We start from the raw sequence: 72,089 nt of genomic DNA on the forward strand, positions 1-72,089 counted from the left end.
AAGACCTCCTGTGACGACACATCGCGAAGACAGGGACCTTCGTCGTCTCACACGCCGAGAACCATATTTAACAAGTACTCGTTTAAAACAGCTGTGGTTGCCCAATCGTCGTTTCAGCACCAGAACCGCAAGGAATCGACTGAAAGCAACAGGACTGAGGGCTAGACGAGTCATGAAGCGCCCCTTGTTGAGAGATCACCACAAAGTGCTCGTTTAGCATGGTGTATTGCGCGACAGAACTGGAAACTTGAAGACGGATCAATTGGTCCGACGAAAGTCGCTTTCTGCTCCACATCACTGATGGCGGAACGAGAGTTTGGAGGCACCGGAACACGGCCTACACCCCCAGGAATATTAAACCGACCGTTGCATACGGCGGGGGCTCGGTTATGGTTGGGGATGTATCTCTCATGATTGCATTTGGATTTGGTCACCATAAGGGGCGACTTAACAGGGGCTCAGTACATCCGGGACGTTTTGAGGCCAGTCGTCTTTCCTCATTTTGACAACCACCCTCTTGCTACTCGACCTCAGTACATGGATGACAACGCCAGGCCTCATCGTTCGAATGCAGTCTTGGATTACATGAAGGCCAATGCAATAACGACTCTTCCCTGGCCAGCAATGAGCCCAGGTTTGAACCCCCTTGAACATGTTTGGGATATTCTGGGGCGGCGCATACGGGCACGAGATCCTCCTTACAAGATTTACGCCAATTGAAAGCAGCATTGCCTCAGGAGTGGTTGTTGTCAACAGATCCAACGTCTGACTGGAGGCATAGGGTGGAATGCGTCATCCGGGCACGTGGCAGTTATAGCTATTACTGATCTGTTACACATGCCTTGTCAAGTGGAGACTCTGAGGAACATTTTCACATGAAACATCAAACGTAACTCGTTTACTTAATCCTGCAGCTCCATACATTTTTTAGGCATTGTCTAAGGTCAAAAACAGTACCTGTGTTACCATGATGTTTTTGTCAGTGAATTTCAATCACAACTCCCCATTATCTTCTTTATTTGTTGTCAAATGTTGGTTCTATCCGATGACATTGGTATCGCCCAGCTCCTGTGGTCAGTCATCCCATGCCATGATTTTTGCCATTTGTCATGGTTCAGAAATAGGGGTGTGCTTACCTTTTTTCTTGGTGTATATAACACGTCGGCGATGTTAAAACTGTTGACAATCCATTTATAGCTATCCAAGTGATTTGCAAATTGCATCTGTGCTTGTGATTACTGTTTCTAAACATTTTATATAATTTCGACGGGAAGATAATATCAAATGCAGTTACCCTGCTAACGGATGTATAATAAATTAATGATTGCTCCGGATATGAATGGCTCAAAGTGACCCGTGTTATAGGAGGTGAAATGGAGTTGAACGTCGCGTTCAAGACGATTAAACTGACATTGCGACGTGCACGCACGTGTGTGGGTGTGGCTGTACTTGTCCAGACTAATGCCGATTTTATAGTGCTAGTCTCCTGGCATACCATGCCGCAGTTTAACATGAATACACTACTCACAGTACAGGCCTTGTTTTTGCCGTGAATGCCGGTATGACGCGGCTGTGAATCAAACGCCCGACCTTATGCCCTCCGGGGAGACGCTCAACCACTATGGGGGCGGTCGTATTGTAGGAGAGTGAGTACAAGGTAGTGTGTTTGTATAATAAATACTGAATAACCACATTACTTTGTATCGATTCATTTCAGACTCTCCTGTCACTCCTCTTATAGAAGGAAAATTAATATTAGGCCAAATCAAATGATACTGTAGATGAATGCCTTTGTTTTAATTGTTTGATGTTCAATGAAACAACAATAAGTTTCCTATCTCCCTATTACATTAATCGTCATGTCCAGTTCTCGTCTCGTGTCGTCTTCTCTTCTCTTGTCTTGTCTTATCTTGTCATATACAAATTGTCATGTCCACTTCTCGTCTCGTGTCGTCTTCTCTTCTCCTTCAATTGTCAAGTCAAGTTCCCTTGTCTTCTCTTCTCTTCTCCTATACAAATTGTCATGGACAGTTTTTTTGTCTTCTCCTTTATACCAATTATCATGTCCAGATATCGTCTCTTCTCTTGTCTTCTATACCATTTGTCATGTCCACCTATTTCCTTTAACTTTATGTCGTCTAAGGCGCCGCGATTCGCTGTGCAGAGTTGCGTCCCTTGGACACGCCAGAAACCTATGATTGTGGGTTCGAATCCCGGTTCGCCCCAATTATGTTTCTCGGTTTGTCAGCACCATACCCGTGCTCGTGGGTTTCACCGAAATGGTAAACGTCTGAGACCTGCATCACTTCGGGCTTTCCTCCCACATCAAGCTGACACGCCGCGATATAACTGAAATACTGTTAAAAGCGGCGTTAAACCCAACTCACTCACTCACTCACTTTAACTTTATAAAGTCAATAATGTCACCACTGACATATGTGCAGCAATTCTTCAAGGTAAAGGTAAAGATACAGTCTGAGTCAAGTCAGTTTGTGCTGTGATGATTGGTTGGTTGATGGTTTGTTGTTTAACGCCGCACTTAGCAATATTCCAGTTATATGACGGCGGTCTGTAAATAATCGAATCTGGACCAGACATTCCAGTGATTAATATCATGAGCATCGATCCACGCAATTGGGATCGATGACATGCATCAACCAAGTCAGCGAGCCTGACCACCCGATCCCGTTAGTCGCCTTTTACGACAAGCATAGTCACCCTTTACGACAAGCATGGGTTGCTGAAGACCTATTCTACCCAGGAATCTTCACGGGTCGTGATGTAATCTCGATCACTATACATGGAGCTGGACACTATCAATATTTGTCGACAGAGGTCGAGTAGAAGTCACAATTAGACCGTTCCTGCAAGTTATTTTATATCGAGTAATAAGAAAAATACCATTCATGACCAACTCGTGTTATTCCGGGACAAGCCGAATAGCGACTCGTGCCCCTCTCGTGGCCATTTTTGCGACCGGGTTCCGTCTTAGCGCAAACGGGCATACCTAAAACAATTGTCAACTCGTTGCGTTTTGGTTCACATATATTTCCCCAATTATATTATATATATTTCAGATGCAATTTAAAGCAGATCGGGACATGCGGTATTATACAGCATGTTTGAGCACATGTAACTGTGTCTTGGGTATATTTTTAGATGCAAGGCATATGTAAAGTCAACAATTATTCCTGAGGGATTTTTTGAGCGAAGTACTTGAAATCATAGCACATGCTGAGAGGCTGGTCGTATTTTCGCAAATAACATTCATCGATAGGGGGACGAGTCTTCTTGCAGGTTACGGAAAGGGGCGAGTGGTGACGAATGGACAAATACATGTCGGCAGTCACATCAGAGCAAAACATACACATTCGTTTTCGAAGCTTCCCAAGCAGGTGCCCCTCGTGCCATCTGAGATGAGGAACCCCCGTTGACACGCCCTAACCCAGGCCATCGATTGACACTTGATGAAATTCGGGAAATGGGTAAAATAACGGTACTTTTTATCCTGTAACTTCTTCTGGACCACGTGGCCTATGTTCAGGGCTTAGCTTCTTCTTCTCAGCGACACTGTGTTTCGGAATAGATATGTATACTGTGTCGTGCTTGACAACGGAAGACGATCAATACCGAAACATCGCTGTAACAGTACATTAAAGAAATTGGAAATCCATTAACTGTGTCTACTTTGTCATCCGTCAACGTCTGAGAAATGCATATCAAACCATAGGTTTCCAGGTTGTTTCCAGACGTCCAGCGTCAAAGATTGTTGTCTCGTTAGACCTCTGATTTCATATACCATTTCAATTTTCTGTTTCCTTGTTTTCTTTCAAGATTTGTGACCTTGCCCAGGGACATTCTCCCGTTTTTGATAAACAATGAATAGATCTCCACTTACGATTGCCCTTGTCTCTGGTATTTGATACTACCTACTTTTAGTGAAGATCGAATTTTATATATGGAGTAATTAGTGGAAGTAGGTAGTTGATGGGTTTGGCTCCCGATTCCGCATGAGTGGAAACGGACTTGACTCACCTTGTGGGGTAATCGATAAACTCTGTGTGATAGTCGCTATGACAATACAACACTCTCAGATGACATGGCTTGGACGTCAAAGGACTCGGTGAGGCAGAAGACATGTCGATTTTAATGTCAAGAATAATGAGTTTAGGAATCATAGAAGATTTTAGATGCCATTGCATATTGAGACCATCCGATACAGCGAGCCTCCCACACCTTGTCTGAAAGAATATGTAAATATTGTAATACTATATACTCTCAAGAACAAAGAAGTTTTCCTATTAACAGAGATTTTTTTAAATTGAGGTAGCTTAGAAAAAAAATATTATGCAAGAGTTATCACTGCAAGATATTTTAGCTAAATGTCTAAAATATGTTTAAAAGAAGACAAAACTATAACATATTATTATTATTATTATTATTATTATTATTATTATTATATACAGATTAAAATAAAACATGCAGCAAAGAAGGTTTGGTTGATCCTGGCACAGTCGGGCTGGTTAGGCTCATCATCAGCTCAGGGCCCTTGCCCCCTTCACTTGTAGCCCAGGAAGCGCCGCCTAGTAAAACCCACACAGAACTTTTCGGAGAATGTGAAGTCTCCCCAACACTGCAGCCTTTTGCATTACCCAGATTGTCAGAAGGGCTGTATTCCTGGAAGCAAACCCGGGTACTCTCCCAATGTCAGTTAACAGATTGGGAGGTACCAAACTTAAGGCACCGAGAACACTGGGGAGTCGGAAAACTCGGTACGTGGGATGCAAGCCGGACATCTCGAAAGCGAGGTCTGCATATTTGCCATATTTTACCTGAATCGTGTCAATCACATTAGCGTCCAAAGGACAGAAACTTCAATGATATAAATGATTTCATTGGATATATAAAAAAGGACAAGATCAGGTGTGCCTGGATACGTCTGGGGCTGTAAATGGGCCTATTCCAAAGAATTTTGTATTTATCATTTCCCATGTCCTCCATATATTCTGGGCCGTACCATGGATGGACCTCTGTGTCAAAACCACAAGCATGGCGCAGACGGTACTAAAATGATGGAGCCACTCCAGCATGTCGTTTAAGATACTGTGTATGTGCCATAGCTGGGCATCCACTGACAATGTGTTGGACAGTCTCATTAAATTCATCTACATATCATATATACAACCCTTATGATGTCAAATGTTTTTAACATGACCGCTTGTTCATGTCTCTCTCTCTCTCTCTCTCTCTCTCTCTCTCTCTCTCTCTCTCTCTCTCTCTCTCTCTCTCTCTCTCTCTCTCTCTCTCTCTCTCTCTCTCTCTCTCTCTCTCTCTCTCTCTCTCTCTTACTGAATCAATTCCCTCGCTACATGTGCCTATTGACGTTCAGATATGTAACAATAGCCACTGCGTAGCCAAGGCGCCAACACAAGATACACGATCCTTGGTAGCTGCATGCTCTACACAATTAGGCCCCGAGTGATGAACATGTATTTGTATGGTACATGTATGCTGACTGGGTCAAAATGTGTAAACTATCAGTATCATTGTTACGAAATACACACTTCGGAGCTTTCCAGCTGGTGGAAACATTGATCGTACGAAGAAAAGGAAAGATTGATCAATTAATTACATCAATACACAATAGATAGTAATACTGCACCTTTGCAATATTTATCAGGACATTGGCCTCATCCCTGCACAATATATTGCTTCGTACTGTATGTGCGGAAGGCCTATCAATATAATGCGATTTGGAAACGCTATATATATTCATGTCCGTTATTCAGTTATGGCCTGATGAGACTCGTACGTGGTACGAGTTGAAAGCGCTAGCCAATTAAAATTGTGTTCAATCTTACTCCACTTATTTAATTATTACTTAGTCTATATATATACACGTTCTAGCCACGGCAGGATGCCATCTGAGTGAGCTCCATCTATATCACGGGTTCGTGAAGGTAGTCGAACCTGAGAAACGATCGATGCCCTTGGCTGTTGAGGACCCGTGATTAACCTGAGCTTGGATCCACGCAGTCAGGGCACGGTGACATGCATGCAACCTAGTCACCGAGCCTGACAACCTGTTGCAACTTTATTACAAACGATTCACCAAGGCGTACAATTCAATGTACGTGTACATTTGAGTCAGTATTTCATACTCTAGACTTCATGATTCCGTCTAGGAATATTCATAAGGATGGCACGAAACATCAAAGGAACATAAAGCCGAAGCCATATCATGAATTACGTTTGTAACACATCCATTCCAAATCGGTATAAGGGACTTTGGTCCAAACAAACTTGGGTATTGAATAAACACAGCATTGTTGCATCAGCCAGTCATTAAAACTAATTGGGACAATTTATGGACTTGATGTTCGGCCTTTGTGGCAGGCCACAGGATTTATCATCATGATTATCCTGCGATAATTCATTACATCCAATGTTCTCCAAATAGCCCTCGGGGAGCACCGTTAGGCATTCTAGGCTTATAGACTATATATAGTGACTTCAGATAATAAATTAATTCATTTCCATGCAATCTGTGGAAATCTTTGCATATTCAGCCATGGACTAACAAAACAATCCTGGAGTCCACATGACTCGTGTAAATAAATAAATAGATAAATAAATATTTAAATAAATGAATTTTTTTTTTTTTAAATAAATTAATATTTATGAAATAGCTATCATCAGGGAAACCAGGTTTCTAGATTAGGCAATTATTATCTTCAACGTTTCTCAGGTTTCAATTTGATAATATAGTAGGCCAAGTTTATTATTCTCTAAATATTGAAAAATAATCTATAATTTTTATGTTCAATGAACTACCCATTGCGAGGAAGACTCGATTCGTGCCGTTTTGAGTCTGCTCTGAGGGGGTCGGGTGGGGATCGGTTTGAAAACAATTATATTTTGAAATTGTTAATGTCAGTTTTTTAGATTATTCTTGTCGTGACATGTGTCCTGTGCGTGGGTATGCAGTGGCCACCAGTTGGGTCAACTCTATCATGAAAGAGTTTTTGCATGTATTGAGGTTTGGTCGATTACACGACTGTATTGAATGTTGTAATATGATATGACAGGTTTTGTAAGCTTATGATGCCACGTAAAGTGATAAATGGAACTATTTATTGAATTTCTCACCAAATGCAACCTTTTGCCAATGGTAGTTAAGTCGCTGTCTAATAGCATGATTATGTTGGAACTATATTGCCTGTCGTCAATGTCCGAGTGACTAATTTATCATTATGATAATACGCACATTCCAGGAAAACTTGCAATGCAGAATATTTATAATCCCAAAACACACTCGCATGATAACCTTTATGCTACAACGGGTAAATACATTTATCATATAATGGATAGGTTTCTCGGCAGGATAAAGCCAAAGGATAAAAACGATATCCGTTGGGGTCATATGCGGATAGAGATGCAAATATCAAAGATCAAGGAGGACTACTTTCACTGTTTATAAACAAACATGGCGTCGCCCTCGTCATTCGGCGATCGAGTCAGAATTAACCATCGGGAATCTGGATAAACTACAGGGATAACTGCTATCATTATCAAAAGAACAGTCTAATATACTGAAAATCAGTGTCTAACTGTGACGTAGCTAAGGCATTTTATAAGTTTTGGCAACTTAGGAGATATAAATTTCGAAACAATTTTGCGAGGGCACGAGGCCTAGCCAAGCGGGATCACTAGCCATACCTGTGCATGTAGACCTCTGCGGCTTGAAACCTTCTCCACAAATAAAAAAAATTGGATTTGGCCGAAATATGTTTGAATCGTTACCTTTGTTTCGTTTTGTCGCTGTGTGTACATCTGACTACACTTCTTAACGTTATGACAGGACAGACCGACTGTCAACAACGTCTGACCGTGGCCGTGACGTCTCATAGACTAGGGTTAGAGTAGCTTCCCTTTGACAAAGGGCAGTTACTCTACTGGACAGACTGATGGATTGCCGCGAAAGACGAATTAAAAACAACTGTTGTTTTGCGTATATGTTGCTACGCCACTGTATAAGAAACAGATTTCAGTTGGAACTATATAGGCTACTGTCACTGTCACATCACTTACCCTGTGACGTAATAAATATTAATGCGCGCATTCCAGGAAAACTCGCAATATTTCGGTAATGTTTGTGAGAGAGGGAAAGCGATTTTAAAGCACAGAATTGAAGAATGACATTATATGATAAAGAGGTTATCACGCTTGTGTGTTTGGGGATGGTAAATATCCTGTATTAGGAATAAACACTATGTATTTAGCTCGCCAAGGCTCGCTAAATACAATGTTTATTCCTAATGCAGGATATTTACCATCCCCAAACACACTCGCGTGATAACTTCTATAGCTACGCAAAACTTAAACTGCCCGGTGAGCGGAAGGTTCTTGGTTCGCATGGGCGAGCACTATAAAACCCGCATATGTCCGGGGTAGTAAACGGACACACACACACACACACACACACACACACACACACACACACACACACACACACACACACACAATATAATTATCCTTGTCAAATCATGATACCAGACAAAACAGGAGCGTTCATATTTGTTTGGGTTGTTTATTGTTAAACGTCGCATCAAGTAATGGGTCAGAGTGATCTGAAAGCTAGCAGCACATTTCCAGCGACGTGACGTCGGCCTGTAAATAATTCAGCTTGGATCGCAGAAAACATTTATCTATATCATTAGCAATACCCCACACCATCAGCCATATCCCCGCCCGTCACAGTCTCTCCGTGGTACGTTGAGGATACGAACGTTCTTGTCCGTGTAAAGGATCAAAAGACCCACAGGGACCAAATGTTAGAACTTTGTTTTCGTGACGCGTAGGTCCGGGTTAGGATTAGCCTCCAGCAACTCTTGCGTGTCGTACAATGAGACCATATCGATCGGTGGGTAGGGCTGTTGGACTTCAACAACTGCGTGGATCGATGGTCGTGTTAATTATGTGTCCTTGTTTGCCGATATCCCATCATCACACACGCTTCATTTCAGGGTGAGTGAAGAAACAGTCTTCTGTCAACATTTATTGCTTTTGTATTTGTTTATGGAATTTCAGTGTGAAGAACTAATGTTAAATCCTGGGGGATATATTTAGAATTCTCACTCAAAATGGTTTCATTTACATTGTCCAAACAATTGAAATCCCATTTTGACGCCTACTCAAAATTATTACACTTCCTTAAATATCTTGATTTACATATAAAGTTTTGCTTGTTTAAAACCAACTATATGACCATTTGAGCCTATAAGATTTCTCGTGGATGCTTGTATCCCAAATATGTACACCTGAGTAACCTGAAGATATATTCTATTATTGAAAGTTTGTATTTTAGCTAAGTGAACAAGTCGCAATCTCTTCAACGGAAAATGAAGCAAATTTTGCAAGGCTTGATTCTACTTCGCGCTTCTCTATTATGACGTCACATTGTTTATTGTGACGCAAAATATATGACAGAAGCAGAAGAAGAAGAAGAGGAAGAAGAAGAGGAAGAAGAAGAATATTTTATTATAGTGTCACCCGCTGTACATTTTAAATGATAAGGCAAGAATTTAATACTCAGCGGCCGGCCAAAATGGACGACGAGACACTAAAAGACTCATAAAAACAATATTTTATATATGTACACACCACATGTAATAGTAATTATGAAAATAACACTCATAATATTTTCCCCATACAAGCATCCTATATACACACAACCACATCCAGTCCTTCACAAACATACCCGCTCATTCAATCACATCCAAACCCTTATTGACAACTGTTCAATCACACCCGGACCCTCATTGACAACTGTTAAATCACACCCGGACCCTTACCCACACCATCACACATTACCCTCACGCACACCCTATTTCTCAAACATACCCTCACCTGTACCCATTCCCGCATCCATACTAACTCCCTTATCTGTATTATCAACCACGTCCTCACTCGCATCCACATCCTTTCCCGCTTCCACAAAAAGAAGCATCAACCACGTACAAAGACACTAACAAAGTAACAATCCATTGTCGCATATACACGCTCCCAACTAACCAACACTCATACACACACAATTAAACCCGACAATACGAAACAAGCATACAGCACCATCTTAGGGGCCAGTACCTCATCACATCCAGCAGCATCTCCATACTGCAACCATACAACACAGCAAAACATTATAATAAAAGATAGGAATTATCACATGTATACACCCAATTTATTGTTTTATATTATATTTTCTCCTCAGAAACATTGAGAAGATTAATGCAGCAAGTGGTTTAACCAGATCGCCGCACTGCATTGAGAATACGGTTTGGTCTGCCGGAGACATGGAAATAAAAGAGGGGTTAATAAGGTATACTTTCTGCCAAAGATAAAGTCTTAGATCTCTATAACAGTCACACGTTAGCAAAAAGTGAACTTCATCTTTAAACAGTTTGGCCATTACATAATTTACAGACGCGTTCAGAAACAGGAGTTTTCGGACGTGTATAACGACCTCTTTCTAATTCTAAGAGTAAAGTTCCACAGCGAAGTTTAAAGTGCTTCGTCGTGATCTATCCAGAATATGACGTACATCTAAACGTTCCGATCTTATCACCTGTAGTATGGCCAGTGTCCTTCCAAAGTCCACGAAACCAGTTTTCTCTATCAAGTTCTATCAATTTCGATTTTAAAATTTGGAAATCTATATTAGTATACCAATATTATACAAATCCAAAAATGGTAGATCCAAAGAACCAAACATTCTTACAACTCTGCTGTCCCGGGACTTTCTCGGTATAACAGAGACCAACTTCTGATATGAGCTATAATTCTCTATCAGGGAGCTAAATTCAACTTCTTCCAGAAACGAACAACTTCAATTTTGTGTTTAGTAATAATCGATGACCAACAATCTCACCTCATACGGCCAAATTAGGAGTAGTTTTTCCTACACCCAAGAAAAAGCGGCATGCTCTATTTTGGATGGCATTTATGCAACTAATTTCTCTGGTTCCCCAAATTGCCGCACAATACGTTAAGATAGATTGTACAAGATTATCATACAAATACTGAAAACATCATAGGTAATTCCGCCAACTAATTTAAATTCACTTATAATTACACTGAGGGCTCTTCCAGCCGATATAGCAATTTGTTTAGCTGTGAAATTTAAATCTAGGTGTTCCTTGGGCCGACATAAAACCTGTAGGTGTATTGAAGCGTAGGCGATATGGGAATAGCCCCTCTTTCGCCAGAATCAGTGGGAATCTCGTTCATCTATTCATGAATGTCACAAATGATACATTACGCTACGTAAAGAGAATTGTATAGTGTCATGAGGTAACAAATAACATACAGTTTCAAATAATGTAGAGAGACTTTGTTTATTAGGACACGCCCTTCATACTCATGAAATACCATACAGTAAAAAGAAAATATAGCATGTAAACGCCACTCCCATTGGTTATGAGGGACGTCACTTAAAACATATACATACACATAACTACAATATAATAGAGGTAGGTAGGTGGTGTATATATTCATTTATCACGTAAAGAGAATTGTATAGTGTCATGAGGTAAACAAATAACATACAGTTTCAAATAATGTAGAGAGACTTTGTTTATTAGGACACGCCCTTCATACTCATGAAATACCATACAGTAAAAAGAAAATATAGCATGTAAACGCCACTCCCATTGGTTATGAGGGACGTCACTTAAAACATATACATACACATAACTACAATATAATAGAGGTAGGTAGGTGTTGTATATATTCATTTATCGCGTAAAGAGAATTGTATAGTGTCATGAGGTAAACAAATAACATACAGTTTTAAATAATGTAGAGAGACTTTGTTTATTAGGACACGCCCTTCATACTCATGAAATACCATACAGTAAAAAGAAAATATAGCATGTAAACGCCACTCCCATTGGTTATGAGGGACGTCACTTAACACATATACATACACGTAACTACAATACAATAGAGGTAGGTAGGTGGTGTATATATTCATCTATCTATTCATATACATAAACACACAAGCGTACACACGTGTTTACACACATGCACGCGCACACACATACATGCATCCATACATACATACGCATGTACGCACACATATACATACACAGTTACACACACACGCAAACACATACACACACACAGTTGTACACGCACGCACGCACGCACACACACAGTCACACATACACATACACACAGTTACACACACATGCATACAGTTACACACACATACACATACATACAGTTACACACACATACACTATCTATCTATCATACATACATACATACATACATACATACATACATACATACATACATACACACACACACACATAAATACATATACACACACACACACACACACACACACACACACACACACACACACACACACACACACACATACATACATACATAGTCACACACATACACCACCTCCCCTATATACATGTACATATATATACATAATTATACAAATACCCCCACGCCCCAACGTATGTATACCCCACATATATGCAAAGCAAACGCCAAAGTTCCATCTTATACAGTCACGGCCACTTTGGTGTATTCAGATTGTCATGCACCTCGCTGTCGCATAACTATATAGATATGCTACCACAAATAGTATGTAAAGCGCCCCGATATACTTGCATTAGTCCGTTCTGTACTGATTTCTGAAAAAGCGCGTTTGTTTACAAACAAGAGAAAAGTCTGGTCAAATTAGCATATGGTGTTATGTCAAGTCACCTGTGCGCCGGAGTGTGATTAACAACTTTAGCTTACATTGTTGTCCTAGGCGACGCACAACAGTGGTATTTGTGGCGTCATAATAGAGGGATGAGTAAACCGTAGTCCTTGGCGACACCCAGCGTTATGTTTTTGACGTCATAAAACCTTTGACGTCAAAGTTAGTAATAATAGAAGGAGGTACAAATACATTATGGCGTTGGTGCACAAATACACGTTGAGGTACATGGGAAAGTTTTGAAAATTATACTTTTAAATTAAGTTTAGGTTTCAAAAGCCTGATGAATAGCTGTTCTTTTTCCATTCGTAAATGTTTGTTATTGTTAAACATTTCGTAAAATGGAAAGACAGTAACATAGAGTATATATATACTCACAAGACACTTCCCTCTCACGAATAACGTCGTCCACTTTTACGACGTCATATAAATATACGCAAAGAAAACAGTTAAGCACACCCTAATATATTTCATTATTGTTTGGTCCCAATATTTGTAACAGTCATGAAAGATATAATTACGGGAAGAATTATGTTTTCTCGAGATGATGTAATCAGTCATGCGTCACGAAAGCTCACGTGTCATGCATGGTATGCCCGTGCAGCATGTTACCCTCGAGTTTCTCTAAAAGCAGTATTTCCAAACGTTAAAACTGCTTTCTTAAGCTCGGTTTTAAACAGTTATTCCATGACATTGTGTGATCATGGCACGAAGGCGATTATCAAAGATGGCAAAAAATCGGCATGCATAACGCAGGAATGTCTTGTAATGCCATTGGTCGGAATTTAGGGTATCATCACACTGTCATATGCCGTTTAGACGAGAAACATGATCAGACCGGTGATGTACAGGACCGTCCCAGATCCGGAAGACCTCTTGTGACGACACATCGTCTCATACGCCGATTACCCTTTTCAACAAGTACTCGTCTGAAACAGCTGTGGTTGCCCAATCGTCGTTTCAGCACCAGAACCGTCAGGAATCGACTGAAAGCAACAGGACTGAGGGCTAGACGAGTCATAAAGCGCCCCTTGTTGAGAGATCACCACGGAGACGGATCCATTGGTCTGACAAAAGAGGCTTTCTGCTCCACATCACTGATGGAAGAACGAGAGTTTGGAGGCACCGGAACACGGCCTACACCCCCAGGAACATTACGGCGTGGGTTCGGTAATGGTTTAGGGATGTATCTCTCATGATTGCGTTTGGATTTGGTCAGCATAAGGGGCAACTTAACAGGGGCTCAGTACATCCGGGGCGTTTTGAGGCCAGTCGTCGTTCATCATTTTGACACCCACCCTCTTGCTACTCGACCTCAGTACATGGATGACAATGCCAGGCCTCATCCTTCACATGCAGTCGTGGATTACATGAGGGCCAATGCAATAACGACTCTTCCCTGGCCAGCAATGGGCCCAGATTTGAACCCCCTTGAACATGTTTGGGATATTCTGGGGCGGCGCGTACGGGAACAAGATTTACGCCAATTGAAAGCAGCATTGCCTCAGGAGTGGCTGTTGATGACCCATCAACAGATCCAACGTCTGACTGGAGGCATGAGACGTAGGGTGGAATGCATCATCCGGGTACGTGACGGAAATACCAGCTACTGATCTGTTTCATGTGTCATGTCAAGTAGAGACTTTGAGGAACATTTTCACATGAAACATCAAACGGAACTCGTTTACTTAATCCTGCAGCTCCATACGTTTTTTTAGGTATTGTCTAAGGTCAAAAACAGTACCGGTGTTACAATGATGTTATTGTCGGTACATTGTAATAATCACAACCTCCAATAGCTTCTTTATTTGTTGTCAAATATTTGTTCTATCCAATGACATTGGTGTCGCCAAGCTCCTGTGGTCAGTCATCCCATGCTATGATTTTGCCATTTGTCATGTTCCAGCAATAGGGGTGTGCTTAAGTTTTTTCTTTGTGTATATATAGCAATAAAATAAGTAAGAGACATGGTGTAAAATTGAACACCGTTTTAACTGGCTAGCGGTTTCAACTCAAGGTGTAGGTTCATTATCAACATGAAGTTAATTTTGCGGGAAAACAAACAAAAATGCTGCTTCCACTTGTATCTAAATGTCCACTTAGTGGAATTAAATACACATATATTATTGATTATTATTACGTTATTAGGAACTTTGTATATATATATGAAACAGTAATCAACTATTTGCTTATCATCTAAAAACAGGCTTTATTCTTTTGGAAAAATGGAGGTCATGCGATTCCAGAAACTTCAAAACTGTTGCATACATGTTACAAAACAAATTGCTTTTTTGTAACATCAAAACAAGATTGGAAATAAGATAAATAGACATTATCATTATCAACGGACTGAATATAAAACGTTAACGCCAGATAATAACCAGTCTCGATTACCCGCCGAAACAGATTCCATTGGGCGTAAAAGGCAAAACAAAAGTTAAAATGGATGATCACTAAAAATCAGAGATGACACCAGGAGATCGCGAACATGAATTTCAAACAAGACATTACTTGCATGGAAACATCTTAACTGACCTGCTCTTGCCGATTGCAATGCATTATGTGTCACAAATAACATGTGTTGATTCCTGTTTTACATGTCACAATCGAGAACACATAAAAAAAACATAGTCTCTCCTGGCACGCACCAGTAACCCATAAACAATATCACATCCTCGCGTCTAATGAACAGTTTAACCCTCAAACTGTTACTACTGGAGTCCCCAAGTCAATGGGTGCTATAAGGGCCTTGTCTCCAAAGTAAATATATCGGAACATCTCTCCTGCTGCACAATGCCATGTTCTTATGGACCAAGCGTTCAATTTGTGTCTTATGAACAGTTTAACCCTCAAACTGTTACTACTGGAGTCCCCTAGTCAATGGGTGCTATTAGGGCCTTGTCTCCAAAGTAAATATACCGGAACATCTCTCCTGCTGCACAATCCCATGTTCTTATGGACCAAGCGTTCAATTTGTGGGCAATTAACTGTGTTCGGATCCATGTATGAACAGCATAGTTTTTATTTTGCCAATCAAAGGGACTTGCCCCATATTGAAGAGCAAAGCTTTCTCCTGGGTTTGGATGGTTCATGGACGTAGCCTCAGTATGGATTAGATTGGGGTACTTGTGGGCCAATTGGGCTGGAAGTACGACAGAATGGTAGCCCCAGACCTTGTCATTAAATGTTTTGTATTCCTTGTACCAGATCTTCATGAAGTCAGCCCACGGCTTTGCCACCATAATGCCGTTGCAGAGGCCGCCTGGAGTCTCGTACCCCATCGTCACGTCGTAGCTGTGACATAAAGAAGCATTGTCAAATTTAAACAGAAGCGTTTTCTGTCAAAGGCAGCATGTGGGATAATTAGGACCCATCCTTTTTTAATATAATTTGTTTACAAAACAACAGAACTAAATGGCTCAAAAAGAAACAAAAATGCATATTTTAAAGCAAGTACTGAACTTATATCCTGTCTCTAATATAACAAGGGTTCGGGCACCTCACCTGGAACGTTAAACGGCAATTTATGACGAGACTATGGAATACTGTAAGGGACATTCTCGCGATCTCGCATTCTCGCGATCTCGACCTTTGGAAACGAGCTAAATATGCCAACAACACGAGAATGCGAGATCGCGAGAACGCGAGATTTGGCCAAATTGCGAGATCGCGAGAATGCGAGATCGCGAGAATGTCCCTTACAGTATTCCATACGAGACCGGTGTTTGTTCGCCTGTTGGTTGGTTGTTTAACGCCGCACTCGGCTATATGACGGCGGTCATAGACAATCTCGTGATTGACATTATGAACATCGATCAAAACAATTGGAATACGATGACATGCATCAGCCAAGTCACTGAGCCTGACCATGGCCACCCAATGCCTTCAGACCAATTCTAACCCGAGTCGGCACGGGTGAAGAAACCGGTGCACCAGATGGAGTGAGTGAGATGGGTTCAACGCCGCTTCTAACAGTATTCCAGTTATATCTCGGCGTGAACCAATTGGAGAGTGGTAGAGAACTGAATCGGTATCAATGTTAAAGGTGACAATGTTATGAGAACGACAGTCTGAATATCATGCTGAAACTGATACTGGTAAACATGTGATAATCGTGTCTCATTGAGGCATTTGGTTTTCATTAAGTGAGTGAGTGAATATAGTTTTACGCCGCTTTAAGCAATATTCCAGCATTATCACGGCGGGGGACACCAGAAATGCGCTTCACACATTGTTCCCATGTCGGGAATCGAACCCGGGTCTTCGGCATGACGAGCGAACGCTTTAACCACTAGGCTACCCGACAGCCCCGTTAGTTCATTAAGAGTGAGTATGGTTTTAAGCTACTTTATAACGGCAATGTTACAGTAACAGGATAAGGGACACAAAGAAGAGTTTTTACACTCATGTTGGTCAGGTTATAATTAGGTTGGTTGGTTGGTTGGTTGGTTTGTGGTTTTACGTCGCACTTAGCAATAGTCCAGCTATATGACGGCGGTCTGTAAATAATCGAGTCTGGACCAGACAATCCAGTGATTAATATCATGAGCATCGATCCACGCAATTGGGATCGATGACATGCATCAACCAAGTCAGCGAGCCTGACCACCCGATCCCGTTAGTCGCCTTTTACGACAAGCATAGTCGCCTTTTGCGGCAAGCATGGGTTGCTGAAGACCTATTCTACCCCGGAATCTTCACGGGTCGGTTATAATTAGGTTTTTGATTAGCATTTAGAAGTGATACACACAAGGAAGAGAATCTATGGATGTCAACTTTTTTATTATGAGGAACACGTTTCGGAGTATGTACTCACTCCTTTATCAGGTGAATAAATGCTATGAAGCAGAGAACATATATATGTACCTGTAAGAACAAAAGTAATATGATAACAAAGGTGGAAACTTAGCCAACAGCTGATTGACGCTGATAGGGGAACATCCCAAATCAACCATTAAGTGTTGGCTTCCATTTGTCCATTGCAAATCACCAATCAGTGCTAACTAACTGTTGGCTTCACTTGTTCTTACAGATACATATATATGTTCTGTTTCATAGCATCTATACACCCGATGAAGGAGCAAGCATATACTCTGAAACGTTGTGTTCCTCATAATAAAGAAGTTGACATTCACAAATTCTCTTCCTTCGTTCATAATTGTTCAGTCACTTACCGGAACAGTGGTTGGAAGGACTTAACAGCGAGCACATCGAGATCAACGTAGGTTCCGCCAAACTCCAAGATCGCCTCAAGTCTGACAATATCCGACTGATGTTCAGGAACTTTGATTTCACGTCCCATGATTTCTGTTGGAGGATCCCTGACCACAAGTACAATCTCCGGAACACGTTCCCTTGTCTGGTGATAATATGTCCCTTCCGGAATGAGATCACACCAAAACAGGATGCGGGTAGGTTTCAGGACATTTCGGATGGACAACAATGATATTAAATGATGAAATAAAAACGTGTTTCTCTTTGGTCCACCATACCAAGTAACATGAACTATATTAGGCACCACAGATTCGTTATGAGTTGTTGATCTTTTAAGATCAACAGTTTCGTTGAGTTTTTGGTAGAATGTCGCATTCCGAAAATACCGGAAATAGACTGTGCCGTTCGCAGGTGGAGCACGACATATTCCAGGGTATATACAGTCTTTATTATCATAGTTAATATTCTGGTATGTTATTCGTTCAGCAGGTGGGGTATCAGTACTTTTGTTTATCGGGTATTGAGTAAATAAACTGGAGTACACCCTTCGGGGGTTATACTTGAGTGTTGACATGAAGATGCTGCCGAGGAGAAGTGTCAACCCTATCAACCCAAAGAAGTTGCGTCGTCTGCACAAACAGTTGGCCAGGAACTGTCTGCAGGACCTGAGGAGAAAGAACACATCCGTGGGTTAGCGACACGAACACCGTCGCAGGCATGATCCCCGCAAATATATCATCGCGGCCTGTAAATAATCATTTTGGACCAGGACAACATCAACCATCAATGTTTATTCATTTCTTTGTGTGGGCCACAGGCCCATTCGACATTACAGAGTTACAAGGGATTACCCTACCCTCAAACTACCCTAAGGGTCGGGTCCGGGGCGTGGGGTGTCGGGTGTGGGGTGTGGGGTGTGTGTATGTGTGTAGGGGGGGGAGTGGTTTAAAGTACGACACTTTCCGTAAAAGAGTTGCGTCCCTTACATTGTAAATGTGCCAGGTTCGAATCCAGGATTTGGGTCTATGGCGTAACTTGCGTTCGCGCTACCGAACCGCCCCTTAACGAATGTTTTGTTTATTGTTGTTTAACGCCACAGTCAGCAATAGTCCATCTATATGACGGCGATCTGCAAATGATCGAGTCCAGAATCCGATGATTGACATCATAAGCATCGATCCACACAATTGGGATACGATGACATGCATCAACCAAGTCAGTGAGCCTGACCACCCGATCCCGTTGGTCGCCTTTTACGACAGGCATAGTCGCCTTTTACGGCAAGCATGGGTTGCTGAAGACCTATTCCACCCCGGATCTTCACGGGTCAGTGGTATAAAGCTTGTATATAAGGTGAGTGAGTGAGTTGGGTTTAACGCCGCTTTTAACATTATTCCAGTCATATCGCGGCGTGTCAGCTTAATGTGGGAGGAAAGCCCGAAGTGATGCAGGTCTTAGACTTTACCACTTCAGTGAAACCCACGAGCACGGGTATGGTGCTGACAAACCTAGAAACATAATCGGGGCGAACCGGGATTCGAACCCACAATCATAGGTTTCTGGCGTGGCCAAGGGACGCAACTCTGCACAGCGAATTGCGGCGCCTTCGACGACTGGGCCATCCTGTCCCCGGATCAGCCAGTAGGTGTATACAAGGGTATATCATTCTTAAATGCTGAGAATACAGTCATAATATTTACGGCGCCTTAGACGACTGGGCCACTCGTGCCCCCTTGTATATAAGTATCCATGAGTGAGGGGGTGTTGTGAAACAATGAATTCAGCATTATTCAAGTGGTATGTGTGTGTCTAGTCTGGACCTGTCCAAATTTGAAGTAAAGTAATTCTTTCCCCCACCCCCTAAAATGCTGTCCTCGAGTTTGACACACACAAACCTCCTTCACTGGACATTGTATTTATTTATTGCATGTTTTGAAGCGCTGACAGAGCAATTATTCTGTCTCAAGCAGGTATCATATCAAAGCTAGCAATATATTTCATATGACTTACACTCCAACTGGTTCGTTTCTCATTTTTGCTTATTCGGATCAACTGCTTGTGCGGTGAACTGCAAAAAAAGTGCAACTGATTAATTAAAAAACTTGATGAAACAATTCCACTGACATCATGACTTTCACATCGGTCATCATTGTTTTGGCTAGACAAACCAGTGATTCGTCGGGACACGATGCGACGCAACAAAGAAATATATACTATTATCCATTAGAAAACTGGGACCTAATCTAACCTGGGGCTCCATCCCTATTATGAGGTTTTATTTTCGTTCGGGGGGTTTACTTTGAATGTAAAACCCCAAATCCCAGGTTTAACCAAGTAAATGAAAAAATGACAAGTAGCAATTCAAAATTTTAAATCAATTTAAATTGAATGTCATGTGTACAGTTCCGCGTGGACATTTAAAAGCGACATCACTTCAGAGTCTCTGGTGAAAGGACAGCGAGGTTTCAAAACACTTAAGTGCTTATCAATGCTGCACAATTTGCACGTGCAGTAACTGCTAGCCGTAACGTCACAACTACCTCTATGTAACAGTTGGATTGTTTAAAGTCGTAAATCTTGTAAAGCAAAAAACACCTTTAAAATATGCGAATTTTCGTTTTGAAAAGTTTAAAAGAAGTGGAATATTGCAACACAAAATTTAGAAACCGAAGATTTCACTTTCATTTAAAAGTAAGTATTTTAGTTGTCTTTTGTTGTTGACACATCCAAGTGCTCTTGAACGCCTGGCAAGTCAGCGAATTTCACGTGCAAGTTATGATATCACGTCTTCAAGGAAGCGCTATAATGAAGCGCCTCATTTATAGATGCTCGTTATAACATTTAATCAATTAAGACGTTTATAAGTAGGTTTATAAGTATGAAAAAAACACTTTCCCTCGGTTTTGGTAGACAGAGCATGCCCTTGGGGTCGGGAAAAACCGCGGGGGCTTCGCTCCCTTGGTTTTTCCCTCTCCCCAGGGTATGCTCTGTCTACCAAAACCTCGTAAGCGTGTTTTCTCCAATACGTAAACGTCTGACACCTGCATCACTTCAAGCTTTCCTCCCACATCAAGCTGACACGCCGTGATATAACTGGAATACTGTTAAAAGCGGCGTTAAACCCAACTTACTCACTCACTCACTCACAAACGCAGTGCACAAGATTGAATATGGCCAATGATCATAAAACCCTACCTTGTGGAAAGACTGGATGTATTTAATGACAAAACATTGGGAAATCAGGACTTTGTCCAATGGAAAATTAACAACCCAACACCCACCCATAAATTTTAAGAATTAAGTTTTTATCCGACATCGAACTTTTTAACTGGTCCCTTGATATGGTTATTCCATTTCCATGCTCATACTCTCATATTCCGATGGACGACATGAAGATATTTCATTTACTTCATTTATTCATTCATTCAACAAAAGCTATGTTACTTACCAACACAGAATGCATTTTGTGGCTGCAATATTGCTTTACATGCATGGCACGTGGGCACATAAGCATTAGCACATGGGCACTGTCGGACGGTCGGGTAGCCTAGTGGTTAAAGCGTTCGCTCGTCACGCCGAAGACCCGGGTTCGGTTCCCGACATGGGTACATTTCTGGTGTCCTCCGCCGCGATATTGCTGGAATATTGCTAAAAGCGGCGTAAATCCACACTCACTCACTTATAAGCATGATAAGCACAGACATGACAGACATGCGGCATGGTATCTCAGTGGGCTAGCACTATAAATCGGCATCAGTCCGGACTAGTACAAGCAGCCACACACACACATGCAGGTCGCTATATAAGGGCAATAATCGCGACGTTAAACCTCACTTTGCCTCACCTCACCTCAATGTTAGATAAGAAAGTTCCCTAGAAATGAAAAAATTAAGTGAGTGTGTAGTACTGAGGCCTATACACACTAAACTACTTTAAACCATACCCATAACCATTAGAAACTAGACACGTCTTCATGCTTGTCTAGGTGAGGTGATTAAACGGTTCGGCTGGTCAGACTCGGTTGATGCATATCATCGTATCTCAGATACGTAAATGGATACTGGAATAGTGTTGAGTTCGGGCTACGCAAAAAACAAACACTAGAAATATATTGCTGTCAACAGGGCTTTGGGCCTGTTGATATCCAAAGTTAAGACAATAGGCGGTATGCATTTTCCAAACCTATTCCAAATTGTACGATAGTATGGTGTGGTCTGTTCTTGACTACGGGGCGGCTATCTGGGGTAATTATGATGTGTCAGCAATAAATGCTGTACACCATAGAGCCATTAGATTTTATTTGGGACTCGGCAAATACGTCCCTAACGTCGCTATAAATGGCGACATGGGATGGATACCGCCTGTTGTCAGACAGTGGAAAAGTGTAGCAAGACAATGGTGTCGCCTTAAGAATATGTCATAGGTTAAACAAATACGTGTTTAACTGGGCTGATAGATACGCTGTAAATGGTTGTAAAAATTGGAATGGTAGGGTAAGAAAGAAGTTTACTAATATGGATTTAGGACATCTATTAAACGCTACAGGTTTTTATTGATAAATTTTCTGTTTGTACACAGGTGGAACAATGGTGTAAAAATGAATATGTTACCCGTTGGAGTGATATGTTAAGAAAGGAAGAGGGGCGAAATGGGCTTAATAAATTGAGAATGTATCGATGTTACAAACAAGTATATGGGACAGAATACTATGTTTCAAATAAGATGCCCAGAAACTATAGATCGGCACTAGCCAAGTTTAGATGTGGAGTGGCTCCTATTCGAGTTTTCACTGTAATGACAGCGTAGAAGACGAGGTCCATGTTTTGTTTCACTGCGTATTATATGATGATATCAGGGCAACTCTTTTTAACGAATGTATTGCTAAATCTTATATTTTTTTAGATATACCTGATATTGACAAACTTTGTTTTATTTTCAGTGACTCCAGTGTGTGTTTTATACTTGCCAAAGTCTGCTTTTTAATTCTTAATCGTAGAAAACATCTTTTATATGGATAACTTTTTACTATATCATCTTTATATCATTTATGTATAAATTCTGTGATAATTCGTCTCTCATAATTCTATTGAATGGTTCTGTACATTTTATATATGTCAGGTTGTATAAAGCCGTTTTTATGTATGTACAGGAGTGAGACGTTAATAAACTATTGTCTGTCTGTCTGTCAATCCTATTGGAGAGTGGTAGAGAACTGAATCGGTATCAGTGTTAAAGGTGACAATGTTATGAGAACGACAGTCTGAATATCATGCTGAAACTGATACTCGTAAACATGTGATAATCGTGTCTCATTGAGGCATTTGGTTTTACGCCGCTTTTAGCAATATTCCAGCATTATCACGGCGGGGGACACCAGAAATGGGCTTCACACATTGTACCCATATCGGGAATCGAACCCGGGTCTTCGGCGTGACGAGCGAACGCTTTAACCACTGGGCTACCCGACCGCCCCCATACATAAAGGGTAAAACGGACAAACTGTCATCTGACCAGACCAAGAGAGGTTCTCTCACATCAAATATGTTTTCTTGTCAGTCCGTGATTGATTAACAAATCTCAGTCATTTGCAACAATGCTCAAAGCGGCGAAACTCTCCCCTTCCTCGTTCACCCAGTCACGTGTCGCTAGTACACTATTTATGTTACACAGATTAACAGATTTACATCTTCCTGAGGGGGCAGGGGTGGCCCAGTCGTCTAAGGCGCCGCGATTCGCTGTGCAGAGTTGCGTGCCTGGACACGCCAGAAACCTATGATTGTGGGTTCGAATCCCGGTTCGCCCCGATTATGTTTCGAGGTTTGTCAGCTCCCTACCCGTGCTCGTAGGTTTCACCGAAGTGGTAAACGTCTGAGACCTGCATCACTTCGGGCTTTCCTCCCACATTAAGCTGACACGCCGTGATATAACTGGAATACTGTTAAAAGCGGCGTAAAACCCAACTCACTCACTCACTCAATCAATCACCTCTTCATGAGGTAATGGCGTCAACTGACTATAAAAGTCCTTTTTCCACCCTTGTCGAACTAGGCTGGAATTTCGGAGCTCGATCGTAGCGCCACTAGTAGCAATTTATGTCCTTTCTATGTCCTTTCTATTGACCAGATTCATTCTCATGTCACTTGCATTTGCTTCAAACAAAATGACGGTGCCAGTCAACGCGATCTGATCAATATTAAAGATCTATATTGTAAAACAACTGTCGACGCCCAGTTGACGGTGCACATGCTTGCAACAGCTGCAGGCGACCGAAACCTCCACGTTGAAATCCACGTGAACCGGATTTCTAGTTCGTTTCGCGATTTTGATTCGAATGTGCATAGACACGTTAGCCCAGCCGGATTCCAGCCTAGTTCGGCAAGAGTGGAAACTGGACTTTTATAGTCAATTAACACCCTTGCCTCGGGGAGATGCTGATGACACACGCCTTCATTAAACACACCAAAGAATTCTTCAACATCAAGACATCCAAAACACCCCAATATGACAAGAAAATTGACAGTTATATCGTGTCAAAAGAAAAATAACAGAGACCAAACAGAATGGAAACGTGAAATTAAGACACATACTAAAAGCAGTGCCATGGAGTCCCATGTTGAACCATGGCCTAGTTGGATGCATATTGTTATGGCAATATCCATGGCCCCTTGGTCCCAAACTTGATCAAATCGGGATCAGATAACTCCGATGCTTTGGTCCTGTTCACAGTGATCATTGGTCCGTTTCAGACCAGTGATCACTTTGAATAGGACCTAACAACCTACACTAGAGATTTGATAACGGTCTTGTGCCAAGTGTTGGATATTTCTTACACACTTGTGCGTGAGAAACCCATTTGAGATAATTCCGACCCGTGGTTGGTTACCTTGGGTTTTTAAGGTAAATAACCCTTTCAATGCCATTTGTATTTTTACCGGTGTATTATTTATAGAATGAGTAAAAACGAAATGAAACCTTTTTCCAATCTTCTAAAGGAAAGCGCTTAACATTATGAAGTAAAGAAATATTTTGATTATCAAATGTAATCAGAAAAATTCTTCACCCACTGGTCACACATAAATGGAGATGCGGGTTCTTGAGATTGCTGAAAGGATGCATAAAAGTAATGAGTGACACAGGAATATCCTGTATAACAATTTGATATTTACCGTTACAGCATTCTAGGCCTTGGTAAGGTGTTATGTAGACATATGGAGGGCTTTTCCCTATTCTACACCTCAGTGACAAAATGATGTCCTATGCCCTTTTATTTACACTTGAATGTAGTTGTTTATATATCAGTAGTCACCATATAATATGCAGCGTTTGCTATGTACCATACTGAAGCCACAAGTTGCAGTTGGAGGACAGCTGGTAGTTTATAGAGAGAAAACAATTATCCCAGAAAATGCTTGAAAAGTATAGTGAGTGAGTAAGTTTGATTTTACGCCGCTTTTAGCATTATTCCAGCAATATCACGGCGGGGGACACCAGAAATGGGCTTCACACATTGTACCCATGTGTCGAACCCGGGTCTTCGGCGTGACGAGCGAACGTTTTAACCACTAGGCTACCCGACCGTCCCTTGAAAAATATAATAAAAAACAACAGATAGTGTCTGCTACGAAAATGACATTGTAGCAAGTGTTGTGGATTTATTTAAAAACAATATTTTCCCCGTAGCTTCTATTAGATAATATATATCTGGTTTTGCATCTGCCGCTGAAAAGATATCTGGTGTAAACAGTAAACCAACGGCGAGGGCGCGTGAGTGAAAGGCCAGTATGCCAACGGTTCAGGGTGTTTTTATTGTGCATGAAATGTTTTCAGAGAGACGTCATACCTTTAGTCCATGCACGCTTCAATTCTAAAACTTAACCAGAAGAGCTCCGCACAGCGAAGCCGACAACCCAAACCCCGAGCAGAATAACTGGCTTTGCTCATGTTTTATTTATATTTGAATCATATTTAAGAGAAAGCTCGTGTAGAATACATTATGAATGCAAGAATGAATATTTGTCATCTGTTTCATGTTTTACGAGTCTACACACTTAGATAAACATATGTCATGAAATGTTTCATTGCGAAATTATCCTAAAACGTGAAAAACTATTTCATTTGCCTATTTATCCTTTGTTTGATTGTAATGTTGCAAGTGGTGTCGTGGAGTCACTACGGAGTGCTAGCGACACGGTCACTTTGATCGGCTATTGTTTGCAAACAATGCGTCAGGACGGTCAATATACTGGTTCTTACCACCTGTGGGGATATACCGAAAGGATGTAACATTTATATACAAATAATTGTTGTGTGGACACTCGTTATTAAGTTATTTATTGCTTGTTTCGGTACAGGAATTGCACCATCGGCGCGGAAACAATCCATTATTGACCCTATTGTTAAAAAGGACACTGAGGTCTGACAACACAGGACCATTGAAGTGCTTATGTTCAAACACTGAGGTTACCGGTTTATGAGACTCTCGAAGGTCGACTGCATGTCAGTAAACTACGGTTATAACGAACACGCTTATAACGAACTGACGGATATAACGAACTAACTTTTTGGTCCCGACTATTTGCTGTAGTTATGCTGTTTATATGCTTATAACGAACTACGGTTATAACGAACTAAAATAATAGTCCCTTTGAGTTCGTTATAACCGTAGTTTAATGTATGTGACTTGCAGATGACGAGTTCGTGACTTAAATTTAGATTCTCATCGGGAATATTTTGCCTTATCGTGACTGATGAAGGTAACGACATTCATGCATCGTGTCTGCATGTTGGAAGGAACCAAACATGAAACCAACTGTATATGTAAACATTTATCTGCATAATATATACTACTCAAAAGAAGTTAAGGATCACCCGATTCTTTCATATTGGTAATGTTAATCTGTCATGGCATGAGAGATTAACTATTGTAATAGCATAATGGAAGAATCAGGTGATCCTTAACTTCTTTTGAGTAGTATACTTTCGTGATACTACACATAATTGCCATTCCTTAATCGAATAAGCACATATTCGATATCAAGTTTTAATCGTCAAGATTGCCGATAAAATCATTCTTTGGACACTACAATCGATGGCTGATAACACCGACAATCCTATTTATCAACGTATACTCTGTGTGAATTCATTATTTGTTCCAGTTCAGTCCAATGTACATATAATTTGAAGTCCCTTTAAAGTTTCAGTTGTAAGATTAAAGGGGAATGGATGGCAGTATAAATAATTAAAATATTAATAGTGAACATCATTCAACAGTTGATCACAGACGAGGCCGTGTTTCAACGATAACAGAATGATGCATACAACTCTTCCCACACAACCCAGAAAACCCCATAGAACTCATAGGCCAGTAGAAATATTGAAACACCTAGACACTTTTTATAACAGACAAATTTTATGTTAAAATGAAATCATAATACATATTCATGAGAACCGTGTGTTTGGACAGCCAATGTTGATTTTGAAATGCAAGACGAAACAGATATGTTTTCAGTCTTATTTGGGGCTGAAACAAAATTTACTCACAATCTGGATCAACACACCTGGGAAACTATTATACTTCAATTCGCCTCGTATGTGTACAAACTAAGGCATCTTTTGGTGAAAATCTGTCTTCATCAAGGTATTGTGTTAACTGCGTGTAATTGAATATATTTTCATTGTAATCTTCGGAATGACATCTGGAGGAAATAAAGAATCTCTCTCTCTCTCTCTCTCTCTCTCTCTCTCTCTCTCTCTCTCTCTCTCTCTCTCTCTCTCTCTCTCTCTCTCTCTCTCTCTCTCTCTCTCTCTCTCTCTCCCCTGTGCTTCCCTGTCTGCATATTTACAAAACTGTGCATGCATGGTTGGCGCCATATATATTAAAATTTTCTTAAAGAAAAGCATGACAAGTGAAAAGGATTGTTTACGTTGTTTTCTCTGAATAGCAATACTAAAATCTCTACCAGTATTCTAAAATACTTTATAAAATACCAATTGTGGCTATGTAACCGTCAGTTTATAATGTCAGATGGATCTGAATAAATCCTATTTCGCTTTATATTTTCCTTTCCCACTGGTTTGCCAGCACCCGTGGGCTTGCTCGTTTATCACACCCTTTGGTGTTGTTGTTGTTGTTGTTGTTGTTGTTGTTGTTGTTTAACGCCGCACGTAACAATATTCCAGCTACATGACGGCGGTCTGTAAATAATCTAGTCTGGGCCAGACAATCCAGTGATTGGCATCATGAGCATCGATCTACTCATTTAGGATACAATGACATGCATCGACCAAGGCACCCGTTTGTCGCCTCTTACGACAGGCATGGGGTACTGAAGACCTATTCAAACCCGGATTTGCACGGAGACGTTTATCATACGCTTAAGCTAGGCAAAGTGATTGCAGCAGGCAAGCAAGTTATTTTACCACGGCAATACTTCGGAATGCCATATTTGTCATATTCACATTAATTATGAAGTTTTCCAATATGTCACATATACTCTTATCACATGCTCCCTTCGACTGTATTACAAAGATTTATTATAGAAATAGAAATTAATTACCTTTCCGTGTAGAGTATCGCAGTAATTTAAATAGGTAAGTATGTGAGGTTGTTGTTTTTCTCTTTCAACGGGTGCAGTTCTGAGAGACGTCACTAGCACATGGGGGATCAGCTACATGAATTCATAAAACTGACGTGGATGTGAAGGTAAATCCGCTCCAGATCTACGAATACAACATGCTAGGTTCGTTTCCTGTCTTTCTTTTGTTTAAAAACGGCGAATTTAGAAACGACCAGCTAGACTAGTTCGTGAAACAATCCACGCTAAACTATTGGTTGATTGGTTGGTTTGTTGTTTAACGCCGCACTCAGCAATATTCCAGCTATATGACGGCGGTCTGTAAATAATCGAGTCTGGACCAGACAATCCAGTGATTGATATCATGAGCATCGATCCACGCAATTGAGATACGATTACATGCATCAACCAAGTCAGCGAGCCTGACCACCCGATCCCGTTAGTTGCCTTTTACGACAAGCATAGTCACATTTTACGGCAAGTATGGGTTGCTGATGACCTATTCTACCCCGGAATCTTCACGAGTCCTAAACTATTGGAGGGCTATCGTGGGGATCTGTACTCTCGGGTGAAACTGGGAGGTTTGGGCGTCAACAGTCCCATCTTTGGGCCGGACAATAAACATGAACACTATGAGCGTTTACTAACACTCGTGTAACTTTGTTATAATGATACAATACAAACTGATAAAATATTGAATACAATATTGAATACAAGATTAAGCCAATTCTAAAAGTATTAAATAAGTACATTTTGTATTGTAAGGTAAGCTATGGAAAGGCTAGCTAACTACTGTAGTGTGAAAAAATTTCAACTGACAAAGAACACAAATAACATTTCAACTGATCTTTCCACCCACGTGAAACTGACACGCCACATTGTTGTGAAATAGTGTTCGAGGCAACATTACTGGCAACGGTTGGCGTGACAGCAAGTCCTTTTAGTGTGTGCAGTGGTCTGATTAGCCTCATTGGGATAACGTTTGGTGAATGTATTCAAAAGGATCTTTGTTGTGATAAAGATGTAGAACGCATTGGCCCCCGAGAACGCTGTAGTATTTTAGCTATGTTAGCTTCGATGTGGGTCACTACCGCTTGAAACTGAACTTAGCCGCGATACCCGCCCTGTAATCCCGTCACAGAGTCGCAGGCGTAGCTGTTGAAGTAAATGTCATTCATTATCTTTCCCTTTTACTCCAACTTAAAATAAGATCTTTTCTGTAAAATTTCTCAATTTGAACCACTGTTTCTATCTATGGAACCTATTGATAAATTATGTTATGATTAATGATCATTTTTACAATCCCTAACCGCAGCTCTCTACACAATGTACAAAAGCAAATCTAATTCTTCTTAAGTGCTACTCTCCCTTCTATAATGATATAATTTAATCAATGTTAGTATCTCAATTATAACTTTAGTGCAATCATTTATTTATAAATTCATTATTATATTAATATTATATATTTTATGTACATTTGTGTCTCGTATACGTAAGCCTTATGTGTCAGGATTTTGCTTGTTTTACCTAAAAAGTATGTTACTATCATGATTTTATACACTGTAAATGCAAAGTGTGACACATTGATGAAATATTTTCTTCTTTCTTCTTGTCTACAGGTCTTTACAGGGCTCTCACTATCGCTTTTGTAAAGAATATTTACCCTGTGCACTCAAAATTACCCACTCGTCCAATGGTAGATGACCTGAGGTGAGGTGAGGTGAAATTGGGTTTAACGTCGCGTCCAAGATTATTGCACTTATATAGCGACGTGCATGCACGTGTGTGTGGCTGCTTGTACTAGTCCGGACTGATGCCGATTTATAGTGCTAGCTCACTGAGATACCATGCCGCAGTTTAACATGAATACCCCACTCAGACACAGTATACTGACTCCGAGCCGACCAGTCCTTGTTTTAGCCCCTTAATGCCGAGCGCCAGACAGGGTAACAACAAGTACAATCTTTTAACGTCTTTTTGTATGACGCGGCCCGGGATCGAACCCTGGACCTTCCGCTCTCCGGGCGGACGCTCTACCATTAGACCACGGAGGCGGTCGGTAGATGACCTGATGGTGAAAACAGGAATACGTTCATATCCCGAGCAAGTGACTTAGTTTCAAAATGCCTCTGTTCACCAAGCAGGGAATGGCTACTCGATGTATGCAAATACCCTTGAGCGCCCATAGGCAGCTTGGGTTGTATTAGCCCCAGTGAGTTGAGAATGGTAACAGGATCCACTGGTCGGGGAAGAAATAACTTTCGAGCAGATACTAGTGTCTGGATAAGTGCAGTATATAAATTTAATGTATAATGTGATAATAAGAAATGGACTAACTGCATATTTAGACTCATATTCGTCAATCACAGAAATAAAAACATAGTTTCAAAAAAGGTTAAAATTGTGATGGCATATTTACATTGTATCGTCTATTGAAATTTCAAAAAGGGGAATTGTTCTGTGCTTATATTGACTTTGAAAATGCCTTTGTTTGTGTCCAGAGAACAGGTTTGCGAAGCAAACTACTAAAATATGGAATCACTGGTAAATGTCTCATTCGTATTCAATCAGTGTATTGTGATATCAAATCATGTCTATCAAGCAAGTGGCCAAACTGAATAATGTAATTGTCTTAAAGGAGTAAGACAAGGAGAGATATTATCCCCTCTCCTGTTCTCATTTTTTCCCAATGATTTAGAACAATGTCTTTTGCTAATCAATGTAGTGGAGCTACTTTTGATGAAGACAGTTTTTAAAAGTTTAAAAGTATTTGCCGTGCTACATGCTCATGAAACTGTGTTATTAGGTTCTGCAAGTCGGAAATCACAGAAATAATTGGATAATTCAGCGAACATTGTGATAGATGGAATATTCAATAGCACTTTGGAAGAATATGAAAACATTTTTATCCTGCAAAACAACAATCTTCAGAAAGTTGAAGAGTATAAACATCTTGTAGTAATGTTCCATAAAGTGTTCTTTTACTTCTCTAAAACGGTCACTATTTGAAAAAAGCCTCAAAAGCTGGATCCTACAACTTGTCAGTCAGTCTTTATTCATGGTACTGATGAGGCCAAAGGCCAATAGTACATTGTCTGGGGCGTGTTACAAATTCACGCATTTTCTTACTTTCATAGCATGATTAAGGGACATAGATACATTCCTCATAGTTTCGAAGGTATCTTGTTAATGGCTTATTTAATAACTTGACCTGCAGTAAGTTTCGACCCGTCACAATAACTTTCTAATACATGTATTTGCTTTTACAAGCCGGGTATTGTATTCGAGAACATGACTATATCATCAGCGAAAAGAAGCAAAAATAATTTAATAGTTTCGGATTATTTGTTTTGATTTGATATGCTTATTCATTTGTGAAAAAGGAAAATAGAACGGGGCTTAGTATACATCCTTGTCGGACACCCATGTTACTTATAAAATTATCCGAGATAGCGCCATTGTTCCGAACACATACTTTCACAATAACTTTCCAATTCTGCTACTTAGTCCGTGCCTTTGAAAGAGGGACCACAAGTTAACCCTTTTCACCGAGCCAAAAAGCCTTGCAAAATATGTAGCCTTTGCACAACTTGTCTATAATTTCCCAACTGAAGCTATTTGATGTCATTATAACTCATATTTTAACATTCGGTTAAAGAAATTCGGGGCTTTGAAAACTCATTATTGAAAATGCTACCTGACTTTCATAAGAAACTTATATGTGCAGTATGGGGAAAGTGGAAGAAACCCCAATTATATATTGATGTGTACTCTTAAATGATCACCAAATGGGCAAAACTCTTAAATCGAAAACCAACAGAACTTTCATCTCATACACAAAGCTCTACTAGGTTATTTTGTAAAAGAAATATTAACGATAAACCCGAAAATAAGTGGCTCAATTGTATTCAAAATATTCTCTTCCAGACAGGTTATAATTACATTTGGACTTTTCATATACCGAACAAAAAACGTTCCTGTGACATTGAATAAGATTTAATGCAAAGTTATGGTTTTTTTAACCAAATCTGTAACAATCTCGGTTTGCAACAGATAAAAGACTCCTGCAAGTGTTCAAATGGTTTAATTTGCCATACTGACTTCAGAAAATGTGTGATTTCATAAAAAATCATAAACATGCCAAAATGTCAATTTACAAATCAATAGCATGTGTGTCCACCTCTGGTTGCGATGCAAGCAACACATCTTCGTCTCATGGAATTGACCAGGCGTCGCACAAAGTCCTGTGGGATATCTGTCCATATCTGCTGGAGCATGTTTCGAAGTTCCTGGATTGTCTGTGGAACACATGGTTGACGCCGGAGGCGCGGATCTGTTTTGTTGAAGAGAATCCTGAACAAGTCGAGCAATATGAAGCCGGGCGTTGTCATGTTGAAAGGTAATGCCTGGGCCATGACGACGCAAAAACGGTAGAACAACGCCTTAGTGAATAGAACTTGTCCCCACTGCATGGCCGTCCAACGTAGACGCTATCTGCACCAGTGTAGACGTGCTTGACGGTGGTTTCCTGTCAAAATGGGACGCCTGGCGGGTCTTCAGGCGACAATCCCTGCACATCTGAGCCGACGACGTACGGTTTGTGAAGATATTCGTCGAAGGCCAGGGATGCTTCCTGCAGTCACTTTTGCTGGCTGGAATCGATTGCGTAGGTGTGTTGTTCGAATCCAGTTGTCTTGTCGATTATTGGTTACGCGTGGTCTGCCACTCTGAGGATGGTCTGCATTCGTCTGTTGCCAACGTTGCCATAAACACAAAATGGTGTTTCTGTAGACGTTAAATTGTCTTGCAACATCACATTGACTCGATCCTACTTCAAGCATACCAATGGCTCGCAGACGATTATTTTCGGAAAGGCGTGGCACTTCGTAATGTTGAATAATTGCGTAATTTTATTGTTTTTCTGAGTGGTTTTTGTCAGCACGATGCGAAACAATGCATATGGAATCCCGTTAACGCACATGCATGGGGCTTGCATGAAAGTCAACTTTTGCATGGAATGCATGCTTTTCTGTAGCAGTTGCGTTTTTGTGACTTGATCCCATACATGTACTACAATATTGAAAACCAAACTGTACTTGTTTGAAAAATACACTAAAATATTGGTGTCACGGGAACTTTTTTTGTTGAGTATACAATAGAAAAAAATTACCTGAAACTGAAAATATAAAATTGTCTTGGAGATCAACATATTGAAATTTGGGTCATATTCATCTGAAGTTAAATTATATAAGTTGGTCGAGGATACCATTGAACATGATATAATTATAAAATCTACCCCAGAAATGTATTTTCACTTTCCTACAATTCAGACTTTCAAACCACTGACTACCAGTTGAGCTAGGTCGGGGGCATGATTATGTCTCTGATGGAGAGAAAGTGCTTCTTATGCCAATCTATTGATATTGGAGACGAATATCAGTATTTACTTGTTTGTTTGTTTGTTGTTTAACGGCGCACTCAGCAATATTCCAGCTATATGACGACGGTTGCTTGTTTGTGAATACCTTGTAGATATAAGAAAGAAATTATTGCCATTATACCGGAAAAAGGCCAAGTACAATAGTGAGTATGGTTTTACGCCGCTTTTAGCAATATTCCAGCAATATCACGGCGGGGAACACCAGAAATGGGCTTCACACATTGTAGCCAAGTACAATAAACTACGTTTATTATGAACACGCTTATAAGGAACTGGCCGATATAACGAACTTATTTTTTAGTCCCGGCCATTGGTTGTATATATGCTGTATGTATGCTTATAACGAATTACGGTTATTACGAACTAAACTTAGAGGTCCCTTTGAGTTCGTTATAACCGTAGTTTACCGTATGTTCAATATTATAAGTTTTTTTAAAGTAAAAATGCTATAATATCACAGAAACCTTCAAGATTTTGCTGTCAAAGAATGAATAAGTTTAAGTTATACGTCATTTGTCGTTTATATTGGTATATTGATTTCTGATAACCACCTACATGGTGTGCCATGCTGTGCTGCCTTGAGTGAACAAACTTAGGTTCGGTTCAATTTAATCGTGACACGACAATTCGTTGCTGATGTTTATTGCATGTTGATAATGTGTCATAAATCAAGGGTGGTTCGGTGTTCTGTTTGCGCAGGTAGTATGCGAGCTATCTACATTTGCCAGTTAAGATAAGTGGGCCTGTGGCGGCTAGAAAGCACGTCACCATTTGCCGGTTTCCAACTGACTGCAGATTTAGTTTATGGGACTCTGTCGTTAAGTAGTGTTTGTTCTTCATATTGTCACCAATAAAGCTGCCGTATGAGGGTTGTGCTTCTCTGTAGTTAATATAGGTGAGATGTGTCCTTGATAAACATGTATTATGTGCTTAACATTTAGCCTGTATCTGAACACCACGGACCGACCGATGTGATTTTCTGGAGGATGTGGGTGGGGGTTGTGTGGCGGTGGGGGTGGGTGATCGGGGTGGGAGGTGGGGGGTGGGGGATGTGTGTGGGTGCTGGGATTTAATTTGAGACTAAATAATCAAATATTCGAAGTATGAGCCAAAATAAAAAAAATTTCTAAAAACGACTTGCAACAATGTACTTGTTTTTTTCAACAGTCTGAAACATACTTATTGATTCCGGGTAGTATGAACTCCCACCTGGGTAGGCTTCCCTGAACGTGGCAGGAATAAATCAATCCCGTCAAGTATAAACCTGCTCGTCACTCCGAAGCCCCAGGTCCGAATCTTCACTTAGATACAAAATGCCAGGTCAAGTGCTTGTGTCCCCAGCCATGAAATTGATTGATTATTGGTAAGAGGTATAAAGCCTGCATCATTTTCACCCTTCGTCAGAAGGTATTGTACACAATGTGATTGTGTTTCGGCGGATAATCAAGATATTGATACATATTTGATTGAAGATTATTTAAGGTAATCGGATTGACCTTCTAAAACTATTTTGTTCCATAAAGACAAAGGCTCTGGGACGTTGCTCATAATATCAATCTCTTGTTTGCCTGGTCGATGATCTACACGGTTGCCGCGACCGAGCAGTGAGGCAAACAACTAACGCATCATGATATATGGCATCAAATATGTAAATGATACAAAAGCTGACTGAAGTTAGAAATAACGTCACACTTTTTTCATTTTTTCAATGCTGGTATAATTTATACTAGTCCCTTAAATACGGGATCTTACCAGGTGAAACAAGGTACTTTAATGGCATTTTATCACTCGGTACTTTAATGGCATTTTATCCCTCGGTACTTTAATGGCATTTTATCACTCGGTACTTTAATGGCATTTTATCACACGGTACTTTAATGGCATTTTTTCACTCGGTACTTTAATGGCATTTTATCACTCGGTACTTTAATGGCATTTTATCATGGAGACCACACCAAATGGTTCGTCTATATGTAAGTTATAAGTAATAATTATTGATTGGATATTTGAACATTATTAGTGACGCTTTGACGACTACCACTTTGGTGAAACCCATTTGGTGAAACCCACAAGCACTCGCGCTGACACTTAATGAATCCTAATCGGGGTAAATATGATATTCGCACCCATGATCAAACTCTGTCAGGTTTTACGCGTTTACCACTTTGGTGCAACCGACGAGTACGGATATGTTGCTGATAAACGTCGAATCGGAGCAAATCGGGGATTCGAACCCACGATCATTGTTTATCAGCACGCCAAGGGACGCAACTCTGGCCTATTCGATGAATGGGCCAATCATGCCCGGCATTATACAGATGTTAAGCGCGGAATAATGATGTGAAACTGCATCGAAAGAGGTATCCTCGAACCTCCAAGGTCATAGGTCACGTGGGAGTGATGGTAACGATAGACGTACGGTATGATACCCCTTACCATATAAGGAAATAAAACATTAAAATAAATTAAATCACCAAAGGTGTACGTTTCAAAGGTTTATATTATTTCCTCGTGTTTCCATAGAGGGAAAATGAAACGTTGAAACATTCTTTAAATTCATTTCCTGGTAGACTATATACAGTTAACTACAGTTATAACGAACTCAAAGGGACCACTAACTTAAGATCGTTATAACCGTTGTTCGTCATAAGCATATATACAGCTAATATACAGCAAATGGGCGGGATCAAAACACATTTCGTTATATCCGTCAGTTGGTTATATGCGTGTTTGTCATAAACGTAGTTTACTGTATATTGTTTACAGAATAACATCAGTATCCCCGACAGTACCGTTACAAGTGAAACACTCGATTATTTACAGACCGATTGAATATTGGTGAGTGCGGCGTCAAACAACAAACAAACAACAAGTGAAAAAATATGTAAACATATGTACGGAATTAAGAATATACGTTACAACAATGGGGCGAATCAATTCAATCTGACCTTCAACTGAGTGACCGACTTGAAACAAAATTACAAGCTCCATGTCATCATTTCCTCGGTTCAGTTTTTTATATAACACCTCATTTGTGGAATAATATGTCATCAGCTGGTCCCAGAATATTGATTTATAGCATGAAATAATGAGATCTTTCAAAACGTGATTAGTACTGAACAGCTGTTTTGTTAAATATGAATGTCCAATAGAATACCTGCCCGAGGACAATTTACACTGAACACTGCAATCAACAGGTTCAGATGGACCTTGCGTTGTTGAATGGCATTCAAACCCACTTCATACTACCTTTTTCTAGACATGGTACAATTCCTTTATGAGATTTTGTACAGTATTGAATTTAGTCAGCAACACGTACAGTAACATCGTCAGAGTTTCAACGAGGCAATACAACATAAAACATGCACAAGCGTTTAATGAGTTTATCCGACAGACAAATATTTTGTCAACATGTGAATTTTTTCAGATTTTTCAGCTTACTACAAAATTCAAAATATCATCACGAAACACACCCAACCTAGGTCAAATGTACGTAGCCCTGTTTCTCGCATAAACTGATGACGTCACCTTTGCTAATGTACCATTTTTTTACAGATAGATATATATGCATTATATTTTAATTGTTCGCTGGGCCATGTTCAACACATAAGCGACGTGTTTCTAGCCAAAGCATCACTGGAGACGTTGGACGCATGGGATGGAAGAGTGAACAAGACATCCATAGCGACAAGGCGTCCTTCGCCTCCTTTTTGTTTTTTAAACATGCAATATCTTGGAAAGATGAATCGTGTAAATTCAGAAGAATAAATAAAATTTGTTGTGTAAAATGAACTAATCATCATGAATGTAGTAATAAAAAACATGTCTTAAAAACTCTAACAATCTTAATTTAGCATTCATAAATTAACGATACATTTGTGTTTGTATGTAATTTAGCTTCTTAAACCCAACTCCTCCTGTGATATTATAATAAACCCAGGAGCCAAAAGTATGTATAACGATGTCATTTACAATAGACGCCTATGTTATTTCAGTGTAGCAGAACTAACTTTCCTGACTTTGTTTGTGCAGTATGAAAATGTACAAACATTGGTACGAAATTGTACCAACAAACTAAGGAATGTATTTGTAATTTTCATTTTGACAATATACATATCACGAGACTGCAAATATCTGACGGTTGTGTCTTCAGAATGGCACTTTCCCTGTCAAACATGCTTGCTGCATGCATGACCCAAGGTCACCCTTATGTCTGGGTTTTTTTAAAGTATGAATCAATAGAGAAACGCCCTTTGTTCTCTTCGTTGTCACCTAAAGAAAACATGTCATGCAATTAATGTATCTCAAAGGACTTTTTGTGCGAACCTGATAAGAGTTGAACTCTCTAATGACAAACAAAAAGGGGGCATCCCAAAACCCAAGAAGAAGAAAAAGCTTGACAGTTTGGAGAAGCGGGTTTTGAGAGATGTCATTCCACCTATCGTTATTAATTAAGATACTACGATGACACAGACAGTGAACTCGGTTTTTCCGACGGCTGCTCATCGAATGTAATATCCAGACTTTCAGCTACTGGGAAGGTGTCAATAATTCTCGTATTATATTAAGTTTTCACATACTAATTTAGTTTAAGTCATATTTCATTTTAATTCATTTACATGTCTTTGGGACATTCCCTCACCGTGCCGGGTATTGATTTGACCTTGGGTCATGCATGAATAAACATGTTTGACTCACATGGTGTCATTGTTATGGGATGTTAAATCATATGTTCTGACCCCTATTTTAGCAGTCACAAAATTACATGACTTCAATTAAGAATGAACTCCTATGTGGGAATGAAATATTACAAAACTGGTATTTTAAGTTAGGTCGCTGATAATTATTCGATAATAACCAACTCACGTGGCGTGAGTGTGTTTAATGGAAAATAATTGTGAAAAACTGGGTGCCAAAATGATGGTTGACGGACTTGTAGAGTCTAATCTGGCATGGCGGTATTGCCGCATACACGATCTATGAAGCTGATCGATCTGGCCAAACAGCCCATACCTGATAACATACCTGCATATGCGCCATTCATCGTTTCGAAAATCAATAGCAGACAGAAGCTGGGTCACACGTCAGTTATATTATAGAGGAAGGCCTTAATTGACTTCAGATGTAGACGGGGGGTTTGGTGCTTAGAAACCTAGGATCACAAACGGCGTGAACCTTGCGTTCGAACCCACAACCAACAGATAATGGCACCTCAAAAGGACGCAATTTTTCTAAGTGGACTGCAGAGCTTGGTACCACTTGACTACATGTGTTCCCTCATACCTCTGAGAAGAGTACGAAAGACAGTTATTCTATTCTTTCTCCTTAGTTCAGTGTAAACGGCACAATGGATTATTCATAAACTTATGGATATTGTCTAATCTTTTATTCCATCAAAGAGTTACAATTTTACAGAACGGTTTTAAGTCTGACTTTTGACAAGACACAAAATTAAACAAATAAGGGATTTAAAAAAGGGGAAACGCCAAAATTTAAAAAAGAAGATGAAATTGAAGTTAAATACAATGACATAATGAGAAGATTTGTTTGCTTGTTGTTTAACACCGCAGTAAGCAATATCCCAGATATATGACGGCGGTCTGTAAATAATCGACTCTGGACCAGACATTCCAGTGTTTGATATCATGAGCATCGATCCACGCTTTGGGGAAACGATGACATGAAGAAATCAAAGTCAACGAGGCTAAACACCCGATCCCGTTAGTCGCCTCTTACGACAATCATGGGTTGCTGAAGAACAATTTAATCCGGATGTAAACATAGACTTTACTCAATATTGATTCAGGCATAAAGCTGTCCACGTAGATTGCACATTCACTAAGAAATGTTAAAACCACAAATATAGAAATGACACGTGATCAGGTCAGTATGCTCGTATACTCATTTTCTCCTTATAATTCCATTAACAGGCCAGCGGAAATGATAACACTTCAAGATAGTGGAACGCTAACAACAAAACACAAAATCAAACGTTGTTACACTGTTGCCATGACTCGATCTATCATAGAGCGACATCTAGGTCACGGACAACCCATAGCGGGCTAATCACGTGGGAAGATTATCAGCTGATTTCACATTACTTTAAACATCATCAAGTATTTAACATCAACGCCAGAGATTATTCAGTCTCCATACCTGCCGGAGTGCGTGAGTGAGTTGGTTTTAACGCCGCTTTTAACAGTATTCCAGCTATATCACGGAGTGTCAGCTTAATGTGGGAGGAAAGCCCGAAGTGATGTAGGTCTCAGACGTTTACCACTTCGGTGAATCCCACCAGCACGGGTATGGTGCTGACATAACCGAGAAACATAATCGGGGCGAACCGGGATTCGAACCCACAATCATAGGTTTCTGGCGTGCCTTAGGGACGCAACTCTGCACAGCGAATCGCGGCTCCTTAAACGACTGGGCGACCCGTGCCTCCCATACCTGCCGGAACAGATATTGGGTGTAAAGGAAATGGTTCATTTCTTTAAACTCACAAACATCCCATAACACGTATATAAGCAAACATAACTTCATCGATTGAAAAAGACAAATTTATTTCACACTTTCAAATTCTTTCACAAAATTTGTTATTTTGTCAAGGCTCAGTATATTTCATTTGGTTGTGAAATATAGTGTTATACTTTACTCAACTAAGTTACAACTTGGTGGTATAGCTTGGAGTGAGTGAGTGGGTGAGTAATTTTACGCCGCTTTTAGCAATATTCCAGCAATATCATGGCGGAGGACAACAGAAATGGGCTTCACACATTGTACCCAGCTGAGGAAACGAACCCGGGCCTTCGGCGTGACGAGCGAACGCTTTAACCACTAGGCTACCCCACCGAGGTTGGATGTGTTACTATGTAGACTGTGGGACTTCTATACAGGAACATAATCTCCCGGATTACTTTGTAGCTTGTGGGACCTCTAAACTAGGAGAGTACTTGGATAGTCCTCTGATGACACTGGGACCTCTAAACATGAACACAGCTGTGGTATAGACTTGGCCCACATCCGTTCACATGACCACAGTCTCATCAGAAGAACCGTGCAGCACCCTCGGCAAGATTCAGCCACATTAGTACACAGGCTGGATAAGTTTCTTGTCTCCGAAATAGATGTACCTAAAGACCTCCCCAGCAACGCACTTCCACATCCGAATTTCCCCGGCATTAAGTGTAGTCCCAAGGCTTTGCCTCGATGTTTTAATCCAGGTTGGGACAACATAGTTGGACGTCTCCCAGTCAAAAGGTTTCGAGCCATACATGGCGGTATCAGTGTTCGGTAGAGTCATTGAGGTGGCTTCAATATGAAGAAGAGTCTCGGGCTGGTTGAGAGGCACCTTCACGTCCCTTTTCCCGTCTTCTGCACATTGTCTGTACCAAAGTTTGAGAAATTCGGCCCAGGGTTTAGCGACTATGATGCCTGTGCTAAACGTGCCGGGTGCTTCGTATCCCATTGTTACGTTGTACCTGGAAGTGTTACAGTAGATATGTCATTTAAGTAGTAGTAAGTGAGTAAGTATGGTTTTACGCCGCTTTTAGCAATATTCCAGCAATATCACGGCGGGGGACACAAGAAATGGGCTTCACACATTGTACCCATGTCGGGAATCGAACCCGGGTCTTCGGCGTGACGAGCGAACGCTTTAACCACTAGTCTACCCGATCGCCCCTGTCATTTAAGGATTCGCATTTACTTAGTATGGAACATAAACTGTCAACGCCATATGAAAACGATTCTCGATTATTCGCCTCCATGGGGCAAAGGGCAAATCAGTTATGAATGGATCATTGAAAATCAGCGAAATCACCAGGTGCTCGCGAAAAGGGTTCGCAACAGACGCTAATGAATGAACAGAAAAATATTAATTTTCCCTGGGATAGCAATATTGTAGTCCTGTATAAGTGAGATAGCGTTATCATTTATCAAGTTCTATATCACTATTTATTGTTCACGCGGACAAGAGCATTAGCATATCTGTTCGATGGCACCGGCTGTTCGCCTAAAGGGTAAACATAACCCACATGCTGGCATATGGGAATGTAATTAGTCGGCCTGTGGTAATGTTTAGATGGAGTAAAACTGGTTAATCAAAAACATTTTATACTGGTATTTGTGGCCGGGCAAATGTCCCAAGAACTTGACAACTCACTTGAACAATGGTTTGAACGGCTTGACAACGATGACGTCGAGGTCAATGTAGATGCCGCCGTATTCCATGACGGCCTCGAGTCTGGCGATGTCAGCTTGTTTGTCAGAGGCGTTGACGGGACGTCCCAGGATGCTGGTCGGGAGGGCTCGGTGGACAGGGGTGAGTTCAGGGAGACGTTCCACGGCCTGGTCCCAGTACAAGCCCTCTGGCTTAACGGCATACCAGAACAGCAGCCGTTTTGGTTTGAGGACTTTACGGATCGACATCAGGGACACAAACTGATGAAACATCAGCGTCTTCGGGCCACTGTACCACGTGACATGTACTATATCCGAGACTACAGAATTGTTCAGTGCTGAGCCGTTAAGCTGTTTTAGGAAGGTATCCGGTTGTTTGTATTCAAAACTTTCTGGGGTTTGTCCCTTTACCCGACATATGCCGGGAAGAATACACTGGTTTTTTACTTCAAACTTCCGCACCCGCAGCTGTCCAAGCGCAGTAGCGTTTGGCACGTAACAGATGAACGTCATGGCAACAGTGATCGCTAGCGTTACAACTGATGTCATATTGAGTGGCTGGTGTCGTAATGGATGCTTTTGCTGACTATAATATCATCTGGAAAATTAAGAATGGCTTCGTGTCAAACCACAAACGTAAGGAGGCTATTTTCATAAAAAGGAAGAAATTCAGTGCTACAAATGAGACCTTGTGTATCTATGTACACCCCCCCCCCCAACCCCCCCCCCCCCCCCCCCACCCCCAACCCACACATACACACACACACACACACCCCACACCCCCAATAAAACAACTCCCCTTGTAATCCTGTAATACATGACCGTTCCTAAATAATGTTCAAATTTATAAAAAAAAAATATTTTTAAACAGAACTGTGTCATTTTCCAGGCGCCTACACAAAGAAGGCATCTTCCCCACAAGTAATTAGTACCCCACCCCGCCACCTCACCAACCCACCACCACTCAACCACTCCACTCCACTCCACCCCATCACCACACCTCCACACCACTGCCTCACCCCCTCTCCACAAACCACCTCACCACCTAACCCCCACTCCACACCACCACCCCATCCCCACTCCACACCACCACTCCACCCCACCACCACCTCACCACCCAACCCCCACTCCATCACTCCACACCACCACCCAACCCCCACTCCACCCCACCACCACCCCACCACCACCTCACCACCCAACCCCCACTCCATCACTCCACACCACCACCCAACCCCCACTCCACCCCACCACCACCCCACCACCACCTCACCACCCAACCCACCACTCCATCACTCCACACCACCACCCCATCCCCACTCCACACCACCACTCCACCCCACCACCACCCATCCCCCACTCCAACCCACCACCCCACCACCACCTCACCACCCAACCCCCACTCCACACCACCACCCAATCCCTACTCCACACCACCACCACCCCATCACCACCCAACCCCCACTCCACACCACCATCCCACCACCACCACTCCACCCCACCACCACCACTCCACCCCACCACCACCACTCCAACCCACCACACCACCACCACTCCACACCACCACACCACACCACCCAACCCCCACTCCACGTCACCACCCTCCCCCACCACTCCAACCCACCACTCTACCCTCCCACCCCCACTCCACCCACACACACATGATCGTAACCTGCATGCATGTTCGAGAGTCGCCCCAATATCGCAGCTGTCTCAGGTGACTAAACTAAGACTAACATAAATCTATGTTCATGTCTGGCAGATCCGCACCGACTCGTTAAGCATACCTCACCTCTTATCTCGTGTACAGTTAAGATATGTATAGTATCACTATGGCAGCTATCTCAAGATTATCAGTACATGTTGAGAGGCTAACCAACAAATCACGACAGTTACGCAATCTAACATTGCACTCATGTGCAAAGCCAAGGTGACTTTATCTGCATGACTGTCCCAAGACGTCCCTACAGACTTAGCAATCAAGGCTGAGTATAAAATACATATAAGGTACGACACAGCAGGACAAACGTATGCAGTTTGTGTTCTGACAAGTTGTGACTTACTGGGTATGATATGGGTTAAACACTGTTTCTCAGTGTTCCGACTGACGTATGTTGACTTTCAAGTGAAAAATGTTCCTCTCACAACGATTCGAGTTTATAAGCATATTGTGTTTACTTAACCACAATAAAGATACCGGAAAGATATTGCTAACCACATGTTGCCACGTCAACCCGGACGTATAATCACTAAAACTATACACAATAAATTATAAATTTAAATTACAATGTAACAGATGCGCGAATTGGCAGTGATCGCGAGCGTTAAACTGATGTAATATTGTCAAACCACAGACGTTAGGCGGCTATTTTCATAAAAAGGAAGAAATTCAGCGCTACTAATGAGACCTTGTGTATCTAAACTAAGGTTGGCAATTTGTAGTTTTCCAAAAAACAGCAATAACTAGTGGAAAATGGGTATTGGGAATATGACTGCCCAGGAACAGGTACCAAAAAAACACCTAACCCGAACGCGCCACCTTTGACGGCGCTCGTGCGGTGAAAAAAAAATGGTGAAACAGGTTTCCCGCCTATGGCATAAACTGCACGTGCATGTTAGCTGTATAAATGCATTCGCCTGCAGGGTATAACCACACGTGATGAAAGCACACAAAAGAAATGCCACAGGAGCAGAGAGAGAGAGAGTCACCGGTATGGCCGAAACGGGGGCAACACAAGCCCAAATTGCCAGAAGGTTTGGTTGTACACTATTGACAGTAGCCAGGCTGATTCAACGGTACAGGCAGACAGGGAGGACACAGGACAGGCCTAGAACCGGACGTCCCCGAGTGACACCAATGGAAGACGGTCAGATACGGCTCATTCACCTGCGAAACAGATTCGTAACGGCGACGGCAGCAACAGCGTTGGGACATCCCATTAGCCACCGTACAGTACTACGATGACTTCGTGTTGCTGGAATCCGAGCGTATCGTCCTTTCCGAGGAATGGTACTGACTGCTCAACATCGACGCCTGAGACTGCTATGGGCGAGTCAGGTTCGACGCTGGCAAGTGAGAAATTGGCGTCGAGTGCTGTTTACAGATGAAAGTCGGTATAACTTGTTTCGAAATGACGGTAGAGAACGAGTTTATAGACGCAGAGGGGAACGTTTGGCTCCGGCGTGTATTCGAGAGGTCCATCCATTCGGCGGGGGAGGTGTCATGGTGTGGGGTGGTATTTGTGGAGATCGGAAGACTGATTTGGTGATTATACAGGGAAACCTGAACGCTGTGCAGTACAGAGACCAAGCGTTGCAGCCAGTTGTGCTTCCTTACAAAACTAACAGCAGGGGACATTGTTTCAACACGACAATGCCAGGCCCCATACTGCATGGCTGACTCGGAACTTTCTAAACCAGCAGAACGTTGACGTTTTGCCCTGGCCTGCCCACTCACCCGATATGAATCCTATTGATCATCTGTGGGGCCGTCAACAGACAAGAAATGCAGCAGGCCCTGAGAGACGAGTGGCAACGGATTCCAGTCCACGTCATCAGAAGACTGACGTCATCGATGAGGCGGCGTATCACAGCATGCATTGAGGCAGCTGGAGGTCATACACGCTATTGAAGGCAACTGTGTCGACAATGAACTTGTAGTGTGTCTGACAATTGTTTGGTGACATTTCAGACAACTTTTGAAAATGAAATTTCTTACCCCACCATAGTTTACCTTGAGCTTACATTACCTGTGATTGCACAATTTCATTCAAACTGTGGTTGATCAATCATTTGTTACCCCTCCCTAGATTTTATTATAATTCACAACAAAACCTCTTCTCGTTACTATTTTATCGATCATGGAACTCGACCTATACTTTCTTTTGCCGCCCAGTTTATATTGAAAATTGATAATAACACAATTTACTTATCCATTGTAACATACATGTATTCCCTCATTGTACATTCGCTCCACATATATGAGCTGAGAAAGCATTGGAGTGCACTCTGGTCCAAGGATCGGGGTAATAATAATGTAGAGGTCATTCATTTGTTGAAAGGAATAAGACGCATTAAAATTGACATGCTTTTGCATGTGTTTGTGACAGGTGTCACCGGTGGGGCAGGATACGCTCACCTTTTTTATGAACACCTCGTATGATCACGATTGATAGTGATTCATGAACACATGCTCATGATATAGTCGGAATCGCACAATCGAATCTGCTTTTATGAATATAGAAACGGTTCTGTCGCTAGTATTTACTATTGTTTGTACATAATATTAAATGTTTGTTTTATATTTTCTTTTAATGACTGTATTTTATTTATTTTAAATTAAGCTAGGGGTTGAGTCTTTAAACAGCATGGTGGGCAACACGTGTGAGAGGAGAAAAAGAACCGGGCTCATGACAACAGGTGGAATGTTATTTGTCATTGCGTAGAAAGAATATATCGGCATAAGTGGGGAAACTGTTTGATGCTGTCACATGACTCGCGATGCATTTGTCCTTGGAAACCAACTACAGAGACTGAAAACCCGCATCCCATTCAGTGTACTGGGTGGGATTGCCTAAAAGTCGGGCCAAGAAAAGTCGGGCCGGGCCGGGCCAGCGGGTAATACTAAAAATGGATTGCAGAATAATAAAACGAAACATGCATATGTAGGCAGATCTCAAATGTCCAGAAACGGATAGTTTTGCTCATTTAATTGAGTTGGAATCAAAATGTATCTTCAGCAATGTAATAAACTGATAATTATAGCTACATACCGAGAGTTCATACCGAAAAGTCAGTGTCTTGACTGTGTCTTTACTTTGATGAGAAAGTTTCTCACCGACCTTAGCGTGCAGGGGTGTGATGTCCTGGGCAGGAATTCGAAATGACAGTGTTTTGACTACTCTTCTTTCATTAATTAACGTGTTTGGCATACCTAATTAACCTTTACTAATTCATGTTAAACCAACACAGGATGTTTTCTGCAAGTGGATATTCGCAAAAGGTGTAATAGGACTGACACGACATGTGTTAATAACTGTCAAAGCGCTTCTAAAATTACAACACATACTTTACATCTATAGACTAATTATAATATCATATCTACCTATGTAACACTTTAGTGTCTCATATTGCAGTAGGAAACACGGTGCTCAAAGTGAAGCCCTTTTCCCTCTACATTCTCAACATAGTCTCTATCAGAAGTGTTTTGCTTGTGTTGGGTCCGACTTGGCCCGGGCGGTCAAAATCAACTTTAAACACACAGACGTATCTTCAAATGTGTTGACATCTATAGATTAGTGTTATATCTACCTATATACCACTTTATAATGTCACGGTACATCGTATTTAAAGAAAACAAGGTGCTCAAAGTGAAGTATTTTTACTGTATTTTCTTAAGAAAATCTATGTCAGAAGTGTTCGGTCCGACTTGGCCCGGGCTGTCAAAATCAACTAAAACCTCACAGATGTATCATCAAATGGATTCACATCTATAGATTAGTATTATGTCCACCTAAATACCACTTTATAGTGTCTCAGATCGCTGTAATTAAAGAAAACAAGGGGCTCAAAGTGAAGCCCTTTTCCCTCTACATTCTCAACATAGTCTCTATCAGAAGTGTTTTGCTTGTGTTGGGTCCGACTTGGCCCGGGCGGTCAAAATCAACTTTAAACACACAGATGTAAGTTCAAATGTGTTTACACCTTTGGATTAGTGTTATATCTACCTATTTACCACTTAATAATGTCACAGTTTATCGCATTTAAAGAAAACGAGGGGCTCAAAGTGAAGCCCTTTTCCCTTTACATTCTCAGCATAGTCTCTATCAGAAGAGTTTGGCTTGTGTTGGATCCGACTTGGCCCGGGCGGTCAAAATCAATTTTAAACACACCTGATGTATCTTCATATGTATTGAAATCTTTGGATTAGTGTTATATCTACCTATATACCACTTTATAATATCACGGTACATCGTATTTAAAGAAAAAAAGGGGCTCAAAGTGAAGCATTTTTACTGTTTTTTCTTAAGAAAATCTATGTCAGAAGTGTTGGGTCCGACTTGGCCAGGGCTGTCAAAATCAACTTTAAACACACAGATCTATCTTCAAATGTGTTTACATCCATAGATTAGTGTTATATCTACCTATGTACCACTTTATAATGTCACAGTTTATCGCATTTAAAGAAACCATGAGTTCAAAGTGAAGCCCTTTTTCCTCTACATTCTCAACATGACTAGTATTATATCTACCTATATAACACTTAATAATGTTGCACGATAACTCAAAGAAAACTGGCCTGTTAAAGTCGAGCACTTTCACTGTATCTTCTCAAGAAAATGTCACCAAATGTGTTGGAGTGAAGTATACTCTTTATAGTGAAGCCCTTTTTTCATGGTATGCGTCTGGTCGGAAAATCCCTTGCTTTTACCTAATCCGTCGTGGGTTTTTTCAAGGATCATACTCACAGGGTAACACTTGGAGAAGGTAAGGTGAGACACTTTGCATTTCAGGATAAACCTCTCCCTCAACCCTGCTTAATGCTTCTATTATCTATGAGTGTGTTTAGGAAAACAGGATTATCTGAGAAAGTTGTAATGTGCCATACCGCGAGAATACGTGCTGCATCTCCGAGCAGCTCGTTCTGTGAAAACACACTTCTCCTGAACCTGACTTGGACCACTCAGTATTATGGTCGTGATGGTTAAAAGAGGCAATAAATTAAAGTTCTCTATATATCTAGCAACTTTGTGTGACAGGATCAGATAATTGTATATATTTTCAGAGTTTTATTAGTTTAGATATTTACTGAATTAAATGTTCAGTCAAGTATGTTTTAAACATTATATACTTCACACTTCAGCTCTCCTAATTCTCTGTTTCAGCTTACTGCATGAGTACTTTGCCGCAGCCTCAATCACCTAGTGCACTATCACACAATAGCCTGCCCAAGTGCGCCCCTCACAGCCCCTTTGTGTTTAACTTTCTAGCTTACTGTCTCCAGTTTAAAGGGTTTAGTTTTTACTACAGTATAGATCACATTTGATGTTACTGTCGAACGCACGTATCACGTATATTGGACATTTTGGAATTCACAATTTGGACTAATTGTGGTGTTTGATTTGTGGACTTTGGAATTCACTTCTAAAGGTTGGTCTTTAGATGATATTTTATTGGGGCATGTTTCGGCCAATGATTAGAGTATTCTTGCAAGTCTAAGGGTCCAACAGGAGTTATTTCTGCGACATGCTATTTCAAAACCCAAAATTCATAGGGATATATATGAAAAGAAAAATTGAAATAATACAAATATAAATTCCTTCCAGGTGAAGGCTATCACTTGAAATCAAATTAACAAAGCAGATTTTAGTCAATGACACATTTCTTGGGGTAGAAGTTCATCTCTGTCACCATGCTATGGTATTTCTGGAAAGGAAAGTTAACTTACAAAGTTGTAATATACGTGAAAGGCTTAATGTTGCTGATTAAGCGCAAAGATATAAACTCTAACTGACTGCTCAGTAACATTCATGTAATATTAGTAATATTCAAATAAGTGTACTTGTTCTAGGTGTGTGTGACGTGGATACATATATCTAAGCGTATAGAAGAAACGTCAAAAAACTTGTAACTATGTATAAAATAATAAATAAGCCATGTCCTTCATATGTAACTGATCTTATACCACCAGCTGTGTCACAGAAGGTCAGTTATAATCTCAGAAACCGCCATGATTTTGTAGTTCCATTTGCACGGACATCTACGTTTAAAAGGTCTTATATTATAGATACATTAGGCCAATGGAATAATCTATCATCAGGAATCAGGGATAGTCCGTCAATATCTTATTTTAAAGCTGTCGCATCTGAGCAGCCTACATCACCACCTATGCACTATAATTGCGGTGAGAGATCTACAAACATATTGCACACTAGATTGAGACACAATTGTAGCACACTAAATTCCAACCTGTTTCGTGTTAATTATCTGATACTATTTCCTGTAAATGCGAAGCTCCTTGTGAAAATTCATTCCATTTCTTCTTCCAATGTACCTTATATGATGATATTAGGGAGACATTACTGACAGCTATCGATAATCTTGGAGGACAAAAAACTCTAAATAGTATTCTTTTTTTGTGAACCAAACTTAGATGTTTTCCTGAATACAAAAATATTCTTGTCTGTACACAAATTTATAGAAACGACTGACAGATTCAGTAGCTAGCACATTATTGTTTCCAAACTGTTAATCATTAATATTGTTAAATCTATATACAACACTAACATGTATAATATTAGCATATGTATGAGATGTACACTGTCTTCACTTTCCAGCACATTGTACATATCCTTCATATCAGCACTGTATATAAATTTATATTGCGCACTGTTTCCACAATGTGATGCTTCAACTGTAAATTGTTAATTTTCATTATGCAATATTATGTATAACTGTATATAAGGAGAAGGCGGTAATAAGTGCTGCACTTGTGCCCAATCCCTTTGTCTTTTTGGACAATACAATATGTTTAATAATAATAATAATAAGCAACAATGTATTATGATCAGGGTCCATTGGTAATACCTTCAGCAAGTGCGAATCAGGTCCTAACACATCTGTTTTGTCATGTATCACGCGCTATACAGTCGAACCTCGCTTATCCGGACAATTGCTTTTTCTAAAATGTTGTCCGGATAAACGAGTTTCTGGATATCTGAATACCTTGTTATCTAACCAGAAGTCCTTCCCCTACCTCAATTCTACCGAGGCATATGTGAAATAAATGGCAAAATATGATTTATGAAGGATCGACCAATTACTAATAACATTGTGCTGTACAGACCTACGCAGCATGATGTGACAGCGCACTGCATTATTGAAACGGCTAAAGAAATGCATATGTAGCCTCGTTTGGACTATGCACTTGTTTTGTGTACAGATGCGACGGCGAGGTTGGGGAAACCTGACACACATGAGCATTAATAGCCATGTTTACCTGTACTTGTAGTTGACTGCCAAAAATGCTGTCGAGGCATCTGTACATCTTCTTTGTCGAATTGCATTATTAAAGTACATCAAGATGAGACATCATATACAATCATATATATTTGTTGAGCACGAAACCATGAAGTGTAGCCAGGACATTTCCAAGAAACTATGGGCGGCCATGTAGCTTCAATATCTTATAAATTATATCACTGAACATAGGTCAAGGTGTATTCAGTAAACAAGGATCTGAAGGGCTGTATTTCCTTCATCGAACACACTATGCGTTCATCACAGTTTGTGACGGATTACGGATACGAACGAACTAGCACTTGTTGGCACGTAGGTTTTGTTAAGATTTGTTATCTTGTTCCATCTCTGGCCTCTACTTCCTTAATCGCAATTTAAATCCTAGATAGACTTTGGGCCTAACACTGGGGCAATTTTAGACCCTCTGTTTCTGTATTTACTTGAGCTCATTTCCCCTAAGGTTTACACATCTCATAAGACTAAGTCATCAATGATGTCAAAGCTGTCTGACATGTTTCTTATGAACAGTTTATGAAGCTAAACAATGTCCAAGTGACTTGAGCACAAAAATACGCGAACACTTCTGACATAGAATTTCTTAAGAAAATACAGCAAAAATGCTTCACTTTCAGCACCTTGTTTTCTTTAAATACGATGTACCGTGACATAATAAAGTGGTATTTAGGTAGATATAATACTAATCTATAGATTTAAACACATTTGAAGATACATCTGTGTGTTTAAAGTTGATTTTGACCGCACACTTCTGACAGACTGCTCCACTTTCTGGTTGTCAAGCGATTTACTCCGAATTACTTATTTATGGTGCACGTATTTGTTTGGTGATTGATCATTAATGTCATGTGTGTATGTTGCATCAATTATATGTAGGTATGATCGCCGATAATGAAGTAACTAGCCAGTAACACTTTAGCCCGTCTTGGCCCGGCCCGACTTTTAGGCAATGCCGTACTGGGTTAGCCCGTCGAGCCTAGGGCTGCCTCCGTTGTCTAGTGGGAGAGCGTCCGCCTGGAGAGCTCGCCATTTCGGGTCTAAAACAAGGACTCGGAGTCAGTATACTGTGTCTGAGTGGGATATTCATGTTAAACTGCGGCATGGTATCTTGGTGAGCTAGCACTATAAATCGGCATCAGTCCGGACTAGTAAAAGCAGCCACACACACACGTACATGCACATCATTATATAAGTGCAACAATCTTGGACGCGGCATTAAACCACATTTCATCTCACCATGCCTCAACATCGAGCTTAGTTTCAGAGTGAGTGAGTGAGTATGGTTTTACCCCGCCTTTTCCAATATTCCAGCAATATCACGGCGGAGGACACAAGAAATGGGCTTCACACATTGTACCTATGCCAGGAATCGAACCCGGGTCTTCGGCGTGACGAGCGAACGCTTTAACCACTAGGCTACCCCACCACCCCCTTTACAATAAGAAGCACCCGTTTGATGAACATGGCTTTAATTAGTGCACATTACCCGACTGCCCCCTTAGTTTCAGAGAAAATGAGATAATATATACCAGTGTATTTGGTCATTCAAGAACAGACATGATATGCTTGCACAATTGATAGAGATGAGTATACCAGCATATGTTTCATACTGATTTCGAGCTCCCGTTTTAGACAAATGCTCGGATCACGTCCCCCAGCTTTGAAAACCACAAGTCTTCAGCAAGCCTTGTTTGTCGTAAAAAGCGACTCTACATTGTCCACACGGCAACTAACGGATCGGGTGGTCAGGCTCGCGGACTTGTTGATGCATGTCATCGTATCACAATTGCGAGGAAAGATGCCAATGATGTCAATCACTGGATAGTCTGATCAAGACTCGATTATTAACAGACCGCCGTCATATACCTGCAATACTGCTGAGTGCGGCGTTAAACAACAAACAAACAAAGGAAAACCACAAATGTCGAATGACAAATGAGCCTGACCACCCGAACCTGCTCGTCGCCGCTGCGTTTTATATGACCCATTCCGGTCGCCCGTCTATTTTAATTAAAAGCGTTGTATAGGTTACATATGAAGACGTTTTGCTTTCTGGTAGCATCTACATATTAACAAGTTGATTTTTACAGCAACCTTCTAGGCATGGCGAGTTCCGTCAAATGAGCAGGACTGGTTGTGGGGGTGGCGAGCTCCGTCAAATGAGCAGGACTGGTTGTGGGGGTGGCGAGCTCCGTCAAATGAGCAGGACTGGTTGTGGGGGTGGCGGGTTCCGTCAAATGAGCAGGACTGGTTGTGGGGGTGGCGAGCTCCGTCAAATGAGCAGGACTGGTTGTGGGGGTGGCGAGCTCCGTCAAATGAGCAGGACTGGTTGTGGGGGTGGCGAGCTCCGTCAAATGAGCAGGACTGGTTGTGGGGGTGACGAGCTCCGTCAAATGAGCAGGACTGGTTGTGGGGGTGGCGAGCTCCGTCAAATGAGCAGGACTGGTTGTGGGGGTGGCGAGTTCCGTCAAATGAGCAGGACTGGTTGTGGGGATGGCGGGTTCCGTCAAATGAGCAGGACTGATTGTGGGGGTGGCGGGTTCCGTCAAATGAGCAGGACTGGTTGTGGGGGTGGCGAGTTCCGTCAAATGAGCAGGACTGGTTGTGGGGATGGCGGGTTCCGTCAAATGAGCAGGACTGATTGTGGGGGTGGCGGGTTCCGTCAAATGAGCAGGACTGGTTGTGGGGGTGGCGAGCTCCGTCAAATGAGCAGGACTGATTGTGGCATATTCCCGAGGCAAATTGGTTAACTGACTTTAAAAGTTAAATTTTGTCTGGACTTACGAGTATATGCATAGTCCAATCAAAATCGCGCACCGAAATCAAAATCCGGTTCGTAAACTGTCGTGCAGATTTCGGTCGATTGCAGGATTTGCAAAGCATGTGCACCGCCAAATCGTTGTCAGCAGATATTTTACAAATCCTTTCATGTTTTTAATCAAGGTTCTCACGTGATTCGATGCATTTCGCGATGTAAGACCCGTTTTATCACAATATAGATCTTGATTATCGATCAGATCGTCCTGACTGGGCGCCACCATTTTGTGTGAAGCAAACACAAGTGACAAGAGCGGTGGAATCTGATTGGTCCACAGGAGAGGCTTAGAAGGGACATAATTGGTAATAGCCACTGGTGGCGCAACGATCGAGCCCAGTAATTCCAGCCAAGTTCGGCAAGGGTGGAAACTGGACTTATAAAGTCAGTTAACTCTCTTGCCTCGGGAAGATGGGTTGTGGGGGCGGCAAGTTCCGTCAAATGAGCAGGACTGGTTGTGGGGGTGGCGAGCTCCGTCAAATGAGCAGGACTGGTTGTGGGGGTGACGAGCTCCGTCAAATGAGCAGGACTGGTTGTGGGGGTGACGAGCTCCGTCAAATGAGCAGGACTAGTTGTGGGGGTGGCGAGCTCCGTCAAATGAGCAGGGCTGGTTGTGGGGGTGACGGGCAAGGACACCGGGGTTGTTGAGAGACAGTTTTATATGCCCTGGGGTCTGTAACACAGCCCAGACAAAGAAGGCACCACCCAACAGTCCATTAGTATCTCTACCACATTGATATTATTCATCAAAATCGCGACTGAGGATATACACTAAAACAAAGGTCGCCACGTTATGTGAGGTCATGAATTTTATGCATGAGGATATAATAGAGAAGGTGCAATTCGATCAGTCCTGTGAACGTGAAACACTTGGGATTAGTGCTCTTTACCGTCGCTTTTTACAGTATCAAAGAATTTGTTATCCATAAAATTGTGCCTACCTTGTCATCCGTTAACTTCTAAATAAAGGCTATCAAACAATTTACTTTCCCGAAGACCGAAAGGGGGTCTTGGATCGTAAAGCAAGAACCACTGGAGCGTGAGCTACGGTAACGGTATAGCGAAACAGCGGTCGCGCTATAGCGCGATAATGGCGCAAACGGTAGCGCTCGGGCTGTGCCCGGGAAACTGCATTGTTGCCGGTCGAGTGCGCCAGATAAACTGCAATGTTGTCGGTCGTTTAATTTCATGTATTATGTATTATACGATTTCGTGACAACAGTGAGGCTGCCATTAAGAATAATAATTTTTAAACGAATGATATCTTTCTGGCACAAATTAACATATCAAATAGGTGTGTATAAGTTTTTATAGCTGTTACTTCAGAGGAACAAGACTATTGCATCAACAAATCCCTTTGTTAGATGTGTCATGGATATACTAGACAGTATTGGATTATCTTATGTATGTGGCGATCCGTCAATTTACACAACAAAGTGGCCAGTGTCAGAAGTAGAGCAAATACTTAAAGATGTCCTTTAGTATTAAAAATGCTAGGTAACCACATGTTATTAACTACCATCTTGTCTGCTATTTGTACATATACATAATAATTTATTTTAATAACCACCTTTTGTGTTTTTTGAGAATAAACTGATTTCTGATTCCGAGTAGACACGAAATATTTACACTCATACCACTGTTGAAAAAAAGGGGGTTTGTCATTGTTTACTTGCCACCGATGTGACGACCACTTTCGAGTCTCGAAACAGTTTGAATAATGTTTTCCTTCACTAAAAGTAACATTGGACGTTATTCCCGTGACGTATACGTTATAAGAGCATTTATGAAAATGCTAAGAAAAGATTTTAACCACCCGTTCTAGCGTTTTCTATAGTAAATACATGCCGTGTCCGCCATGTTTGTTCGTCTAGTGGAGGCCGGCATTGTGCAGTCGTTGCCTGGGTCAGTGTAGCGCCAGCGCAGCATACCCAGAGAACCAGGCTGGAGAAGGACTGGTTCCTGGATAGAGCTGGCCTGTGTCAGACCGGTTGCAAAATTTGGTTCCGCATGAATTTTGATATATGCCCAAATATGGGCATTGTCGACCTTTCTATGCATACGTATTAACAACATGCGCCTGCAATTGTGTTTGCAAACAAAACAGCACCGACGCTCAAGATCCTTTTGGAAAAATTTCTTCAACTTATGGTAATTCAAGCGCCATGTTGTTAGTACGCAGGACACTTATGAGAAAATTTGAAAAGTCACATAAGCGCCGCGCTTTGAACATCGGACCAACTGTCGGTCACTCGCACTGCCGGGATCCCGTCTGTGCAATCAAAATGGTTCGGTTTCCTTGATCTATCAGCTGAATATATATCATGTCCGTACCATTTTGGAAGAGGGAAGTCAGAGTGTTCGCAAAAACATCCATGTTAACTATAAAACCCTATACTGAAGACGTGAAAATCAACAAACTCAAGTCTGCTTGCATGTCAGTGACAGCTTCGAACGAAGGGCAAGGTCACCACCGGAATAAGAAAAGACAACCGTGATATACTCATGGCGTTTTAGGCTAGAGATAAGGAATGTTACTGTTCACATTTGGGATATTTTGGGCCACTTAATCAGGAGTTAGGCATACTTCTACGGAGTTTTCGAATGATTTGTATCGGAAATGTTCACTTTGAGTGATCTGGTAGTGCAGTCGTGAACAAACAACTCCCGAAACAGCCCACAAAATACGCCTCGAAAGGGACACTGAAGGCACAACCGGATCCTCCCAAGTAGGTCTAGATATCTGTCCAGATAGTTTAAACTGACTTCATTTCACCACGCTTATCCTTTTACGTTAACTCGAATTGAAAGTTGCGAAAGTGCTCGGGTGCGTCAGGCTCATAGGGACCCTAGATCTATTGATCGTTAGTTGTAAATGGATAAAGCTCGATTATAGAATGTCTGTTAAAGCTCTATTTATAACGTTTATAGAATGCAAACGGAATTTGATGCGTGTGACTATCTTGCTTGGTTTAATAAAGTGTTTGTAAATATATCTCGCTCTCATCGGATTGCTTCAGTTCTGCCTTGTAGTTGTAAAATGTATATTTTTTTATGAATACAAAGGTAGTCCCTGTGTGACAGAGGTCACGGTTATCCAATTAAAACGACAAAACAAGGTCAACCTTGTACGACACACGTGTGGCGTAAGGATTTAGTATCGCCACGTGGGTAATAATGACTGATCTCACCCAACCGATATCTTTGGAAGCCAAAAACAATTATAATTTGTATTTCGTCTTTGTTGCTAGTGAGATCATATTTAGTCACTTACACACTTACTTACATCCAGGCACTGTCCCTCCTCATCAACCTCATCCACTTCTCAAATGTACCCCCATCGCCAATATTGATCAACTAAATTCCAACACATTTGGGTAAAATTGTCAACCAACGTGATCTCATACAGTGACCCGACAAAGCTGCACTATTTACTAGTGGTCACACTTTATAGGAGGTTCTCCCAGTCAAAGAAGTTGTTGCTGCTATATCAGTATCGTGATCGTCGGAATCTTCAGATACAGTAAACTACGTTCATAACAAACACGCTTATAACGAACTGATGGATATAACGAACTGTTATTTGGTCCATTCCATTTGAAGTATATACGCTTATCTATTTTGTCATGCATATATAGATCTTCAACGCTAGAATATAAGTCTCTATTATCAGCCATCTATTCAATACAGAAACACTTATTATTTTTCCGTTTATTAATGGCCTTAATACCTACATCGAAAATCATCAGATACTATTAAACCCCAGCGCACACTCTGAATCCTTAATTTAAAAAACAATATCTCAAAGGATTGTGAAAAAACACTCTCCATTCTGCTGAATTCATTGTTATTATCATACAACATAAGGCACTATTTGGCTATTTCTGCGTCAAATCAGGTGTCATATTGTTGCTTGTAAGTAGAACTTTGTAGAAATGTACTCCATGAGGGTGTTATAAGAATATAAACATATCTTCTGTGCTCCCATATTAGCAATGATCTAGAAGAGCATAGCGTCCCCACCCTTTCCGACACTTGACATGTCTACCTTCCTTGAATGGCTATCCGCTTGGAAACACCCGACTCCGTACATTTCCTGTAATAGTGTAACAAGTATGGCAGAGTGGTAAATCATATTATAGATATGTTTCCGCAGTCATATTAGAATATACAAATAAACAACACTTACCTATGCGTTTCCAAAGGTGTTATCCTCGGTTCCACGACAGTGACACATGCGGTCAAAGCGGACTGTGTTGACTGGCAAACCCGGTTCAACAAGGCCGGTTGACGCGCAGCACAGAGCCTTTGTATAGACGTCACACAGATGTTACTCTCGGCCCACCCAGTCTATAGACAGAGGAATGATATAATCGGGAACATGTCTGCACGCACAAGTGCTTAATCGACCTCCAAACACGTGTTCTTTATTTCATCGAAGGTAAACCTTGTATAAGGACATTAGATGAAAAATAAAAAAGGTATTGTTTACAAGGTGCCGCCATCTTGTTTTCTAAAACCCGTATTGGTGTTTGTCCTCTTTCTGGAATTCTGAAAGCGTTTCTGAGGGTACGATCCTTAGCCCCCTGTGCTGGTGTATCTAAAAACATATCCAAAGAGGGACGGATGCGGGATACGGTAACGGCGGCTGCCCCACCAAACCCCGTCAGCGTCCAACATTTAACCAACCCTTCTGAAACACTTGCCTGTTGATTATAGGGACGCTTCATCTGGTATAATCGTACAATGAATACAGCGACAACAGAAATCACGAAATACATCTCCTTGTATACCTTAGGGTAATTTATTTACCATTTCAACCATATCATTGATTTAATGTGCAAAATAGTTAATATTCACAAATGTTTCACATCAAGCATAAAGTCAAGTAATCAAGAAACGTTCGCCATCAGGCGAATGAGTCATCTAACATGTGAGGCTCTACCTTTTTGGACTACAACAAGGATGACTTATTTGTTACCAGCGTTCTTTTGAAATCAACAAAGCTTATTATGATTATTAATTGTATGAATGTTAAGACGTGAAACGTTTATGAATAACAGTTTCATTATTTTTGTATCTAAAAGGAAACATAAATCGATTACTTCTTAGGCATGCATAGTTCATGCAATCAAACATTATGAGCCAATGGCCTTTCTAATGAATAAACTGTCTGTATGTCTGTTTGGTAAAAGAAAATATACACCCATGTTTGGCTGAAAGAAACAAGACATGGTTATTGTATGGCGATGTATTTGACACGGGAATCATAAATGATATTGCATGTATCATAACAATGAGTACCTTACAGCAGGTGATGTGCACATCTTTCAAGCCTAGTGATGTTTGTATTCTTTTTTGTCAAATCATTTTTTAAGTGCGCACTTTCTTTTGGCAGATAGTTTATGTGTAAGCGCCCCCTCTTGTCCTTGTACCTGGTGAATTCTGACGATGTGCGTGTATCTGTTCAGGCACGACAATGACTCCTTGTATTACCCGCACGGGAATTCTTTGAACGCAGTGAGTGAGTGAGTGAGTGTGGTTTTACGCCACTTTTAGCAATATTCCAGCAATATCACGGCGGGGGACACCAGAAATGGGCTTCACACATTGTACCCATGTCGGGAATCGAACCCGGGTCTTCGGCGTGACGAGCGAACGTTTTAACCACTAGGCTACCCGACCGCCCCTTTGAACGCAGGAACGTGCTAACAGATTGTATAATACACAACATGACATGACAGACTGAAACAGTACAGAATTTAACAATCATTTAAGAGACAGATACCAATATGGCAATACATATCGTCAACCAGCAGGTAGAGGGCTAAATCCCCCACTTGTTTGCTTCCAGTCATCTTGTCCATGTTAATCACTCTATTGTTTTAGCCATCATGCCTTCTTAATCGTGTGTATGTACACCAATCAGGCTATATACTATAACCTTTTTATATATACTATAACAATCATGCGTGATAAAACTCAATTTTAACCAAAGCTGTGTTGAGACAAACACACTCGCTGACATTGTACAGTGTTACTGACTTCAATGCTATTCTGACTTGAATACGACCCTTTTTATGAATGGTGTGAATACGATCGGTTCATTACCCTGGGTCATTGAGGCAAGGAGTGGTATGTCTGCACAAAGGACACCGCAACTGTTTAAGAGTTTCCTCGCGAAAGGTGACTAGGTCACAATGAAACCATATACAGAATACCACAACGCCTATCCTTAACGCACATATACTCTTCAAAAAAAGAAACGCAATGCGGATATTTTTGGCCATAAAAGCAAAATTAGCGAACCGAGAGGTGCGAAATGAAGAGATTTAATGTGTTATAGTGTCAGTGACAAATTTCCCGGATCAAATATTATTGATTGATTTTTAGAAAGGTTTATAGGTGTTCGGGCAACTAGGCCCATGTACACCTTGCCCATAATAAAGGTTTGCTAATTACCTAGATAGTTCATAGAGTAGTGAAACTGCCACACGCTTTAAAAGCACCACACACTACTTTAAGATTGGCTGACATATTCAACAGAGACCTATGGTCATCATAGATAGCAATAGCATAATTATAGACATTAAAAATGGAGACTGATTTTTTTATCCTTCAAATGAATAATGACTTCATTCCCTTGTAATTGTGATGGTGGAACCTTATTTCACTAAACGACAGTGAGTGAGTGAGTTTAGCACTACCACCTGTAAAACCAAACTGACGATCTTCACGTAGGCAGACATAACCTTCCCAACGGAATTGCTGGTTAGGAGTTAAGAATGTCTCCTGAAGACAAAACATCTGGCTTTGGGTCAAGACTGTTAATACAAACTTTAAATCCTGGACCGATAGCACTTAGTGATCTAGCATCAAGAGAGCCATAAGAAGGATGGATTAAGACTTCCATTGTTGACCCTTAACCATGCTCGTCAGATCATCAGGGGACAATCTTAACCCCAAGAGGGACTGGGCAGCTGACGCTATCGTCTGGAGACCATCAGACTTGAATGCACGAGTAGTGCCAAGATTAGCAACTATACAAATAACAAAGTTGAGAAAATCAACAGGAGAGATATTGTTAAATACAGGTTTGCAAGATGATTCAGGCATGATGTCAACAACAGGATCAGTCTGACATTCAACTTCCAAAGTTTCAGTCTGAGTACTAGCAGTCACCATGACTGGAGAGGACACATTATCTGAAATTGTAATAACCTGAGACAGTGGTTTAGCTGCAGGAGGTGGTTTAGGGACTGCTGGAACCTGAGCGACATCTCAAACTCCACGCACCTGTCGAACAGCCTAAGAATAAGACAACTTAACCCTCCACTCGGACTTTCTGAATCTGGACAGCTTCCTGGTATTTAATGCAACCTTTGTATGCCGCAGAGTGTGCACCACCACAGTTCTTACATTTAAGTGAACTTTCATTGCACTCCTCGTATTTGTGCTTCCCTCCACATTTAGCGCACACATGATGAGTGCTCCTACACTTAGCAGAGACATGCCCAACGGACTGACACTTGAAGCATCGCAGAGCAGGAGGAACATACATCCGGATTGGAAATCTCTGGAAGAAAATGACAACATGATCTGGTAAAGGCTGGCCAGTAAATGTAAGAAGAACAGATTTGGTGGTAACTGTATCAGGCCCACGAGTCAGACGCACAGCAGAGCACATTAGAGGTAACACAGGTTTCAACTCGTCCTCAATTTCATTCATCTCAATATCCAGATCAATACCATAGATGACTCCACGTGTCATTCAGGATTCAGGCTCATGAGGGGTGACAAAATGTTCATCAAGTTCTGTGACTTGCAAAAGTGTTTTGGCAGCCTCAACGGTTTTTGCATTGACACTAACATCTCCCCTGGCCATCCGCTTAACACTGACTATTTCTGTAGTGATCTTAGCCAAGGCTCTAGCCAAAGCACGTTGTGAGAGGGTCGTTGAACCATCATCATATTCATCTACATCGGCTTTGAAGATAACAGTGGTTGATTTGACCCGCGCTGGCTCATCAAATACAAAAGTAAAATCAGATCATCCAGTAGGAGGAACAGTATTTGGTTGCTTGGCAACACAGGCTTTTTTAGAAGTACCATCTGGAATACGGCCGATTCACTTCCTCCCTGAAGCCACCACTTTAAATCCTTCCTGACATTCAATTCTGTTGTCAGCCATTGCCGAGGACAATCCCCAACAACTGACAATCAGCAAACACCAAATAGAAATTAAAAGTTTGAATGCACTCCAACACAAGAGAAATCAAAAGCCAAAAAAACCAAAGAGGAAGTATCATAAACAATCAAGTGTGGTGTATAACACTAGACAAGTTGCTGAGAAGCAAAAGACGTCCGAACTCGACGGCAGTCAAGACCGAACTCTTCCCGGATCAAAATGATCACAACAAGGACATGCAAAGCATTAGTCGGGGAACACGTACGATTCGGAAAAACGCACCCAGTACATTAACAAAAGGGCCATGGAGCTGCACGCACTGCACGTGCAGCAGCACTATGAACGGTATTTAATTGCAGGGATTTCGATTGCCTCTACGTCAATCGAACAGTGACATTTCAACAACATGCCAAGATTAACAGAAGAGCAAAGACACAACGTCATAGGCCGCTTTCAGGCAGGGGAATCCCGATCAGCTGTAGCCAGGGTTTTCAATGTAGCGCCCAGCACCATCACAAGGCTATGGGATCGGTTACAATAGCATGGGTCAACACGTTATCGGCCAAGGTCGGGACGACCAAGAGTAACCACCCCCGCCCAAAATAGCTACATCCGACTGCGCCACCTACGTGAAAGAACGTGCACAGCCACCTCAACCGCATCCCAAATACTTATTAAAAGATAAACTTCATTCTTTATTTGAAACTTAGATTATGGCATTAGTTTTGGTGGAATGTGCACAATCTAAAAGAAATTGTCATATGATGATACCTTCCCTGTTTGACGTTATTTTTAGACATTGAGGAATTCCCCTAAAGTAGTTCTGTATGTCTCCGCCAGATTGACAACGTAATCACGTGACATAATGACGTTCATCGGGAAATGAAAGACAGTCAGCTTGGTAGTGTTCACCTAGGCGAGGTCACCCGTTAGTATCAATATATATTATTGAAAGGCATTTAGAAGTGATACACATAAGGAAGAGAATTTATGGAAGTCAACTTTTGTATTATAAGGAACACAACGTTTCGGAGCACATGTATATGCTTACTCTTTCATCACCTGATGAAAGAGTAAGTATATACTCCGAAACGTTTTTAAACCTATCATGATCAAACAATGAGAAAGTGTGTGTACTTTTTAAACATGAGGTATATGTCACTGCCAAAACCTGCTTTTTAATATTACAACGTAGAAAACTATTGCTATATGGGTTAACCGTTTGTATCTGTATATATCATCCAGTTCTGTGTGTCGTCTCTCAGAACTTTATATGAGTTGCGCTGTATTATTAATTTTATGTATAAACGTCTAGTTTATGCATGTTTTTTAATTATGTACAGCGGTGAGACGAAAATAAAATATCTATCTGTCTTGGGTTAACGGTCGCGTTAAAGAGTATTGCACTTATATAGCGCCATGCATGCACGTGTGTGTGTGTGTGTGTCTGTGTGTCTGTGTGTGTCTGTGTCTGTGTGTGTCTGTCTGTGTCTGTATCTGTCTGTGTCTGTGTGTTTGTGTGTCCGTGTCTGTGTGTGGCTGCTTGTACTAGCCTGGACTAAAGCCGATTTTATAGTGTTAGCCCACTGAGACACCTCCCACAGTTTAACATAAATACCACACTCAGACACAGCATACTTACTTCGAGCCGACCAGTCAGGGTAACAGCACTTTAACGTCTTTTGGTGAAAAGCGGCCGGGGATCGAACCCCCGACATTCCGCTCTCCGGGCAGACGCTCTACCACCAGATCACGGAGGCGGTCAGAAATCGTACAATGGACTATGCTTTAGTACAAATTTCTTATGATTATGTCAATATTTTTGTCATTGTTTTATATTTTACGGGGACATCATAGCTCGGATTCTTCATAAACAGTTTCAGGGAAACAGATGTTGTACTTTCATGAGATGTCTAAAGTTTAAAAAGTTAACGACGGACGGACAATCGGACGACGGACAACTCTCCAGGAGAAAGTATATACTCGCTTTGTTGTCATTCCAAACATGATGATACCTGTTCCCGATCACACTGGTCACGCGGTTGTTGATAACGTGACTGCAATCTACAAGTGAGTGGCAGGTGCTCCGACTCTGACCTGTAAATGACATCACAATGGCAACAAAATGTAAACAAACTAGTTGTTGACATTATATAATCTTGTTTACTTGTTCATCTGCACTAATGAATGTGAAGTCCACCTAGCCGGCGTCAGCACAATGACTAATAAATGTTGAGATTCGCGACACTGCAGAACTTCAGCAATACTTTCCCCATCGAATTTACGTCTTCGTCACGTGCATAACGTTTTCAGTTAACATTTTTACCACGATCAGAAATATTATCAATTCATGGTCGATGCGCAATAGCATCATCAACCGATTCTTGGCCTGTTGAAATCCCCACCAAGCGTGTAAATATCTCCATATTAATACAATAAATTCCGGATTGTCAAATGCAATTTTGGTATGATAACTATTCTCACCTCAGCGAATATAGTGATGTAGCTCATTCAACAATATAACACACAGTGGCCTTACAACATCAGTTCTTATCAGGAGGACACAATATAACTTTCTAAACCCCTAAACGTCCCCAGATTAATAAAACAAAAACAAAAAAACTTATGAACGTATTTAAATGTACATATTAGAGACAAAACCATTTTCAAAAGCAAAATAAATCTCCCCCAAGTAGTGATGATGCCAGGTGCTCGCGAAAACTTGAGCTGACTGACTGATATAGAAGATTTCACGTGCGCTTTCCGACTGCAGCGTATTTCGCACACGGGCCTGGCCGGACCATTTAGTGTATTCCTAGAAGGGTGAAAGTGGTGTGTGCAACCCAAGAGGGGGTTTTTAGGGGCTGCTTATATTGATTTTTTGAAATTTTTAAATTTGGAATAAAATAAAACTTGAGCGTATCCAGGCCCGCTTTATTTTTTAATCAATATTTTACCCTTGGGCCATGGGCAATATCGATTTGTCTTCGATCAGTCGTAACACCCCTAGGGATAAACAATATTCACTGTGTCATAAATAAACAATCTGTCTGTCTGTCTGTCTGTCTGTGTCATGTTGTGTATTGTTCAGCGATATGGGTGAGTAACTACACCCAGGGACACCACAAGCATCCCTTGCCTGATACCTGGACAATGGGCGGTAAGAGTTTAATCACCTTGTTCGCCGAGCAGCAGCAACTAACACTGTTCACTTAACATGGCAATGTAGCTTCGACACTGGCTACTTGTTGTATAAGGACTATGTTTGTTCGGTAAAATAATGTACGTTATCGCTTTGCCTAACAAAATAAAAAGTATTGAACAATAATTCAGTGGATATTTTGATTAATCAGTTGTTGGACTTAGATGAAGGAGAAGGGCCAGAAACGAACTCTCACTGGAAGTAACTGTTGTTGGTTGTGGGAGTTGTGTTATTGATAGTCGTTAGTGTACTGTTGTATGTAAAAAAAGAAACACCCTGTCTAGACAAAAGAGAACGTGGTGGGGGAAGTGCCGCGGTCGCATCTGAGTTCGAGATGGTGTCGGTTGAAACCGAGGGCGAGGATCCCGCCTCAAAAGGAAGAGTCCCCTCTGCACCCCCCATGATGAACACTGGTCCACAGACAGAGCACACACTGAAAGACGAAAGTAGGCCATTCGCAGCCATCCGACGCTTTTACCCGATGTTTGACCGGCCAACTGCCCCGTGAAAGACAGGACCATGACGTTCGCCCAGGTGTGAAGTCACTGAACCATATCTTGGAGAAAGTAAAATTACCCCAAACAAAGAAGTGCACATTGACTAACTGGGATAAATGCCATCCACGCACCAGGCCTTGGGAAGACTAAGTGCCCCCTTAAAGCATGGTGACTAACCATGTGGCGAGTACCGGAGGACACGACTGTGGTTATGCCCATCGTCAAATGTCAATGTCCTATTACAACATATGGCATTGACATTTGAAGATGGGCATATCATTACCCGTGTCACACTCACTTTGATAAGGATTGCAATGTGAGGCCTAGCGTCATCGTTCGGTAAGATACCCGTGAAGATCCGGGGTAGAATAGATCTTCAGCAACCCATACTTGCCGAAGGAGGCGCCTATGCTTGTTGTAAGAGGCGACTAACGGGATCGGGTGGTCAGGCTCACTGACTTGGTTGATGCATGTCATCGTATCCCAATTGCGTGGATCAATGCCCATGATGTCAATCAATGGATTGTCTGGTCCAGACTCGATTATTTACTGACCGCCGTCATATAACTGGAATATTGCTGAGTGCGGCGTTAAACAACAAACAAACAAACAAACAAACACTAAAGCGCACTTCAGTTCTCCCTGACCATCTCCGAGATTAGTTTTGTATCCTGAAAATCGTCAGGCCTTGTCGTTATTCTGCCTCGAGTCTGCCATTGTATTGGTAATAACAAATAAACCCGCCCACAAATCTATTCGTCCAGCTGTGGCGATCGCCGATTCACAATACATCACAATACACCTACATTACCCAGTGAAACATAAAACCGGTTTACCCAGTGGACGCATTTCTAAGCATTTGGGCTTTCACCGTCGAATTACTTCATGTAAAAAAGAAAAGTATACTCGATTTAATAGCTTTGGGCGGCTGGTTTTGTAAGTAACTAATGTCGTCATATCTTTTGTAAAAAGAAGGGGGAGGTGGTGTAGCATAGTGGTTAAAGGGTTGGCGCGTTACGCCGAAGGCCCGGGTTCGATTCCTCACATGGGTACAATGTGTGAAGCCCATTTTCTGGCGTCCCCCGCCGTGATATTGCTGGATATTGCTAAGACTGGCCTAAAACCACACTCACTCACTGTATAAAGAAGAGTAAGACAATGTGATGGGTACAATACTCACACTGTTTCGCATTTTCAGCAGCAAAAATATTTATCAAGAAGCTGTTAGATATCAGGTTTTTACAAGCAGTCGATAAAGGATCCCTCGCTGATTAGGATCTTGTTTACTTAAGAAATTCATTGGCTATGTTAAAATGTAGATGATTTACCCTAAAGCCTTCTGTATCGTAGGCACTTTGGTAGGGTATAGGTTTATGAGGGATTTAATGTGTGTTTCATATATTCCATGAGTTAAGTAAGTTAACTATTTCTATCAGTGTAGTCAATACAAATTAGATTACATCTGCTGGGCTATAAAATGTATTATTACCATGGCAAGCAGCACGGAGTCATGGGCGGGTCAACGGCTTGTAATTAACTAATGATAATAATAATAATAATATAGTTTATTAATGTGTCATGTGTACATAATACACCTGGCCATTACTTGCCTAAAAGACACCTAAAATTATACAATCAATAAAATACATAAATAAAACATTATAACTAATAATATCTTCATATGTATACAGCAAACCCCAGCACACACCCATATACGCCCTAAGTCACACCGTCATGCATATACTTTAATCCAGTCATTCTGTTTATCCCCAATCCCCTTGGTCAGTCTGTCATATTTCAAAAAAAAATTTAACGCTGGAGAATGGCCGGTTGGTCACTGAAGCTTAACATTGTGGATGATGTGCGGGATACTACAGACTGGCCAGAGAGGTATCGTATTCAATACGTGGCAGCTGATCAGTGATTGACTGGTAGTTAAAGTTGGAATGCTATGTGTCAGTGCTTTTATAACACGATTTAGTGTTGTGGACCCACTGATGGACTCCTGTGATTAAAGGAAAGAAATCCCAACCAATTCAGTCCGTAAAAGCTGCTATAATACACGTTAGCTCCTTCCGAAGTCCGAACTGGAATTGTTATTTTGTGATATGAACTGTGATTCACGTTTTTCATTTCCTTGTTGGGGGGCACGGGTGTCCCCGACGTCTAAGGTGCTGCAATACGCTGTGCAGATTTCCGTCCCTTTGGCACACCAGAAAGCTATGATTGTTTGTTCGAATCCCGATTCGCGCCGATTATGTTTCTAGGTTTGCCAGCACCATACCCGTGTTTGGGGGTTTCACCGAGGTGGTAAACATCTGAGACCTGCATCACTTCGAGCTTTCGTCACACATTAAGCTGACACGCTGCGCTATAACTGGAATACTGTTAAAAGCGGCGTTAAACCCAACTCACCGACTCACTCTTTTCCTTGTGCTGTTCTTCCTGACTGCTTCTCCGTGAACACAACAAACATGACAAACAGCAGAACAAAACGCAAATTATCATGGGTTGGTAGTAAAATTATACATTTTGTATGTGCATGCATACATCCAGTCTACATGGTCAAGTGAATAACTCTTACTTCTGAAAACTTCTGTGTGTGTGTGTGTGTGCGTGTGCGTGTGCGTGTGCGTGTGTGTGTGTGTGTGTGTGTGTGTGTGTGCGTGTGTGTGTGTGTGCTGCTTGTGTGGCTGCTTGTGCTAGTCTGGACAGATGCCGAATAATAGTGCTAGCACTCTGAGGTGAGGTGAAATGGGGTTTTATATAGCTACGTGCATGTACATGTGTGTTTGTGTGGCTGCTTGTACTAGTCCGGACTGATGCCACACTGAGATACCATGCCGCAATTTAACATGAATACCCCACTCAGACAAAGTATACTGACTCCGAGCCGACCAGTCCTTGTTTTAGCCCCTTAATGTCGAGCGCCAGACAGGGTAAAACAAGTACCATCTTTTAACGTCTTTTGGTATGACGCTGCCGGGGATCGAACCCCGGACCTTTCGCTCTCCGGGCGGACGCTCTACCACTAGACCACGGAGGCGGTCGCTTGCCCTCTGAGATACCATGCCGCAGTTTAATATGAATATCCCAGACAGACACAGTATACTGTCTCCGAGCCGACCAGTCCTTGTTTGAGCCCCTTAATGCCGAGCGCCAGACAGGGTAACAACAAGTACCATATTTTAACGCCTATTGGTATGTCGCGGCCGGGGACCGAACCCCGGACCTACTGCCCTCCGGGCGGACGTTCTACCACTAGGCCACGTCGCCCATGTGACGTTGTAAATGAATACACATACGGCTGAAGGCGATGTACACACACCTATGAACGTGTATACTTATGAAGTATATTTTTCAGTACAATGCCGTCGCACATGTCACTTCACTACAACCATCTTCTCGAGGCAAGCGTGTCCACTGGCCTATACCAAAGCCTACACGATTCTGATAAAGAGGCTAGTGGACGCACTTGCCTCGGGAAGATGCACTGCAACCCGTGTCTTATCTCTTCGCTACCCTGGTTACATAGACACACTGGCCGCCTCCGTGGTCTAGTGGTAGAGCGTCCTAGAGCGGAAGGTACGGGGTTCGATCCCCGGCCGCGTCATACCAAAAGACGTAAATGATGGTACTTATTGTTACCCTGTCTGGCGCTCGGCATTAAAACAAGGACTGGTCGGCTCGGCGTCAGTATACTGTGTCTGAGTGGGGTATTCATGTTAAACTGCGGTATGGTATCTCAGTGGGCTAGCACTATAAATCGGCATCAGTCCGGACTAGTACACGCAGCCACACACACGTGCATGCACGTTGCTACATACGAGGGCTGGCTGAAAAGTTCTAAGCCTAACTGTGAAAGACCCGAACCAAGTCACACACACACACGAGCATGCACGTCGCTTTATAAGTGCAATAATCTTGGACGCGACGTTAAACCCAATTTCACCTCACATACACACACTGCGAGGTTACAGTGCAGAATAGATGTTATCAGCAATGAAACTATTTCTTGGCTTCCACTGACTTTGGTTTCCTATTGTACAGCAATGAAGACAAAGCTACAGTAACTTGGCATGGTACGTTTTGTGAATGTGACATGGGTTGATCCAAAAATGGCATCGTGGTTTAGAAGCCATGTGTGTGGTGTTCTTTTTTGTGTTGTTTAACGTCAGCTACATGACGGCGGTATGTGAGTAATTGAGTCGGAACTAGATAATCCTGTGAGTGATATCATGAGCATCGATCAACACAATTGGGATATGATGACATGCCACATCAACCACGTCAGCGAGTCTGACCACCCGATCCCGTAAGTCGCCTCTTACGACAAACATAGTCGCCTCGTACGTAGCGTGGGTTGCTAAAGATCTATTCTAACCCGGATCTTCAAGGGTTATGTGTTGATTAAGGAAGGTGAACTGAAGGGTCCAGATATAGTTTTTGTTTGGGGACCTCAAAGGGATATGGTACGTACATGGGCTCACTTTGATTCAGTATTGACAGTGCCACTTTACATTTAAGTAATGTACACCGGTTCGCCAATAGCACTCCATAATGTCTCGAAATTGAGTTGCTATGGTTAATCATAATATGGTGAATAATGATTTGAAAAGTACCATATTCGACGTAATTAGCGCCCAGGGCGCTCTCAAAATTGGAAATAGGGGGCTCTTATTAGAATAATATTTTGGTGAAGAAAAAACAGATTTGAAAGATAAATTTCGTGGTTTATGCTGACAGCCTGAAATGTTTATGTACGACAGATATATTTTTCTAGAATTTAATTGCCCATGATTAAGGGTGCATATAACACACGAGTGCGTATTATACACGAATAAATAAGTCTTGTGTACAGTGATCAATCGGAAGGGGTGCCAATTGGGATTTTTCACTAGCCAATATATTAGCAAATATCGCCGTGGGCGCTTATTGGAGCGGGGCGCTTATTGCGTCGAGTACGGTATGTCAGTGCTGATCTAATGTTATTTGCATGAGACAGAATCAATATATGTTTTCGAGAGACCATTTTTTCCCAAGTCCCAAGGCAGTGTCATCAATAAACGTCGGAATATGTCAACAAACACATCCCACTCTGGCGATATTCTAGTCAATATTTTATATTAAATATTTCTTGAATAGAAAGGCAATGGTGATATGCACAGATCAATCAGCCTACTTATACGACATTTATTCTTGTAGTATGAAAAAAAAAACAGCAGCAACTTTCAGCATGTAGGTAAAATATTATTAATAACCAGCATTAGTATTACAAAAGTGTGTGTCAATACTTTACCGTTATGGAAAAGAGGAAAACAATCTAAACAGGACAACAATATTTATTCTGACACAAAAAAACAGATAATTCTTCAAGATTCGCTTGGCAGTTTTAGAACATTGGAAAAATGTTTTGGTGTGATGTCAATGTACCTTATAGAAGCGTAAATGTATTTTGCAAGAGGTAAGGTGAGTTGAAATGGGGTTTAACGTCGCGTCCAAGATTATTGCACTTACGAGGGCTGGCTGAAAAGTTCTATACCTAAGTGGGATATCTCAATCGGATTGAAACAAACTTTTGCCACCAACAAGTACAATCATTTAATGAATCATAGACATAAGAACTGCAACTGTAGTGTTATTACTGTCTTTGTACCAGAACATCTTGTAAACCTACTCATTGAAATCAACAGAAATGGACAAAACTGGCTATAGGGCAGTCATCAAGTACCTGCAACTGAAATGGCTAACTCCAACACAGTTTAAATATACATGCTGACATGGTCTCCACTTTAGGGGATGATGCCCCTTCCTTTCCACTGTAAAGAAGTGGGCTGTGGAATTCAAGCGTGGCAGAGAGAGCCTTGACGATATCGTCCTTGCGACTTCAGCTACGGACGTTCCCGTCTGCAACATGCCGATGGCACGTTCACGTTGCACATTCGAAAGGCGTGTCATGACAAATGGCCGTAAAGACTTTTGTTTTTTTATGTTTTCTTTTTTTGTTAATGCCTGCTAACAAGTATGGCTGGAAACAAGTGCGGTATTATGGCCACGTGACCAGTTGCACGTTAAAAACCACTTTTGCCACTATAGTGCTGTGCATATGATTTTGATCGACTCACCTGCACAAAAACGGGTGTTATCTGAAAACAATACGTGGC

The 72,089-nt window shown here is 41.4% G+C and overlaps 1 protein-coding gene across 3 annotated transcripts; it reads right to left on the reverse strand.

The window, feature by feature from the left end:
• Positions 1-12,721: 12,721 nt before the first annotated feature.
• LOC124114694 lies at positions 12,722-58,742 on the reverse strand. Of its 3 annotated transcripts, XM_048390992.1 has the most exons (5): positions 58,228-58,742; positions 20,009-20,066; positions 17,959-18,663; positions 15,632-16,078; positions 12,722-15,482 (listed from the first exon to the last, which is right to left on the reverse strand). In XM_048390992.1, exons 2-4 carry the CDS (start codon positions 20,029-20,031, stop codon positions 15,658-15,660), a joined length of 1,149 nt encoding a protein of 382 aa, XP_048246949.1. In that variant the 5' UTR covers positions 20,032-20,066; positions 58,228-58,742; the 3' UTR covers positions 12,722-15,482; positions 15,632-15,657. The 3 variants fall into 3 exon arrangements, with proteins under 3 accessions (XP_048246949.1, XP_046331342.2, XP_046331343.1); XM_046475386.2 differs by having other exon boundaries at positions 12,722-16,078; XM_046475387.2 differs by lacking the exons at positions 12,722-15,482; positions 15,632-16,078; positions 17,959-18,663; positions 20,009-20,066 and adding exons at positions 40,559-41,493; positions 42,177-42,791 and having other exon boundaries at positions 58,228-58,695.
• Positions 58,743-72,089: the final 13,347 nt, after the last annotated feature.

This window comes from Haliotis rufescens, unplaced genomic scaffold (assembly GCF_023055435.1).
Source record: "Haliotis rufescens isolate VD_foot unplaced genomic scaffold, xgHalRufe1.0.p SCAF_10, whole genome shotgun sequence".
NCBI classification, from domain to species: domain Eukaryota; kingdom Metazoa; phylum Mollusca; class Gastropoda; order Lepetellida; family Haliotidae; genus Haliotis; species Haliotis rufescens.

Excerpts from the sequence above, each read along its gene's own strand:
- LOC124114694 (XM_048390992.1), bottom strand. The coding sequence starts at position 20,031 with ATGAGAAACGAACCAGTTGGAGT. Across the intron at positions 18,664-20,008 it reads AGAAACGAACCAGTTGGAGT|GTCCTGCAGACAGTTCCTGG; the intron begins GTAAGTCATATG and ends CTTTCTCCTCAG. Across the intron at positions 16,079-17,958 it reads TCCTTCCAACCACTGTTCCG|CTACGACGTGACGATGGGGT; the intron begins GTAAGTGACTGA and ends TTTATGTCACAG.